Raw genomic sequence first — 72,089 nt, forward strand, 5'->3', positions numbered from 1 at the left:
TAATTTTTCCTGCAGTTTGACGGCAGCATCTCCGCAGTCGGCTGTTCAGTTCAGGCTGTCAGTTATGTCAGCAAATCTCACTGAAAAGTATTAAAATGATTAGTTAGTTATTAATGAATTAATACATTATTCATTATTTCTCCTCAATGCAAGGTCATCCCAGCGGTCGTATGTTGACAAGCATGCTTTGCAAAAAGATGAAATTAATTACAAGGCTACAATTTGACCAGAGCGAGCATTTTATACAAATTAGCTTAGCATCTAATTGTTGCTGCGCGGCGTTACGTGTTACCGTCATCTGGGTCATTCGGAATCTGAAGTTTAAAACTTGTAACAAAAATACAAAGTTGACATCCATCAAAAAAAGCTCAACTAATACAAAATCTGTCCAAAATTCAATTAAGTTTTATCATTTCAAAGATGAATCGACCACTTTCTTCACAGACTTTGTTCAAATTAATCAACCGTACCCAACTGAACCAACAAACTGCACTTTGCCTTTCATTATTTCAGATTTTGAGATTAAATTCTTTCACTCTCTCCTCAGCCAGGGACGTCGACTGTGTACATGATCAAAGTGAAAGAGCAACATCACTGAATATCATCTCATTTGTGATAATGCAGCATGATTGAAGCTGCTTCTAATATTCTTAAATTGAGACCTTTCTCCACATGTATGGCTTCAAAGGTATTATTAGACCACATGAAAGGAGAAATGATGTGAACATTTAGTACAAAATGTAGTTTGCATCTAATTTGCTGTTTGGGGAAGTTTTCATTCAACAGCCAAGCCTTTCAAGCATTAAGCACTGTCCTCGTGTTTATTGTAAGGCCATCAAGTCCACACCAGCCAGAACAATCCTTTTTCTGCCTGATGTTCTTATAAAGATTTCCGTCCACACGGCACGAGTGCAGGAAACATCTGTGTCCACAAGACACCATGAAAACGACTAAAACAATGTAGTACCTGTGCCAGGCCTTTAGGTGACGCTGTAACTCTGCCCCAGAAAGACACCAAAAAGGGAGAAGAAGACGCAGAGAAAGTGTTTGACTCCCTCGTATTTGAGAAATCCAACATCTGGCCTCATTAAACCATCAGTAGCTTCTGCAGCTCGACCTGGAGCGCGTCATCCGCCATTGTTGATGTTAAGCGACGTTGCGGAGAGGCTCACGGGGTTATCGGGTCCAAAGGTCGAGCAATGGCATCGTCATTTTCAGCAAATGTCTTGTCCATCCACACGTCAACGCCAAGGCAGCTTTTTCAAATTTCTCCCCTCTGGAACCCGTTCTCAAGTCAACGCCGTTTGCGGCACCGTGTGGGTGATCGGACAAAAACGACGTGGTTCCATGAAACAGCATTGTCGTGTGGACGGGGACTAAGAGACAAAATCAGGGACTCACGAGTTCACACTTTCCATACTGAAGTAAAAGTAATGATACTTATGTAAACAAAGAAAATACATCCTCGTGCACAGAAGTGAAAAGTTCTTCTTTTAAACCTTCATAACAATGTGGATTCTAGCATCGTCTTGACCTCTGCTCTGCTCTGCTCTGCTCTGCTCTGCTCTGCTCTGCTCTGCTCTGCTCTGCTCTGCTCTGCTCTGCTCTGCTCTGCTGTTATCTTTACAAACTCGGAGCTTATGGGTTTCTCGCTCTGCACATTTGCATAAGTGAACACTTGGTAACTAAAGAAACTGTGAGTGACAGTCATGTTGTTGCTAATGAATTATCAAGGGAGAGGCCAGTTTTGCCACAAAGATCAGCAAATCTGCATAAAAACATCCCTCTTTTTAGGTCTTCCTGGAGGAAACCTTACCAACAGATTGGTGCTCTGTGTGAAGCGAGCTCCATCACAGCCAGAGACGCTCCATGTGCTAATGCTTCTCGGTTTAGCTGGCAGGTGTTTGTTCTCCACATGAGTTGACATTTCCCATCCAAGTTTGTGCACATACAGCACTATCAGCCTCGCTGATGCGTTTGATGCGGCCAGTTAAATGCAGCCATTAATCTTACGGATATATTTACAGAAACGGGATGGTGCTAATGTCTGCGTCAACAGAGAAGCGCCAGCCACCGTCAAACCAGTCGACGGAAATTGTCACAACACGAGTCGCGGAGCGTGAGCATTGTGAAGCGTTGGAAATTATTTGACTATTCACAAGGAGCACAAGCTTTGTTTGTTTGCATGTCCAATAGCTGTCACACCGTTCCTCCTGGTTTGATTCTCTCCTCTTTATCTTGCATCCAGCAGTTTATCTTTTCTGCAAGCTCTCCAGTCTATCGACAACTGTTTTGATTCAGTTTGTCTCTATGCATGGTGGGACATTACATTACATTACATTACATTCCGTTACAATACATTACATTACGTTACGTTACTTTACGTTGCGTTGTGTTGCGTTGCGTTCCGTTATGTTACTTTACATTACATTCCGTGACAATACATTGGATTACATTACATTCTGTTATGTTAGTTTACATTACATTCCGTGACAATACATTGCATTACATTACATTCCGTTATGTTACGTTACGTTACATTCAGTGACAATACATTGCATTCCATTACATTCCATTATGTTACTTTACATTACGATCCATTACAATACATTACATTACATTCCGTTATGTTACGTTGCATTCTGTTACATTCCGTTACGTTACCATAGATTACATTACATTACGTTGTTACATTACATTACGTTATATAACGTTACAATACATTACATTACATTCCGTTACAATACATTACATTACGTTACAATACGTTACATTACGTTACATTGCATAACATTACATTATGTTACATTACAATACATTCCGTTACATTACGTTACGTTGCAATACGTTACGTTACATTACATTACGTTACAATACATTACATTGGGTTACTTTACAATACATTACGTTACAATCCGTTACGTTACATTACGTCACATTACGTTACGTTACATTACGTTACGTTACGTTACAATACATTACAGTACATTCCGTTGCGTTACAATACGTTACGTTACATAACGTTTCATTACATTACGTTACGTTACGTTACAATAGATTACAGTACATTACGTTGGGTTACAATACGTTACAATACGTTATGTTACGTGACATTACGTTACGTTAGAATACGTTACAATACATTACAGTACGTTACGTTAGAATACGTTACAATACATTACAGTACGTTACGTTACATTACAATACGTTACGTTACATTACATAACATTACATAACGTTACGTTACATTACATTACATAACGTTACGCTACAATACATTACATTACATTACAATACATTACATTACATTGCATTGCATTGCATTGCATTGCATTACAGGCTGTAGCGCCTGGTGGTAAATTCCTCAGGCGGGGCTCTTCATTATTATTCGATTTCACCCAGCGTTAACTTAATTTACATACATCGCATTTATAAAGCACATTACAACAATCTTGCCTTTTTAAGCTTGAGCGAGGCCTCCAGGGATTTGAGGTGAATTAGATGTGGAAGAGAATGAGCATAACTTTGCTGATACTTCTTGCTTGGATAACAAGGATTTAATATCAAAATGGTAGAATCAGAATCACAGCCCTTATCTGCAGAGGGCTGTGGGATCAGCCTGCCGGGAAATTCTTCTCCCATGCTTCTTTGTTTGAATGAAAATGTTTAGTATCTAATCAGGTAGCATTAAAAATCACAGACTGATGACATGAGTCTGTGAGAGAGAAACGGCTTCCAATATGCTTCTCTGCCAGACCAGCGGATCCCAGCTCCTTATATCGGTCCAGAAGGAACACACATACAATGTGCCTTCTATAATAAACAATGCTGATAACATACCATCTGACTTCACTTAAGCCTCTGGGCATCCTGGCAGGATGCGTTGTGACTTAGCATGTGATCTGCCTTGGCTTCCTGCAGCCAGCATCACATGAAGAGGAGATGACACAGAACATGTTTACTGATCACACACAAAAGTAGACGAAAATATGAAAATATATGAATGAAAGTATACGAATAGAAGTATATGAAATATGAAAATTCACATCAGATGAAACATTATGGTTCTTTTAAACAGCTAGTGAATAGAGAGACTTATTAAGACTCTTTTATTAACATACGTGTAAACAAATACAAACAGATGCTTCATTAAGCCCTTTTAGAAAATGTATGTGTTTTGTTGCTGGTTTACTGGAAATGACAGTTAATCAGTTAGTTGACAGTTTAGGGAAAACAAAAGGTACATCAGGGATATTTTCAAACAACACAGCAATCCATCTTTCAAAGCATTTTAGATTGATTGGAAAGAGAAACCTAAAAAAACAAAGGACTGCAAAATAAACTGCTTTTTTAAGCTCTTATATTTTCAGTCATTAATACATATGAGCATATCTAAACATTTATAAACCTGGACACATTTTCACATTTCTGAACACCTTTCTGTGTGTGTGCATTTAAAAATAACTATCCCGGAGAAAGTTGAACCTGACCTGCAGCTCTTCAGCCAAATTTCTTCTTTCAAACCGGTATATTAGAAGAGATGTGACAGAGTTAATAATCAGACTCATCGCTTGTTGTCTTCATCTTAACATCTCGTAGAAACATGGGCAAACAATCCAGAATAGATTTTAAGCCTCTCACTGAGCAGGTCTGGTGATGGGCGAGATCGTGAGATCAATTACTGATTAGTACTTGGACGCCACTGACAACGTGCATTCATTCTAACTTCAAATCATATCATATTGAGTTGCACTGCTGTGTAAACACACACACGAAGCACACATTGGAGCATTGGATTTTTCTCTAATTAAATTTCTAAAAATGTCCTGATAAAGACTCGTGCATCCAGAGGAAGGTTCTGCTTAAACAGCATCACTGTCATTCATGTTTCCAGGGATTTATTGCACCTGGACCGATTAGTGTCGCCGCCGACCAAGACAACAGCTCCCCACTGCGACCGACTCAGGACCCGTGTTGCCACAGTTACCTTGAAAAAGTAATCTGACTAGGTTCGATTCCAAGTTACTTTTTGAGTTACTTTCAGCAGCTGCCTCCAACACCCCCCCATCGTCTCAACATGAAAATGAAAAGCTCTGCTGATCCCTGCCTCCTGCTCCATGTTTATACTGATTTTACCTTTGACCTTCATTCTTTGTAGTATTTATATCTGACTCACAGGTGTATTATCAGATTTTTACTGTTACTGGTATTTAGTTACCCCATAATGTAGTTGCAGTCTTTCATTGATTGAATGATTGATTGAAAAAATGGGCGGGGCTTCCTGCCAATATACCTTTTTACTCAGGAAAATAAGGAAAAATAGTGCAACATCTCTGCAGTTGTGTTCTTGATGCAATGATAAGGTTTATTGATAATATTTTTTTAGTTCCAATTCTTTTGTGTCACCTGAAGGCATCGTTAGAGCGAGTTGGCCGGTCAAATAGCGTTCAGAGCATGGTGCAGAAATTGCCTCTGTGTGTGTGTGTGTGTGTGTGTGTGTGTGTGTGTGTGTGTGTGTGTGTGTGTGTGTGTGTGTGTGTGTGTGTGTGTGTGTGTGTGTGTGTGTGTGTGTGTGTGTGTGTGTGTGTGTGTGTGTGTGTGTGTGGAGGAGCGGCCCGGTTCTGTTTAATAATTAAGCGGCTTTATGGAGAAGAAACTCGTCCTGCTGGACGCTGCAATAGTAACACAGTGACTTGGAGAAGTAACTTTAATTTGATTACTGGTTTGGAAATAGTAACGCGTTAGATTATTAGTTAATGAAAAAAGTGGCGATATGAGATAAGGTTTTACCAACATCACTGCTCGGGATGTGATTTAGCTTTGATTGGGAAACTTCTTCCATTATTATTCTTCCTCCTACACATACACACAAATCGTGCCAATTAAATTGCAAACTCAAAAAGTGATGAGACGATGGAGACAAAAGAGGAAATTTCTGCGTTCAACTTTGAACTACCAACATTAAAACAAGTATTATGTATAAGGATCTGTATTTTATTGTTCTTCTATTTAATAGTGATCCCGGAGAGATCTGACATGCTGAAACACCCCACTCACACTGCATGATAAAGCCTTTGCACAGTGTTTTCTCACCTCTCATCTCCTTTCACCTCTGATGTGAAAGGCAAACTATGCGGGGCTCAGCGGATTAATCACATTTAGTCGTCTCAACAAGCTTTCAGCAGGGTCTATTTGTTTCAGGCTTTGTTTTGCCAGTGAGATAACCATGTTTACAATAACCTCACAAGTTAAGCTATCAATTATGTTTTCATAAATACACAATAATGAGGAACTAGTGTTTTTGTGATGCAGCGTTCAAGCAAAAGGCCAAAGCTTCATGTCAAAAGCAAAAGCCACTGCCCTATCACAGGGGTTCCCATCTGCTCTCACCCTGGGACTCACATTTTCCCATGGTCATCAAGTCACAACCCACTTTTCTAGAATTAAACCAACAAAAATAATTTTTCAAAAATATATGTTGAAAACACACATCAACTTTTATATATTTTTCTGTGCAACGTCCCTTTCAGAAAAAATTAATAAGAAACTGAAGGGGACCATGACAACTGCATGTGCAAAAGTAAACAACACAAACTGCTCAAAATAGATTTTTCACCTAACCAGGTCATTTGTGGAAGTTAATGAGACAGTTGGAGACGTGCGCTGCTGTTGAAAAGTTTCGAAGTCTGTGGTGACAGTAGACAGAGCTACTCTCAGATCACTCTCAGGCATGGTTTTAGGCAGAAATTGGTGTTTTGGGTGTCCTTCCAAAAATTATGGGTGTCCAAAATGTATTTAGTCAGCGGTGTGTGTGTGTGTGTGTGTGTGTGTGTGTGTGTGTGTGTGTTTGGGGTGGGGGTGGGGGTGGGGGGGGGGGTGGGGGGGGGGGGGGGGGGGGGGCATTGCTTCTTAAGAGTAATATATCTCATTTCATTTTGGAAATGAAAAATTAGATAGAACATAGCTCCATATAATTCATACCACCTGTGTGGATTCTGCATATACATATAGAATTCTTCAGCATCTTGGAAAGGAAAATCCTCCTCTCTGCTTTAACATTTGAACGCATCATAACAAGTCAGAGAATCACGAACCAATCAGAGGCCGCTTCTTAGAAGATTTAGCCCACATGGTGTCAATTGACCAATCATGTTGCTCATTACTGGGCATAATGCAAAACCGGAAGTCAGTTGTGATTTGTTTACACAAGCCGATAGTTTGCTATATTTTGGTGAAATATACCTCTTTCCTCCTGCTGTGTTTTTCTGACTCGATACACCATCTTGTGGTGTAAAGTTGTATTGCAAGACTAAACAGGCTAGTGAAAGTAACTGTCTTTGTTGGACACGAGCAGCAGATCTCTAAACTGAGATGAGATCTTAACAGCTGTTTTGTGTCATTTTGTCTTTTCTTCATTTATTCTCACTGAATCGAAAAACTCGAGCATATCTGGAATTTTCTGTCTTGGTATGAGGGCTTGTTGCCTTTCCATTCGGTATAAAATGATCACTATTATTATTATCATTATTATTAAAAATGATATAAATACCAAAACTAAAATATGACAGGGATGTGTATAAAGCAGCCAATAAACTGCACGAGTAAAACATGCATAGATGAAATCAATGCAAATCAGCCTAAAGCAGATTAAGATAGTTGGTATGACGTTTGCTTTCAAACTTGCCTGCAGGTCTTCAGTGCAGCACCGTAACCCAGAAATACAGTACTATGAACTTAAAATGTTAACTGGAGTTTCGGTGCATTCAAAAAATGCTATACAGTAAATATTTGTAGAAAACATATCAAAGAACAATTTGAGAAAAATCTGAAATCCTGTCTGTCTGAGTATTTCCTTGCAGACATGTCAGGGGGGAAAAGAGTCTGTCACCTGCAGACTTTAACATGTATAGTTCAAATAGTAACTATTCTACCTTTAGTTCCTTTAACATGCATGTTTTCACAAATTCACAGTGTAATATAGTCTCGCCTGCAAATACGCAACGAGCTTTGTGCAGCAATCAGCTGTCCAGTTCAGTGTCTCCGCTTTTTCAACTCTAATCTAACTGAAAAGTAACTCAAATCTGAGTTAGCACTGTTAATGAGAAAATTGCGTTTAGTTTTCTCTAATTTACACGTCGTCCCACAAGTCGTGTGTATGGACTCGTGCTTTGAACAGAGTTAAAGTGAAATTGTGAGGAAACACACACTCTTTTTCTCTCACAGATCCCGAAGAAAAATGTACTGAAACGATGGGAAGTGAATAAAAACACATTCAGTAACGTCACTCATTATGAAAACAGAACAGAGCACCTGATCAGAATATCACAAACAGGAAACGTTGAAAACAATATGGAACCCAGACACTGGGAAGACACATACTCACACACAAACGAGTACAATCCTCACAATTCGAGCAAATCACACAATGTTCTTAATTGAATTTTTCAATCAAGACAAATGATCATTATTACTTCATTTCCCTTGCAGTGCTGGCTCAGCCAAGGAATGGAGATACTGGACAGTATGGGTGAGGAGCAGCAGGAGTTTGAGGGATCACCCATCACAGCTGGCTTTTCCAACACCAGCCTGGCCGGCGCGGTCAACTTCACCAACGTTACCTTTTTCCCCTACTACCAGCACTCTCTGTACGTTGCTGCCACCTACATCCTGGCATACTCCTTCATCTTCCTGCTGTGCATGGCGGGAAACATAATGGTCTGTGTCATCGTGCTGGAAAACCGCCGCATGCGCACCGTCACCAACCTCTTCATCTTCAACCTGGCAATCAGCGACCTGCTGGTGGGGATCTTCTGCATCCCCACCACGCTGGTGGACAACCTCATCACAGGTATGTGTTTTAAAGCCATCACAGTGGGATGTGACTCATGTGTTGGTTTTGTCTCTATTTTCCCTCACGATTATTAGAGGAAAGCCAGAGCTCGGGGCCTCACAATTATCTGATATCTACAACCCAGACATCAAAGCCAATGTGACTTTGATGTTTTGGCCAATAATTTAATTCAAGATGTCGGTCTTCACTCAACAAAACCTATTCTATACATGTCTTTTCATTAGTGGATACGCCTGTCATTGTGTTTGTTATTATTTTTTTGCAGCCACTGAAGCAAGGCTTTCTCTTTTTACCTGACTTCAGAAGAACATATAGTCCTCACAAGGTATTAGAAAGAAAACAGAATTCTGAAATCTTCAAATAGTAAAGAAATACAACATGAAGAATCGCAATGACTCTACTTCCATCGTGACCAATACAGCAAAGACAAGATGCACATGCTCAGAAAGAACATGCAAACTCTTTCAACATTGATCCCATCTGTTATTCCATCAGAAAGTTCATACCTATTCCACCGTGCCACCGTGATGAACTCGAGCTCTCTGAAGTGTGAAGGAGAGCTTCCTGCAGCAGCAGCTTTCATCTCTCACCACCAATGGTTTTTCAGTTGAATATAAGTCTGGACTCAGTTGAAGCTCATCTGAAATTTCTTTTCGACCCTTTCCTTCTGCTGCTGAATGCATACTTTCAAAAACCAAAGTATTTTCACACAAATCCTAGTTTGTTTTTTTATATATCTTTTTTTTACAAAGAACCATTATGAGCAGACTAAGAGCTCCACATTAGTTTGTTCTGTGATAGAAGTTCACTTGAAAAGCAAAGTGAATCTGCGTTGGTACCTTTCTAAAAGCAGTACTTCCCTCATTGTTCTCACAAACTTAATTTAAGTCTATTTCTTATGATTCAGGCTGAAAGTAATACTTCACGTGGAGTTCAATACATCGTTTTTTCTTCGCTCTACACTTTTATGACTATAAAACTTTTGCTAACGTCACAAACTTGTAGCCTATGGAGTTGTTTTTTTTTTTTTTTTTTTTTTTTATACTATGATACGCAGAAGGAATTTTATAATCCCAAACCTTGTAAAAAGTAAAAACATATAGCCTCTTCTCATGAAGTCAAACCAGGGTGGGAGCAACTCCAAACTTCTGCAAGGTAAATGTATTTGAGCAGCACCATTTAGACACAAAGCAACTCAAAGTGCTCTGGAATGATATAAAGGAAATACATAAAAACAAGGTGATTAAGATTATTAAGCGGTTAAAGTTAAAGAATACATGAAAGCAAAATAATTAAGATAGGCATGAAAAGGAGTACGTGCCAAAACCAATGACCTCTGTTTTTATTTCGAGGTTAAATTGTTATTCTGTCAAATCATTTATTCCCCATTTAGTTCTTTATTTCATTTAGGTGATTTAATCATCATAAGATACAAGCAGTTTTTCCTTTTAGAAAATGTTGTATTCATTGAGTGAGAATTTTTCCTGTATTTTTGAAGACGTGTTTTTAGTCTTGTACTTATAAACCAGTCATCCCTTGTTGTCCACCTGTGGCTGACGTTACTGACACATGAGGTCACGTAGTTTTCTGGGTTGTATCTGATCGGAGATCTGATACAAGTACTCTGCAGTATCAGACATGATACTTGATACTTGTGTCTGTATCGATGTATTCCTAATACATATGAGAACAACGTTTCACCACAAATCAGCAGAGTAAGTAATGAACTCAGTTCATCTGACCTGTGGATCAGTGTTGCTGGTTTCTCATTCACCATGGAGAGGGTTTGATCCCCTATCGCCCCCGGCCATGTTTTAGAGTGTCTTTGAGCAACACATTGAATGCTTTGCACGGTAGCCGTCGTGTGTGTGTGTGTGTGTGAGTGAGTGAGTGTATAACTAAAAATATAAAGCTCTCTTGGGACTACTAAAGCAGTCAAAAACGCTAAAAGTGAAATACCATTTCTTCAAGAGGTGAATGATTTGCCTTTCCCTGTATAGAAATAGAAGCCGGTGAGACGTAATCAGCCTCCATCACTTCATGAAACGGCTGCACAGCTCACGACGAGCTCGCGGAAGCAAAAATAGACTTAAATCTGCTTAAAGAGAGAATAACACTATGCAAACCTTTTTCCAGTTCTGGTCTTGTTATATTGGCAAAAGGAGGCCTGAGTTACAGTGAAACTCATCAAGTTCCTTTTCAAGTCTTGACCTGCTGGACACTCTATTGATTGGGGACTCAATCACCAGGCAAGTCAGAACGGGAAAGACTGAAAATCTCACAGTGCAGGAGCTGACAGTGATGTTCCCCACTGTTTTGTCTCCACATCCCAGCCATATGAACATCGTCATCCATGCAGGCTCCAGCCACATACTGCGAAGCAAGACTGGTTCTGAAGTCTTGACAAATGACTTTTCATTACTAATGGAGACTCTAAAGGAGTTCGAGCCCCAACATGTTTTCATTTCAGGCCCCATTCCAACCCTGGGAAAAGGAATTGAATCTTTCTCTGGCCTTTCAGCCTTGAACACGTGGCTGACTTCAACATGCTTCTCCAATGGGATAAAGTTCATGGACAACTTCAACCTGTTCTGGAACTGTAAGGACCGCTTCAAACCGGACGGGGTTCATCCGAATATCACTGGATCCAGACTGCTCCGCGCCAACATACGTCATGGCCTCAGGATAACACACTCAAACAGGAGCATGACCATAACCACCAAGGACACTGGCGCTAACAGAGACTCAGGATCCACCGCTCCCCTCTCCTGTGTTCCTGTACCCCAGATCAACCAGGGAACCAGAAGGACCTCCCTGCCCCAGTCCAGGACCCAGAAACCTCCACTGCCTCAGTCCAGGACCCAGCAACCCCTCCTGCCCCAGTCCAGGACCCAGCAACCCCCACTGCCCCAGTCCAGGACCCAGCAATCCTCTCTGCCCCAGTCCAGGACCCAGCAACCCCTCCTGCCCCAGTCCAGGACCCAGCAACCCCCCCCCCCCCCCCCCCCCGCTTGTCAAAGCAGCAACATTGAACCTCAGTCAGTTGGAGCAGTTATTAAACATTAAAAGTTCTAGGCAGCATCCATCAGAGGAGAGATGAGAGAGACCCACTTTTAATTAATGATATTGTCACTGAGGATAAAATAGATTTCATATTTTTAACAGAAACTTGGTTAAATGAAAACAACAGTGCAGCAGCTCTCATTGAATCAGCTCCTCCACCCTTCAGGAGCTCCTCCACCCTTCAGTTTTCTCAGCGAGGTCATAGTGTAGAAGAAAGGAGGTGGAGGAGCTTCTTTGTATAACGACACGTATCAATGCAAACAGCTGTCGTATGGAAAGTTTGACTCTTTGAACATGTTGCTCTTCAGGTGAACTCTTCCTGTTGGGCAATATGAGCAACCATCTCCACACCACCCAAATACAATCCAAACTTCTTTCATGACTTTAGCAACCTGCTGTCTGCTGGATGTATTGATTATGACTGTTGTGGTAAGGGATGATTTTAATATTCATTGTGATAATCCAGAAGATAACAGTGCTAAAGAACTTCTGAACATCCTGAAAATGTTGGACTTTTCCAGCATGTGACAAATTCCACACACAACAAGAAACACATCTTAGACTTGGTTCTTTCCAAAGGCTGAAACATTTCTGAGGTTGTGGTGAAAGATGTGTGTGTTTCTGATCATGACCTTGTTTCATTTAAAGTCTCGACCTCAGCTGACAGCAGTAGAAGGAAAACAGAGCTGATCAGTAAACATCACATTGATGAAAACACACAGCGAGTCTTCAGCCAGACATTCACTAGCATGCAGCTCTGCTGCAGCTTCTATCAACCACCTTGTAGAGAACTTCAACTCGAAAGTTATAAACCTCATTGATACCATAGCGCCAGTCAAAGCCAAAGTAGTGTGTGATAGGAGGAAAGCTCCATGGAGGAATAATAGACTGGTTAAGGCCCAAAAAAGAGAGCGTTTTTCCAAAAAGTAAACGAAATGTAGAAATGAAATGAATGAGCGATGAGTCAGCACTTTTTACAACTCAACCCAGAGAAAACTGAGCTCATTGTTTTTGGCCCCAAAGAAGAAAGGTTAAAGTTCAGTGCTCATCTTGACTCCTCGTCACTCAGGACATCAAATCGGGCAGAAATCTGGGTGGAGTTCTGGACTTCACCCTGAAATTCAACAGCCACATTAAGACAAGAAGAAAATCAGCTTCCGACCATCTGAACAATGTTGAAGAATCAAAGGATTTCTGAGCAACAAGATTCTGAGAAACTTCTTCTGCTTTGAGTTTCAGTAGGTTGATTATTGTAACGGAGTGTTTACAGGCCTCAGGACAAAATCTGTCAGACAACTACAGCTCATCCAGAACGCTGAGGGTGGAGCACATTACACCACCACACTGAGGGTGGAGCACATTACACCCTCACACTGAGGGTGGAGCACATTACACCAACATACTGAGGGTGGAGCACATTACACCACCAGACTGAGGGTGGAGCACAATACACCAACGCAGAGAAGGTGAAGCACATTACACCAACACAGAGAAGGTGGAGCACATTACATCACCACACTGAGGGTGGAGCACAATACACCAACACAGAGAGGGTGGAGCACATTACACCAACACAAAGAAGGTGGAGCACATTACACCAACACAGAGAAGGTGGAGCACATTACACCACCACACTGAGGGTGGAGCACATTACACCAACACACTGAGGGTGGAGCACATTACACCAACACAAAGAGGGTGGAGCACATTATACCAACACAGAGCAGGTGGAGCACATTACACCACCACACTGAGGGTGGAGCACATTACACCAACACAAAGAGGGTGCAGCACATTATACCAACACAAATATGGTAGAGCACATTACACCAACACAAACAGGGTGGAGCTCATTACACAGGAAGAGGTTGACTCACTGTTCCTTCAGTCAGAAGAAACAAGGTGAAGCAGCTTTTTGTTCCTACCTCCTCACCTGTGGAACAAACTTCCTGAACACCTGAAGACTGCTGACACACTCACTTCTTTTAAATCAGGACTTAAAACATTCTTATTTGCACAGGATTTCAAATAAACTATAGACTTTACTTACTTTATTAAATATATCTTAATAAATCTCTTACCTTATTTATTCTACTTTTTATGTTGTTTTTAAAACTTTTATGATGTATTGCTTTTATTAAACTGCTTCTTATCTCTTTATAAAGTTTTTCTGTATTTCTTTTATTTCTTTGTAAAGCACTGTGAATTGCCCTGTCTTTGAATGGTGCTCTATAAATAAAATTTCTTGGAATGGCAGGTTGTCACTCGCATCACTGTTATTATTATTATTATTAAAAATGGTTACAATCTCAACATCCAAAATATAGTGAAATGTCAAAAAAAAACAACCTCCCTCCTTGTTGTGTTATGCACAGGAATATGCGTCTGTGATTATACTGTTTAATACTTTCCATATACCTTTAATATTATTTTTGTTATTTTCTAGTAATATATTATAAAAATCCTTCGTGCATGCTGTCATAATATTACTTAACTTGTTTTTATGAATGTTATGTTTATTTGCTGCCTCTTTAGTTCTATATTTTTTTAATTCTCTATATGATGTATATTTGTTTTTACATGCATTTTTAACCCCTTTTTCATCCATTAGTTATCTTTAAATTTTCTTTTCCTGCTGTATTTTATAATAGGACAGTTTTTATCATATAATAACTTCAATATTCATTTAAACAAATCTATCCTAAGCATTATCAACATGCTTTTCTTTATATTTTGCTTTAGTTTATTCAAAGATTCCTCAATCCGGACTCGTCTGTAGTGATGTTCATTGTCTGTTTTAATATTTGTTATAAATAGTAAAGACTAGAAGGTGGTAACCAATATCATTTATTCATAATCCACTCACTATATTATCTAAAATATTTCTAAGTATGTTATCAATTAATGTTGCACTATGTGTAGTAATCCTGCTGGGTCTGGTAATTTGGGGAAATAGATTATAACTGTCCCGTGTATTTAGGAGTTTTTCTATCTTTTAATGTTTCTGTGAGTTGATATTGAAATCACCACAAAATAACTTGACTTTTTGATTAGTTTTAGAGAGATATCCCTCCATCTATTCTTTAAATATGTCTATAAGAGAACCTGGAGCTCTGCAAATACAACTCACATTAACGTTTTTCTTTTTCTCTAAAAATATTTCTATAGTTATACATTCCAGTACATTGTTCACCACTGTTGACTTTTTTTCCACCACCTTGAATTCAAGGTTTCTCTCTACAAACAAGGCAACCCCCACCACCGCTCTTGTTCTGTCTGTTTCTGTGCACCATCTCATAACCATCAATGTTAAAGTCCAGGGCCTGGTTGTTCAAACCTGGATTATTTTAACCACTGGTTAAGCCCTAACCACCGGTTAAATCCTTAACCTGCCGTTAGCTAACCGACCGTTAAATATGTGTTGTTTAAAACATGGTTAGTCGTCCCGTTAGTTAATGTCGCCGTCAAAGTTAACTGTGAGGTTAACAACAGTAGTTAGCGTCCCTGACGCCGCTCCGCCCAAGGCTCCGCCCACTTCTAAGTCTCCAAGCTTCTGTGTTTTGTCTTAAGCATTGTGATGGAGGCAGCGCTGTGTTTTTATCTGCTCTATTAAACTACCATAAAGCATGACAAACTACCAGGATATTAAAGTGGAAGATGAAAACTGAGCTGGATGATCAGAGGCTTCATGTTGCCTCATCTTTTTTTAATTTTGACCAGAGAGAACGATATAGAAAGTGGACTGAGTGGCCAGAGAGAAAAATAATAATAACGCGAGGGAACGAGATCATTTAATCTCTGGCCGTGAGATTCTTTACTTGTGGCCATGAAGGGAGAGGTCTGTATGAGGCTGTGTTGCTCCGCTATGAGACGCTCCACAGAACTTCTTTATAATGAAGCAAAGTGTTTGGTTCATCAGGAACTACTAAACAAATTACATACTACTGTAAATGAAAGCTTGGAGTTTTTAGACATATAATGAGCCTTTTATTAGCTTCATGTGAAAGAGAAGTTTTATTGTCGACCAGCGTGTGTTTATGTAGGTTGCTATGGAAACAGCTGTAGAGCAGCGTTCTATCATTCTACACCTCCATTCCTCCATGTTGAAGCTTTTGATTCAGACACGTCCAGAAATAAAGTGAAAGGAGCAGAAATTCACTATGTAATGCTGAAATGTTGAAAAGTAACCCCCAGCTCATTTATTTATGGAGGGAATACGTGATTCAGAGCTGCTGAGGATTAGATCCTCTCTTTTAGGATCAAGGTGAGTTTAACTGTCTGTATTTCACATGCTTTAGTTATTAATAATAATAATAATTTATATATATATATATATATATATATATATATATATATATATATATATATATATATATATATATAATTATTATTATTATTATTATTATTATTATTATTATTATTATTATTATTATTATTATTATTATTATTAATATAATTTATAAAAAAGTATTCTAAGGCCACTCCGGGGCTCCATAGAGGCATAACTCTTCATTACAGTATTAACTTATACCAAAGTTCAGGCCACGGTCCACCCTATCCTTCCTTTCTTGAACTGGTATCATGAACGCAGCGCTGCCAGTGAACGCTATGGTGAGAGTTAACCACTGTTAAAAAGTTAGTGGAGGTCCAGAGGTGCGTTAACTTTAACCAAGTTTTGAACAACAAGATAATAGTGCTGTTAAAGTTAACGGTCAGTTAAATGTATTTAACGGTGTGGTTAAACGATAACCGAGTTTTAAACAACCGGGCCCTGGCTTCCCTCACTGATTAACCAGGTTTCTGATACAGGAATAATATTAAATGGATGTTTGTAATGGATTTCCAGTTCATGAGGATCGCCTTTTTTGCGACGCTTAGAGAAACCAGGAGCATGCACGACTCATTTTTTTCTCTTTTAATTTCTGTGAGATCACCTAACAAGCAAAGTGAAGGTGAGACTGGAATAGGGTGGCCCAGGCGTAACGATAAATCTTCACAAATCTTTTGCCAGAATGTTTGGACTGGCGTACACAGCCAAAGTGCGTGTAAATAGGTATCGGGGAGATCACCTGTGCAGTTTGAACATATGTTAGTGGGAGTGAGCCCCATCTTGAACATCCTTTGTCCTGTGTAATGAACTCTGTGAAGGAACTTGTATTGTATGAGCTGTATATTGGGGTTTTTGCTCATTTTGAATGTATTTGTACAGATTTGTGACCAAAACGTTGGGTCTCTGTTGATGTTGAGATCTTCTTCCCATTTGAAGGTGGGAAGGGATATTGAGATATTTGAACCTGACAGGATTGAGATAATTTTAGAAAGAGGTTTAGGAGCTGAGATCTTCAGGAGATTTGTCACTGTCTGAGGTAAGTTCAGGTTAATCTGTTCTAGTTTGAACTTAGTTTGTATTATTGACTTAAGCTGAAGACATTCCAGATAGTTGTTTTGACTGATGCCATATGTTTCTATTAGCTCATTAAATGGAATAAAAGAGTTATTGGAGATAAGTTGTTCTAAGTGTCTTATTCCTTTATTTTTCCATCTTGGGAAGTTTATTAGTTTCTTTCTTTGCAGGATGTCGGGATTGTTCCAGAGGGTGTGAGTTTGCAGGGAATGAGTGAAGATCCATTCATTTTAAGAAATTCCCACCAAGCTGTCAGCGATGTGTTTATATTGATGCTTTTAAAGCAGCTGTGCTTTTTGATGACAGGACTGAAGAAGGGAAGACCTCTGACTTGGAGATCTTCACAGAATGTTTTTTCAACGTCTAGCCAGCCTTCATCTAAGGGTTTCTGATTGATCCATTTTACAACATAAAGTAGTTTATTGGCCAGATAATAATTGTAAAAGTTTGGGAGTTCTAAGCCACCTTGGTCCTTGGTGTTCTGTAGTGTTTTTAAACTTATACGTGATGGTTTATTTTTCCATAAGAATTTTGAGACATGAGAATCAAGAGTGTTAAACCAGGTTTTTGGTGGTTTTGCTGGGATCATTGAGAAGATGTAGTTAATTTTAGGCAAGACCATCATTTTGATTGTTGCTACTCTCCCCATAAGTGAAATTGGGAGTGTCCTCCATCGAATGAGGTCCTCCTCTATTGCTTTAATAAGGGGGGTGTAGTTTAAGTGTACCAAGTCTGAGAGTTTGCCTGAGACGTTAATGCCGAGATATTTGATGTTCCCTGGTTTTAGTGGGGTGTTCGGTGTGTGCTGAAATGTAGAGTTGATAGGCAAGACGACTGATTTGTTCCAATTTATAGAATATTCTGAGATTGAGGAGAATCTATCTATTAACCCTATTGTTTCTGGAAGAGAGGTCTGTGCGTTTTGCAGGAAAATTAGCACATCATCTGCATAGAGACATATTTTATGTGTTACATTTGCTGTTCGTATTCCTTTTATGTTATTGTTCTGTCTGATGGCTGCTGCTAGTGGTTCGATAAAGATTGCAAAGAGAGATGGTGAGAGTGGAAACCCCTGTCTGGTGCCTCTCTCAAGATTGAACCTTGAGGACATTTGTTCATTGGTTTTAACACAGGCACTGGGTGAGGTATACAGTATTTTTATCCAGGAGAGGTAATTTTCTCTAAATCCAAATTTCCGTAGTGTAGCAAGTAGAAATTTCCAATTTACCCTATCAAAGGCCTTTTCTGCATCTAAGGAGGTGATAATGGCTTTTTGTTTATTGTGGTGGCAGTGGTCTATAAGATTAATTAATCTACGTGTATTGTTAGTGGAGTGGTCTATAAGGTTAATTAATCTATGTGTATTGTTAGTGGAGTGGTCTGTAAGATTAATTAATCTACGTGTATTGTTAGTGGAGTGTCGTCCTTTAATGAACCCAGGGTGTATGATGTGGGGTGTGATTTTTTTCCAGTCTGCTTGCTAATGTTTTACTAATTATTTTAAGATCTACATTGATTAGTGATATTGCGCAATAGCTAGATGGTAGTGAGCTATTATATTCTACACAGAAGAGGCATTATTTCTATCATCAGTAATCCCTAAGGTTTTCAAGTTTGTATAGTACTAAAGTTTATCAAGGTTAGTTTATCTGAGGCATTATTAAATTAAAACTTCTATCTGAATGTGTCTTTGTTAATAGAGATGTTATATTGTTCTGTAACTCAGTTTTCTTTCCATACAAACAAGGCAAACTTTGATTCAATTAATTTTCTCACAGAAGACCAGAAAATGTAAGTTTTTTGACTCAAGGGGAATATAGACAGCAAATCATTTAAAGTCAAACAGATTTTATGTAAGCCCAGAAAATGTATTCATCATGTCTGTGTATTTGTTGTTACAACACACTTCACTTCAAGTCCAGATCCACAAATCAGCACCATAACACCTCTACAGAATGTGTGAACACAACACCCGAGAGCAGAGCCAGAATCAATGAAGGAACACATCCTGCTACGTTCTCTGGAAAAAAAAAACTGTTTGAAACTTGATTCCAATCTTGAGCTGGCTTGACTTCTTTCGTGAGCAGAGAATGCAATTATTCAATTCAGCTTCAAAGCAGTTGATCTTTAATTTTCAAAAGGTAGACAGACTTTTTTTCAAACACATCACTGTTGTTGACTTGTTGACTGCCACCTCGCAACGGTAGATGACTCAAAACACAAAATAACCCAGATGATGGCCATTTCACTGACTTGGATGTGGACATACTTCTTTTCTCCAACTGACACTAGTCAAAGGAATATCGATTGAGTGTATGTGGCTGTCTCTTGGGAGGTGTAAACATTGGACAGCTGTATCACAAACTGTGGAGCCATTTCTCTGTGTTTATATTTCTTTTGTAGAAGCATATAGCTGGATAAACTGGAACCCTGGGGCTTCTGCAACTGAAGCCCCAGGAGGGCCAGTCAAAGGTTCCCTCCAAGCTGTTTTCACATGAAAGATGGACCGACGGCAGCCAGACATGCCAATCACAGGACCTAACTGGCAGTCTGCTTTTGTGTCCTTACCTCTTTCCTTTTTTTTGTACCTTGTTTCGAGTCAAACCAGGCGTGTGATTACAGCTTCTGGCTCTGTAAATGAAGGATTTATTGCACTTGCTTTCTTCTTTCAGACACTCAACAGGCACTTTAACCATTAGCATTTCATCAGCATGCAGGGCAGAGCTGTAAATCTCCCAGCATCACTGCAGGTGCTGATCAATATCAAGCGTGTTTTATTCAAAGAAGAGTCGATTTCGAACCACAGGAAGTGAGAGCAGGTGCACGCAGATCGCAAAAATGAAATCTGAACAAAATGTGGGGTAGTTGTTGCCCCTCCTCTAGCCCTATATGTGCATGTTCTCCCTTTTTATTCTTCACTAAAAGCTGCCTTTTGCAGCTTGAGTCGACTTTAATTGGTTCCATCTGAAATCCTAATTTGAACTAGGTAGACATGGAAGGTGGGTGGTTAAAAAATAATAATTATACAAATATTAAAGTATGTTTCTCATCACACCTCATTTTCATCCCTCCATCTCGCAGAATAAACGTTGGGCTGGTCACCAACAATCACACACACATTCACACTTTTGGACAATTAAAGTCACTACTTGATTACTATCACATGCTTTGTGACTGGAGAGAAGAGAAACCTGTGGAAACAGGAATACCCTGCGAATACCCCGCCACACACACACACACAATGAAACCAGTATCTCGCACAGAGCTTTGAAAATATATATTAGGAATGAGTGGCTCCACCTGCACTCTTGATCCATCCACACTCATTAAGGCCTATCTCCATTCCATCGCTCTTCTCATCACCACAATCAATAATTCATCCCTCAGCTCTGGATCAGTACCACAACCCCTCAAACTTGCTGCCATTACCACATCCTTAAAAAAAACTGGACTCCATCCTAACGTCACAAACAACTTCCATCTAATGCCCCGTTTACACGACAACGAATACGAGTGTATTCGCAAAACTTTCTTCACTTTTTGGGAGTCCGTTTACACGACACCAGTGTGTGGATCCACTGTGAAGTTTTTATCCCGGCTCCCAAGGTGGAAAGATTCTTTCACGCTCACTATTCCCTCCTGCAGAGACTGCCCAGAGGCTACAGAGCCTGTTACTGTGCATGCACACATCCCTCCTTCTCCCTCTCCTTCCTCCTGCTCATGCACTTGTAAACAAACATGGCCGACTCGTAGTGGTACAACTTGCGGTCCATATTCCAGTTTTATCGTCCAGATCAGTAGTTTAATAGTTGAGACTCTCCCTGATAGCATCCGATGCGTTATCAGTCCATGATGATGTCAGGTTCTCTCCATTTTCGTCACGTTTATAGTGTTTTGTTCTCTGCACACATGTCTGTGTGGTTTCATTACAAAATCAAGCAACAGCGCCCTCCCGTGGCCTGGCATACTAACTACATCATTGTCTCTGTGTCCGCTGCTGCCGTGTAAACACACTCCTTTTTTTAACAGATTAGGTGTTGTCATGTGAAATGTTGTCGTGTAAACGGAGCCTTATTTCCAAACTCCCTTGTCTTGAATGTTTTGGAGCTGCCAAATCAAAACCCACCTCGCCTCCAATGGCCTATCGAACCATTTCAATCTGGATTCTGCTCACAATACCTCTTAAGCAGCCCTTCTAAAAGTCACCAATGACATCCTCCTCTCCGCTAACTCGGGTGCGGAATCGAAAACAGGCTCTGACTGAGAACCGGTTCCAACTGATCAATTCCATCGGAATCGTGCACCTTATATGTGTTCAATTCTTCTTAACGATTCATTTCCCAGCACGATGTGAAGTCACGTTGCAGTACGTTGCATGACGCAGACCTCCTTCAGCCAGGAGAAAACATGGAGAGGAAGAAGGTCTTTAGTGGGAGATGATAAATGACAAAATAATACGATACGTTAATACATGTTCCACTCACCAGGTCCTGAATCCACAGAGTCCACAGCCTCTGGCCTCACAGCCACAAGGTCCCAGTTAAAAAAAATAAAAGTCTCGGTGCAAATTTATTTATTTTTTTTATATGTATGAGCCTCGAGTTTTCACACCATATAGTAAATGATCTACTAGAGTATGTCTACTGTGTAGACGTACACGATCTATTGAGGTCTACTACTGTATGTCTATGTATTAGATCATTCTGTGTTGAATATCCCCTCAAAAAAAGCACCAACACAATATGAAAACTCAGCATTCCCTGCAGACCGAGAGAATGTGTTCCTCCTCGTATGTCACTTCCACGTTCCTTTCCAGTCTCCGACCTCCCAGACAGGGTTAACTTGTCAACAGCATAAAATTAGAAAAAGTGTAAATTCCAGGGGGCATCCAATGAAGGCAAATACACATTTGACAGTTCTTTTTTAAGGGAAAAATTATAATTCAAGTTTCATGTTTGGAAAAGATAAAATTGTTCCTTTTGGTGCAGAAGACTGTAAAACTACTTTTGATATTGCATTGATACTGATAGAACCTTATCAATTCCCACCCGACCGCTGACTGTCCTCAACATCCTCATCATGCTTGACCTCACTGCAGCCTTCGACACCATCAACCACTTCATCTTCCTCTCCCGCCTGGAATCATCACTCGATATCACCGGTACCACTCTCACCTGGCTCTGCTCCGGCTCTTCTCTGGCTCTCTCCTGGCTCTCCTCTGGCTCTCTCCTGGCTCTCCTCTAGCTCTCTTCTCGCTCTCACCTGGCTCTTCTCTGGCTCTCTCCTAGCTCTCCTCTGGCTCTCTCCTGGCTCTCTTCTCGCTCTCACCTGGCTCTTCTCTGGCTCTCCTCTGGCTCTCTTCTCACTCTCACCTGGCTCTTCTCTGGCTCTCCTCTGGCTCTCTTCTCACTCTCACCTGGCTCTTCTCAGGCTCTCTTCCGGCACTCCTATGTTTCTCCTCTGGCTCTCTCCTGGCTCTCCTATAGCTCTACTCTGGCTCTCCAATTCTCTCCAATTCATCAACAACTGCATCTCCTCTGTCGCCCCCTGTTGGAGGCGTCCTCCATAGTTCGGTGCTTGACCCCTCCTGTTCATCCTCCACATCTCTTGGTCTCCATTTCTACTGTTGGCCGTCAACATACAGATCTTCATTTCAACCAAATCCATCGCCCCGACAACCTGCTCCACCCTGACCAACTGCCTCAGTGAAATAAAAACATAGATGGATTATAACTTTCTACAACTACGACAAATTGGACATAATAATCATCGGCCCCAAATCCTCAAAAAAAACAACTCCACCCTCTCCCCATCACCTCACAACCATAATCTGGGAATCATTCTTGACAGCATCCTCACCTTTAAAAAACACGTCCACCAGATCGCCTGGACCGCCTATTTTCACCTCAAAACATCGCCCGTCTCCACAACTCACTGTCCTCCGCTGCTGCTGAAACCCTCATCCACGCTTTCATCACATCCCGAATTGACTATTGCAACAGTTTTTCTGCTGCCCATCTTCAAACGTCCTCAATAAACTCCACAGTTCATCCAGAACTGCTCTCCTTCTCACCCGATCCATCTCCCATGATCACCCTGCTCGATCGCAATACTCCCTCCCGCAGCCTCCGTTCCTCCAATGCAAACCTTCTCTCAGAACTAAACACTGAACCTGAGGTGACAAAGCCTTCTCCATATCTGGCCCCCCACTCAGGAACTCCATCCCCCAACACATCTGTGACTACACCGACCTGAACACTGTCACATCTCCCATCAAAACTCATTGGTTCAGAAGTGCTTTTAATGCATAATATGACTATGTAAAGTGTCTTTGAGTATTTTGAAAGCACCATACAAATAACATGTATGTATTAATATTAATATTAATAATTCCACATTCATTCCACATTCCACAACCCACCCAGGGTTATTCTCACTGTAGAGCAGAAGCACTAAACATCAATTAAACAGTGCGTCCCACATTTTTCCCCCAAGATACAATAAATAGGGGAATGGGTAGGATGAACGGACAGACGAACAGATAGATGAACTCTTCCAACATGCACTACTTGTAGCGTGTTTGTTTCTCTAACAAACAACTTGGATGATGTAGTCCAAAAATCATGTCATTAAGTTGTATTCTTCCAAGCAGGGGAAAACCTCATTTTGGTGTAAAGGTAACATTCAATGCTTCGTAGGAAAACTTGTTGGTGCTTTCACACTTTTTACTCTGGCTTACTGGTGTGCGGACGAGGCTTTGCAGCGGTGAGCAGACCAGGCTTCAGACTGGCGGGAGCTGGGTGAGTCACAGAATTGGTCGAGGGATTCAGTGAGGCTAACTCTAGAGGTGGTGAGGGCCGGCCGGGTTGACTGCATCATCCTACTCCAGACGGAGAGGAGCAGATTTAGCAGAAGCCGAAAAAAGCCAACCATGAGTTGCAGCACTGGCTGTAGGAGTGCTGCGGTCCAACAAAGAGTGAAGAGTGGAGGCAGGTTAAGGCCACTTGAACGCGTATTTCAAAAACTGTGATATTTCTCGCCGTTTGGGCCTTGATGTTACACACGAACGCACCACAAACAATGATTGTTGAAAAATTTGGCCACAGTGGAGATTTAGAAAATCTCTGTCTCCAGTTGCATCTAAAGGGGGGTAGGTGGAATCACGCTGAGCAAGTTGGTCACACATGGCACGCCGGTCAGCACCAGGGTTGCGACATGTGACTCACTGTTTCCAGCAAAACAATGTAAAACCCACATACCTCAATAAAAACCAGCCCGAAAGCCTCAGCCTGTGCAGGGACCATGTTAAAATCATAAAACTATTATATGTGTAATAATGAACACACCATAAACACACAAATACATGAAATGAACTATGTAAAAAAGGTAAGAGAATTTGGCTCCCCAATTGGGGGATAACCACCATATCTGGCAACACTGGTCAGGCCGTGTAGATCCATTTTCAAGTGGTTGTTAAATGCAAGCCGACCACATGACTAGTGGTCGGCTAGGCAACATGTGGAGGGAAAGAAGAAGGAGAATGAGGGAAAAAGAGAGCACAGCTTTTAATAGCGTTTAACTTTTTGGCAAAGCCGCTTCCTCCGGCGCTTATCCGTGACGTCAGTCACACGTCAATGACAAAGCAGTCGTATAGAAAAAAATGTGAATTTAAGCTTCGACACGGCCACAAAACAGGTCAGGTTATAGTCACTGTGAGCAAAAAAATCTGAACTGGGACGGATTTCCCTGCAGTGTGAATGAGACCATAGAGGCAGCAGAAGTGCAGCAGGCCTGGAGTGGCTAATCAGGAGGACCGGGACAATCCCCAGTGGGCCGGTATGATGTTTGGGCCGCGAGGGCCGGCGTTCACTTTTTTTCTTTATTCTTTTTCTTTTTATTCGTGTTTTGTTTTTTTCACAGCACTGGGTTGATCACACTCTGTTTCCGCTGGTCCTGGCCCGCCCCAGCCTCCCTCCACTGGCAGCTTCTTCTTTTTTTAAAAATAAACTTTATGTAAAGTTTACCACTGGCAGCTTCTTCTCGACGTAACACACCTGTGCACCCGGTCAGTGGGTTTGAAAGATGGATAGAAAGAACAAGGTGGAGCAGAGAAGGCTAGAATTGAAACGAGGAAAGTTCTGGAAACAGAAGCAACAAAATGTGCTGAGATTAGAAACTTTTACATCAAAACCAGTTGATGGATAGAAACAACAAATGATGGAACAGGTTAGATGTTTAACTTTGCCTCCAAACTACTGTTCAATTGAATTATCAAATCAATGAATTCTGTGGCTTTGTGACATATAACATGAAATTATATCATTTGAATAATAGTATGATGCAACACCACATAACCAGATCCAGCAGCACCAAGCAGGCAGGACTGATCTCTGGATAGATCATATTATTAGATTTGATATAAAGAAGAATATGATGGAGACCTGCTTCATATGAGAAATGCCCTGAGATTCTAGATGATTCAGCTCTACATTCATGGAACTAACTGAACTGATCAGAAGGTTTTGTAAAAAGGGATATTTGTTCTGAGGATTCAGATCATTTTTAAAAAGTGATTTAGTGTGAGAAGCAGAGCCAGTGGTGATGAGGGAATCGATCCCGTCACTATGAAGGAACAGCTGAGCTGTTGGAACAGTGTGTGAACAACCAAGCGTTACTTCCAATACATGAGAGGTTTCTCAATAGTACATTTCATTAAAAACAGACTCAGGAGCACTTTGACCAGAAGAATCTTGAGGCATTCATGCTCATGAGCACTGAGGAAGAAATGCTCATGTCTGTGGTCAATGATATTGTCATAAATGCCAAAGAGGCAGAGACCAGTGCACTGCTCAGGGTTTATTCATGTTCCAGGGTCGGTCATGTTTCTTTGAAAAACAGATGATAGTGTTATAAGAAAATACATTTTTTAATTCTATATTATGAATAGAATATTTATGTTTTTATTAAATTTTTAAGTTTTGGATATCTGTTAAAACTTATTTGAAATATAGATTCTGTAATTATATATTAAAAAAAAAGTATTGTATACTGTTGGTGCACTTGTGTTGAAATATATTTTCATTATGAAGCAACCCTTACTTGCAATGAATTGGAAATATTTTAGAAAGGTAAACTGAATTACAAAGCTTTACAGAACAGCGCTATGGACTTTAAATGTAAGATTATAATTACATGATTTTAATAGGTGGTGATCTAAAGTGGGCCGGTCTGAGGTATGAAACTCCAGGGCTGACAATGAGTTCCACTCCGGCCCTGAGTGCAGGGGAAGATAGTTCCCTTTATGTAGCATATCAAACAATTTCCTGTTTTATTCTGTGATATATTAATTCATCCATATTCTCTACTGAGGTGACGAAACTAACCACTACACCAGCATGCAGGTTTGATTGAGGCTTCATTGCTGCGATTCCTTCTACACTGAACAAAAATAATAAACGTAACACCTTTGCTTTTGCTCCCATTTTTCACGAGCTGAACTCAAAGATCTAAGATTTTTGTCTCAACCAAATCGCACACCAAAATATCGAATACTTAAGTTGGCATTTTCCAGATGTTGTGTGAACAGCGCCAAAGGCTGCTGTGAAGAGCCTAACCTTAAGTTAAACTGAATTTATTTTGTCTTTTGTTTTTATAAAGAGCAGTATCTTTCCTGGTTTTTATAAACGACTGACTATTCCAACTTTGCAGGACTCAAGTCTTTGTTTGTCTGTACAAATTGTAATTGCTTCATAAATTGCTACTCTCCTACACAGCAATCTGTTCTCTTCAAACTGAGTACACAACTTCACCTCCGACTTTGGTAAACAACTATTTTACATATTTTGGTAAAAACAGCATACATCAAGGTCAAGGTTACTTTATTGTACCCGTAGGTGAACATGTTTTACAGGTTTTGTGATTACTTGGCACGTCATAACAAACATGATGAACCAAACAAGCAGATAATAGTTGGTCAAGTGAGACAAGACAGACAAGACAAGTACTCAATGTTCCGCTATTCAGCAATAAATATTTAGGATAACATCAAAAATTAGGGATGCACCGATACCAATACCAGTATCGGTTCAATACCAGGCATGAGTACTCGTACTCATAAAACTGCCACCGATACCACTTTACGGTTTACGGCACTTCACTGCAAAGAGCGGCGGCCTTGAGGAGGCACAGCTGCTCAAAGTGGCCACACACACACACACACACACACACACACACACTCTGATAATGAAAGTTTTATTGAAATGTTTTCTTACAGTATATGTAGCAGTGCCATAAAATAACTAAATTTGAATGTCAGTACATCACAATGTAGGAATGTTGTTCAAATAACATCTGTGGAAAAAATCAATACTGGTCCCCAGGTATTTACATGATTGCACTTGCTCTATTTTCTGGCCTTTAATTAAAGTGACTCTGTGCCTGTCTTTCTTGATTTTTCTTCTACTAAAAATATGGGCACTTTTCAGCTCGTGAAAATACCAACAAGTTCAAAGCAGCCGAGCTGAATGAATGCTTTTACTTTTTCTTCAACCTCACAAAGAACTGTTTCAGAACTTGGGTGGCCTCTCACTGAACAGAAAGCACTGCCCTGCAGCACCGCGGTCTTCTGACGAGCTTCAGACACTCCTCTCAGTAACAGGAGAGGAGGAGATCCAGTAAGATCTGTACGCTGCAGTCTGGATTGAGAACGTTTTCCGCTGTGTCACAGATAAACGAAGCTCACGGCTTCGCACGGCCACGGAAAGGCGATTGCCATGAGCTGCGGCCGCAACTTCCACGTTCTTCGTGCCACCATTTTTGCGTAATGACGTTACATCCCTGCCTCAATCACAACCCCGCCTACATTTTACCGCACTCTCTGTAGTGGGACCGCGATACACAGTTGGGTCTGGGCGCTCAAGGGGCCGCAGCAGGGACAAAAGAGCCGATTTGGTGCCCAAGACAAGATTTCATCTGGTGCCGCTTATATTGCAGCCAATTCCGCCACAAATAGCATTTTCTACACATCTAAAGAATGCCTGTGAACAACATTAACACAATTGTTTTGACAAACTTTCCCCTGTGGACTCCTCGGCCACAAGAAACCCCATGAAATGTTCTTTAACTTCTGGGATGTTTTCAAGGGACACAATCGTCACAATAACGGAGAGCTGTTCTTTATGGCTCAGGTCAGGGCTGCAATCCAAAATAATGGAGAAATACTTTGATGTTTTTCGGTCCTCCACTATTTTGTTTTAAATATTTTTGTGCTTATTGAGTCGATTAGTTTGTTTTGGATTCTTTTCCCTAAGTAATGAGTGTGACTGCCTGTTCCACTTTGCACCCCAGCAACATGCTGCTTCATTACAGGGCCAAACTTTGCCATAAGTTCAACCTCTTTCAAAAAGTGTCCACTGTCTGGCTTGTTTAAAGCGCTACCCCCTTAAAGCCATGTTTCTGTCGCCTAACGACTGGATAATCGCAACTAATCTTGTTAGAACATCACGCCACTTGTTTCTCTCTGCCTCAGCTCGTTCCATCTCTTGTTTTTCAATTGTTCGCCCCTTAGTAAGACGGACCTCCAAATCTTTCCATGTAGCCATGTGTGTGTTGTGATCCTGGCCAGTCTCATGGCTCTTGAGCAGGTTTCTCTCAGACCTTATCTGACTAGTTTAAAATCTCTCTGAGAAAATATTTTGCAGCAGAAGCAGTATAATGCTTCTCTTCTTTTCTCTCTCTTCTCTTCTCTCTCTCTCTGAGCGTTCCCCCCCGGTCGTGTACGGCAGCCATGCCAACTTCTAATAAAGGCAGCAACAGGAGGAGACTCCAGGTCTCTTCCTGCTGCAAGAGAAAAAAATGTTCTGACACCGGAAGGCTCTCAATCACATCATATTGTTTGCCCAAGCTGCCGAACAGGACAAGGGGGAAAAAAAATAAATAATGAAATCTCTCTGAGAAAACATTTCGCAGCAGAAGCAGTATAATGCTTCTTTTTTGGGAGGAATACATCAGCCAGCTTCTTTTGATTTTCTCTCCATTGACTAAGACTCTACTGAAGTAATCATGTTGACACCTTCCATCTTTTTCTTTTGGAAATGTGAAATTGTTTTTGGTTTGATATGGCCCTCTTTGAACAAACTCTGTTCTAATTGCATCAGTTAAATCAGATGGCCAGTCTGCAGGGTCTATTGGTGCCACCTTTGTGTTACTTAGCTGTGCAGAGTCGGAGGGAGCAGAAGATGCCGAAGAATCACATGGTTGTGTTGCAGATGTGGAGGCAGAGGATCCTGAGGGTGCATCATTCGGCTTTACAGTGGTCAGGGTAGCAGAATTGTCCACAGCTGGCCCAGGGTTAGCAGGGGGGGATTCAAATACTTTAAAAGTGCATCTGTCAAGAGAGGATGAGCATTTTTGAAACAATGAATATTTCACAATTTAGTCATATTGTGAACAAAGAAATCTGCTGTGAAACCCAGGTCATTTGCACCTCAGTTTCTTTACAGCCTATAACTGTCTAATGAGCAAAAACAACTGCAGGGATTTCTTTATCTTTGTGAATGTTGATGTAATGGCTGTGTTGTATTATTGCAAAGGTCTACACCAATATGATGTCAATATTCAGACAACAGCCAGAAAAATATGCAAAATCTGCTCAAGATAAGCTTACTTCACGATTGATAATAAAACACACTCTTATAAAAAGCTTAATTGTAGTTCAAGAAATACCATGGCCTCGTGTTTTCTCTACAAAGCAGCCGAGCACAGCAAGGGCTTTAAACTATTAATCAGCAGGTGATGGAAAATAAACACTTTTAATCGACTCGGCTCGGTGTAAGCTTACTAAGTACACAATAAATTCAATAAGAAGTATACGTAGGTCTTATCTAGCCTACCGTAGGACATACTTCATGGAATAAACCTTTTAATGGTATCACTGGTTATATCTTAACACGTGAAAAAGCAGTGAAAATAACTTACGTTTACTTGATAAAAGTTAGTAGTTACGTAGTTACGGACGGGACGATCATCCGTCCTTAACAAGCCAGCATAACTGTGAGTGCAACTGATAAATCACCTAAGGCAAATTGAAATGACCTCTTTCTTTATGACACCTCTCCTCCTCTTCTCTTCTTCTCTTTCGCCCCTGGGCTCCCGAAGGCTTTGTTTTCTTTGACATAATAACGGTTGTTTATGTACTACTGTCTGTCAGTGAGTGTCATTCACATCTAATAGTCTGTCCATTCGCCCACAATGAGCATGTAACAAGGGGCGGTGTTGTGATGCGCCCGGTCGGAGGTGAAGCAGAGAGTCAGCTCAGTCCCAAGACTTTAGTATGTCACAGTCACAAGAAAACTAAACTGGTAGGGGAACAAGCATGATTGTTAATACTTATATCAAAATCAACATTTCCACAGCAAAGAATATTTTATTCTTCAATGAAAAACTTGAATGATGTGCAGATATCCAAGCATGTGTCCACAATTTGGAAATTATAAATTAGATCGATCATAGGTCCAAAGAAGTAGTACCACTTGAGTGGATTCTGCAGATAGAATTCCTCAGCATCTTGGAAAGGAATTCCCTCCTCTCTGCTTCAGCATTTGAACGCATCAGGATGAATCAGAGAATAACGAACCAATCAGAGGCCGCCTTTCTAAAGGTATTGCCCACATGGAATCATTTGACCAATCACGGTGCTCATTACTGGGTGTAATACAAAACCGGAAGCATAGATATAAAACCTAGAGGCCGCACAGCCTATCAGCGCCTGTTGACGCGATGTGTCTGCAGCGCCGCCATCTTGGCGAGGTCTCCCGTTTATACTAAACATATAGATCCCAGGCTAGAAAACCCAACAAAGAATTTGTAGCTCACTTGCTAGTCCACGTTTCAACACAAATAAAACCTCATTTTAAAGCTGAGGAAAAGCTCTATCCCGTAGAAACCTCATGGAGGAATTATTGGGAGGGGGCAAAAGTCTTAAAAAACGGAAGACTAATAAAGCTGGGAAAAATAAACTGATTTAATTTTGATTTATATCAATTCATCCGGTGAGTGATGAAAAATTAAACATTTGCCAATCATATCAATATTTTTTCAAAGGTGTCACACTGGCTGTCAGTCTCAATTAAGTTTTTTTTATGCTTGAAATGGCTCGAGTAATGCTGGAGTCAGAGGCTCCGAGTATCGATATATTTTTCATGAAAACCATTTCTTTGGTCTCTGGGCCCTCTTAAGCAGGCATAGAGATATTGAACAAGCCTGTTCACTAGGTACTGAATCATGTGAATGTGTACTGCGCAACCACAACACATGGCTACCAATTATCACTTAAATCAGCATAAATACATGACTTACTTGTGAAAAGTGATGCCTCGGTTCCTTGTTTCCAATGAACGCCTGTTTGTGCACCCATAAGCAGCACTAAACGAGGGCATTTCGATTTTCACAAAAACTTGTCTTGGCTTGCGAGGACCTTCCCAAGATGGCGGACGTCGAGGCACGCCATAGGCGTGCACTAGGCATCTAGTGTTTTATATCTATGACCGGAAGTCAGTTGCGAGTTGTGTATTTGAGCCGATAATTCGCTATATTTTGGCGAAAAAATATGACATAATGACAAAAATAGACAGTGTGGTTGATGAATGATATATTGTTATATATAGATAGATAGATAGATAGATAGACAGACAGACAGACAGACAGACAGACAGACAGACAGACAGACAGATAGAGATAGAGATAGAGATAGAGATAAAGAGATACTGATTAGTGAGAGCATGAATATTTGCTCATCAAGGTTTTGATGAGCTGCACCCAATAGGGGAGCAGGTCTCTGATCTACTCATCACGTCTGCTTCAACCTGAGGTGTACGTCGTTACGTTCATTTATCAATGTTGCGCCACAGCCATCACTTATGATGTCTCTATAGCGCCTGATACTATAGTAACACTACAGGTCACTGCTGTTGATGCAATGAGAAGTAGGCAGAGCTTTAATTAAATTGACAACATCGTGACTTTAAAGCATATTGCAGCAGGACTTCATGAACTCAGACTGATGTTACTTCCATCTTGTAAAACAGCAATATATTCTACTTATACAGCCAAAGCAATCAAATTGAGTGAAACCAAGTTCCCCTGTAGTTAGTTGGAAGCAAGCTGGATCAAACGGACGACTTGAAGCCTTTTAGAATTACTGTTTGCACTGTCTCCCAGAGAAGTGTTGACTCCTGGATCGCTTTCTGCACTGCACTGAAATACATTCGAACACAGAGAAAAAAAGAGTCTGGGCAATACATTTAAGTTTCTTGGTGCAGACACTGATTAGGAGGGTGGTCGTCACCATTTTTCAAAACATGAGATGTGTCGCTAACATTCTGCTTTATTTTGTTCTTCAACATCTGATCTGGGCGACGTGGTCGCCTCGTGAGAGAAAGACAATAAACATGAAGAGTCACTTCTGGATTGAATAGATTACATGAACTGAAAACATTCAACATGCCTAATGCTGAGATGCCGTCACTTTTCAACAACACACTCTAGATATCCGATAATGGAGGGAAACGTGATCCAGGATTTGTCTTTTGTTATTAGTCTCATTTCAGAGTGCATGTAAACAGATAACATGTGACTGTTCTATTATGCGCTCATCTTTTCACTCTTTCTTTCTGTGTTTACGGTGTGGCCCTCTTGTTTCCAATGTCAGTTCATCCTTTTGATTGTTTCTCTCCTTCCTGACTATTGATCTTTTTCCTGCCACTCATTTGCCTGCTGTTTATCATTAGCCTATCGACTGCTCTGTGTACTGAGCTCTGCCTGGGCAATAAGCCCGTTTGAAGAAAGAATAACAAAGATTGTAGGGCCATATGAGATCATGTGACTTAGATATTCTTCGGACACAACCGACTCAGCTTTATTGCAGTTCTGAGGGAGTGCTCCAGTCTGACATGAGCAGATAGAAGCGAGGAATGTATTGAGTGAGCATCACCCCCTCGTTTCTTTCATAATGAGGTCTTTCACAGACTGTATTGTTATGAACACACTGAGTGCACTCCGACAGGAAGACATCTGTCCCTCGTGTTCTACATCAATGATGAGAGCGAGTGACGCCACCTCTTGTGCCGTGGGGGTTTGTCTCCTGAGGGTACTTCTGACAATATGTCATCAAACAGGATCATATTGTGTCTTAGCATAAGAGGACCTCCATGTTCGCTCCACACTTCACCTCAACGAATGAAAACACTCAGACAGGAATGAGGTGGATAAAAGAGGTCACAAGTTAAGAGAAATATGCACCTTTACATAAACTGCATATCTTCTCAATGCACGTCATTATATTTTGAATTATAGTGTATCTTTTTATGTATTTTTAAAAAGTGTAAATATCTATGTTATCATAATCAAATGCAACATGCTTAAACTTAAAATGCAGTTTTCTGGTGAATCTGTGATTCTGCAGGCATTTTTACTCAGTTTACGCTTTATAATTCAGCTCAACCATGCCGGCAAATTTGAGGACCCATTTCCATGACAACGTTTCAAGCGAAAAAGCATAGTTTTTGTGTTTTCTTTTCAGAATGACTTTTACACAGCAACATTTTGAAAATGATATCCGTCTACACGAAAACGACAGAAACACTGAAAACACTGCAGTTAGAATGCAAGGCCAAGAGGTGGCGCTCTTGGTTGTTATTCCAATGAAACCATGCACATTTAGCAGAGAACAGACGACCAAGTTGGATTGTTATTACTGTGACTGTCAAAATAAAACTACTGAGTCCAGGAGAATCTGGACTGGGAATCACACATGTGCAAAAGAACTATTTACTCCAGCCGTGGTGCACATGCAGTAGCAGCACTTCCACTGACTACAGAGTCGTATTGTTTCCAAAAGGTTTTGTTTTCAGTGGCCCTTTGTCACGTCAATTTTTGTAAATTTCACTTGAACTGTGGCGTAAACGGAGCCTAAATCTGTGAGCGCCGCAACATGTTTGTAGTTCAAACTGTCAGGTGATAAATGTTGGTAAGGAGTCACATTTGATCCTGGTTTATTTGTCCTGTATCTGTTAGGAAAAAAATATTAGCTAATTAAAGATATAGTTGTTTAATCTTCACAGGGCTGAACTGAAGATGTTTAAAGGGAGGAATCTAAACGTATCACTCCTTGCACACTGGGATGCACAATGGTACATATCTTTAAACACAGCTTGTTATTTTATCCTTTGAAAAGCTGAACTGTGAGGCAAATCGTGTCAGGCCTAAGATGAAGGCTGTATGTGACTGGTCTCCTCTTGCTGCAACAGTATATTAACAACACCTTTTGAAGCTCTTCACTTGCTTTTACTTTGATCTGTCTAAATGAGGTTTTACTTGGTACTTTCCTGACAGTATCCATGCCCAGTTTGTCAAAATGTCACAGTGTGAGAAGTGAGTCAGATGATGATTCTGGTGAACCACAATGCACATGGCTACCCTGTGGAACATGATGTACCCATACAACCTGATTTGACATTATTCTGTAGGACTGATGAGTGCACTGCAGCTTTTATACGTGATGGAGGAGTTCCTTGCTTTAAAACTACTGAAGTGCACTTTTTCAACACTGCTTGCATTCTTCTCTTGTCTCACACAAGAGGAGGCCTTTCTTCTTCCCCAAGGGCTGTCATTGTGCTTTTGGGATGTGCACCATCATGTTTTAAGTGATTTTGTACCATGTGAAGCAGCAGTCTACAGAGCCCGAGTGGCCATTGAGAAAAAAGAAAAAAAGCGTGGGAACGAGATCATATAATTCGTGGCCACGAGATAGTAACTTGCTCCCTCACATTATTAATTTGAGGTAACGACCTATTATCTTGTTCCTTCATGTTCTTATTTTTTTCCCCTCTCTCGCCACTCAGGGGCTCCGTAGCAGGTCAATGCAAGCAAGACTGCGAAAAACAAGATTTTACATTTCCCAGAAGATTTACACAATAAAACTCAAAGTTAGGTCATTTGTTGCATTTTGGGTTGCGGCAACTACGGGTCGGCCATGTTTGTTTACAAACACAGGAGCAGAAGGAACTATTTTCAACAGGGAGGGAGGAGGAGAGATGTGCATGCGCAGTAACAGGCTCTGTCGCCTCCATCTGTCTCAGCAGGAGGGAATAGTGACCGTGAAAGAATCTTTCTACTTTGGGAGATGGATTAAAAACTTTGCAGATACAGTGCATCCGCACACTGGTGTCGTGTAAACAAACCCCCTTAAAAGTGAAGGAAGTTTTGCGGATACGCTCTTATTCGTGGTCGTGTAAACAGGGCCTAAGATCTGCAAACAAAAACTGGCATCTCACTGCATTTTTGTTTGCATTGGGTGGCATGGTTGGAAACGGTATGTATTTCACTTATTTCTCGTTTCATTTCGTAAAAAGACATTTAAATATCAACTTTTGCATCATTATTCACAAGTTTTTTATTGTATGATTTTGATAGTGCAGTCTATTCCAGATCACATTGGCTGTATGAGTTTCCTGAAATACAACAATTTAACCATAGGTCCATTATTCCTAATTGCTGTGCACTGCTCCCGAACAGTACAAACTTCATTCAATTGTATGTGTGACAAATGAAGCATTCTTCATTTCACAACAACTGCTTGAATCTGTCAGTTATTTCACTCTGTCTTGGCTGTACTTCTATCATTAAATCATATCAGAATAGTAAACAGTTGTTCTACACATCCTCAGTAGATGGACAATAACAACAATGTTTTCCTCCAGAGTGTCATAACTCCCAGTCCATATTCTCCTGGGGCTTGGTACTTTTATTTTGACAGTCACCGTAATAACAAACCAACTTGGTCGTCTTCCATCACAACTGCTCATTTTTATGTAAGAAAAGGATAAATCCACAGTGTGTAACCACACAAGTTTGGTCTGGTAAAAGTGAACTCTGATGTGAGTGTTGCATCACTGTGACCCACCTGTGGGTGTATGAATGCTTCGTTCTAAACCCTGGTCAGACCAGACAACAAGCGGACTGAGCTGTGGTGAAGCTGAATGCAGCACAAACCCAACGGTTCTGCTCAGGGCTGGTTTTTGTTGGTTTTTGCAGCTTCTCACTACTGAGGGACACAATGAATGAATTCTCATTGCTGTTTTCAATTCAATTCAATTCTACTTTATTTATAAAGCACCAAATACAATAGTCCTTTCCAGGCGCTTTAACAGAGACAAAATCCAACAAATTCACACGTCAAGCAGAAGCAACTGGAAAGGAAAAACTCCCTCTAACAGGAGAAAACCTTTGCAGAAGCAGACTCAGAGTTGGCGGATTTTCTGCTATTCAACTGCTTTTATATACTGAACCTGGAATGTACTGCGTAGAGCTCGTCGTGTCCTTGAATACATTATAACAGCCGTCAATAATATTTTTTGTTTACGTGTGTAGAAAGTCCAATACATACAGAAAGAAGAATGCAGACGTTTCTCTTTTCTTATGGTTTTGTTAAATGTCTTTGAAACAAAAGACAGGGAGGAGATGAGGACTGTGCAGAGAGAGCTGAGGAGTAAGATCAGGGAGGAGAAAAGCAGCTACAGGAAGATGGAGGAACAGCTGCAGCAGCGGAATGTCAGCGGAGTCTGGAAGGACCTGAAAGCGTTCTCGGGTCACAAGGACTCCAACATCGAGCTGGTTCGGGACCAGGAGTGGGTGAATGATCTGAACATTTTCTTCAACAGATTTGAACAGCCATCCGCCCCTCCCCCGACCCATTCCATCCCGCTGCAATCACCACCACCAGCTGTCCCCACCCCCATCCCACCCCACTGCACACCGCTCTCTGTTCCCCTCAGTGTCAGCCACACCCTCACTCCCACAACTACCAACACACAGCCCCCCTGCTCCAGCCTGTCCTTCACAACAGCCCAGGTGAACAGAGAGCTGAGGAGGCTAAAGGTCAGGAAGGCAACCGGTCCGGATGGCATCAGCTCCAGACTCCTCAGAACCTGTGCAGCCCAGCTCAGTGGGGTCATGGGGCACATGTTCAACCTGAGCCTTCAACTGGGGAGAGTACCACAGCTCTGGAAGACGACCTGTGTGGTACCGGTGCCGAAGATCTCCCGCCCCAAGGACTTCAACCACTTCAGGCTGGTGGCGCTGACATCACACCTGATGAAGACCTTGGAGAGGTTGGTCCTTCTTCATCTGCACCCCCTGCTGAGCTCATCGATGGACCAGCTGCAGTTCGCCTACCAGCCAGGCATCGGGGTGGAGGACGCCGTCCTCTACCTCATGGAGAGATCTCTCTCTCACCTGGAGAGGGCTGGGAGCACTGTGAGGATCATGTTCTATGATTTCTCCAGTGCTTTCAACACCATCCAGCCCACGCTTCTGGGGGACAAGCTGCAGCACACTGGAGTCGACCCGCACCTCACATCCTGGCTCCTGGACTACCTGACCAACCGGCCACAGTTTGTGAGGACACGGGACTGTGTGTCTGACCTGGTCATCTGCAGTACGGGGGCTCCACAGGGGACGGTCCTGGCTCCCTTCCTCTTCACCCTCTACACTGCAGACTTCTCCCACAACACATCCACCTGTCACCTGCAGAAGTTCTCTGATGACTCCGCCATCGTCGGCTTCATCACCAACGATGACGAGGCGGAGTACAGAGAACTCAACCTGGACTTTGTGGACTGGTGCCAACGGAACCACCTCCTGATCAATGCGGGTAAAACCAAAGAGCTGGTGGTGGACTTCCGCAAGCGGAGACCCACTCCCCCCACACCGGTGAACATTCAGGGAAAGGACATTGAGATAGTGGACCTGGGTGTTCACCTGAACAATAAACTGGACTGGTCTGACAACACACAAGCTCTCTACAAGAAGGGCCAGAGCAGACTCCATCTGCTGCGGAGACTCAGGTCCTTTGGAGTGTAGGGAGCGCTCCTGATGACCTTTTATGACTCAGTGGTGGCATCAGCCATCTTCTATGGAGTGGTCTGCTGGAGCAGCAGCACTACGGCTGCAGACAGGAACAAACTGAACAAACTGGTGAGGAAGGCCAGCTCTGTCCTGGGCTGCCCCCTGGACCCTGTGGAGGTGGTGAGAGACAGGAGGATGTTGAAGAAGCTTTCATCCCTGATGGAGACCGTCTCCCACCCCCTACATGGTACCGTCACATCACTGGGCAGCTCCTTCAGTGACAGGCTTCTCCACCCGCGGTGTCTGAAGGAGAGATACCGCCGGTCCTTCCTCCCTGCTGCAGTCAGACTCTTCAACCAAGCCTGCTCCCAGTAGACCACTGCACACTGCCACCGGACAATATCACTCCACTCCAGCTGGACAATAGGTGGTGCTATAACTATAATAATCTATAAGAACGTATTTACTATGTAAAATACATCCACCCCCATATTCTGTACATGTCCACACTTATAGGCACCGTGTGCATATTGTTTCTATTATATTGTATTTTTATCTGCTTTTTTTGTTCCTGCTATGTGTGCTTCTTTCTCTGTACTATCCTGCTGTACCACTGCAAATTTCTCCACATGCGAGATAAATAAAGGGATATCTTATCTTATCTTATCTTATGAAGCAATTAAACCGCAAGTGTAAGCACTGTGTCCTGCAGGGGACGGCAACCTTCAACACTCAAAGAGCCTTTGGGAAGGAGCCATTCTCTCTGAACAGGAACTTTGGCAGCCGCAAAACCCTCCTGACAAAAAAAATGAAGATAACACTGCATATATTGATTTTAACCTCTGGGCTCCATAAAAATACTGGGAAAAGGCCGATCAAAACTAAAAAGAACATATTTTAATGAATTAATGTCACGATGAGAACTCGAACCCTGTTGTTCGTTGCACGGCAGTTAGGATTCGTAACAACTGGACAACAGTGGCTTCACAGGTGAAGCAGCTTCCTCCAAACAGTTTATCACTCGGTTCAATCTTTTCGATAGAGGTTTTGGCCCAAAAGAAATTTTCCATTTACAGAAAAACACGACAATAAGTGATGAGGGGGACAGAAGAGGCAGCCAGGAGCTTATGACCCACCCAGTGTTTGAAGTGTCCTTTCTCTGCTGCTGCTGGGAGACGAAACAATCACCAGCGGAACTGCAGCAAGGCTGCCACCGCTCCATATGAGTCTACAAATAGCTCAATAACAATGACAGATATGACGGGAGGAGCTCGAGTGTCCAACATGAGGTCTGACAACAAAAGGTTTTCAGACCAATTCTACTTGAAATGAAACTTGAGATATGTTTGATAATGTGCTCAGTACTTTGCCATGTGTCCTTTTATAGCATGTCAATGTTACAGGAGCCCAGGTTGCATCGACAGCTCGTCCCACAGGCTGGTCACAGGTTTTAAACTGGAACACACTAGTTCAACTTTCCCAACCTGATTTAATTCGTTCTGTCAGGTCCCCGTCTGTGTCTTTCGTCAAGTCCTCGATTTGTCAAACTAACTTTATTAAAAAGAAAAACTCTGGCATCCCTGAAACGTTTCTTTCTTCTTTTTCAGCCATGAAATCTTTCCAAAGTGTGTGAGTGACACAATGTGTTTTCTTTCCGACAGGTTGGCCATTTTCCAACATTGTGTGCAAGATGAGTGGCTTCGTTCAGGGCGTATCTGTGTCTGCATCGGTTTTCACCCTGGTGGCCATAGCTGTTGAAAGGTCGGTATTTAAAACAGCATGAAAAAAAACATCGGCCTGTTTTAAATTTTATTGTTGCCTGCATGATTTTGATGTGATTGGCACAGTGCAGGCAAACACAATATGTTTTAATGGCACCAAATTGCACCACTTTGCACCACTGCAACAATTGCACCAACACAATTATATGCTTTGATATTTATATTGCACATAGCACAACTGTGCAACAGAAAAAATGTCCAGTGCACTAAAGAAAATAATAGAATCATCGATGACAACTTGTAAGTTAATGTCACTATTCACAAGTCCACCATACAAACTCTAACAAGACTTTATCTAACTGTTTATGGCAGGCCATCATAGCAAAACAACCTGCTGCTTTTAGACAGAAAACCCACATTAGCCAAAGAGCATCTCGACAGTCCACAATGTTGTCTAGGCCCCGTTTACATGGCAACCTCTTCAGGTGAAAACAGAAAACTTTCATTGCATTTTGGGGGTTCGTTTACACAACAACGGTGCTCAAAGCAACTTCAAACACAGCTTTTTGAAAACGTGGAATTTTTTCAAAATGCTCTGATTCCATATCCACGTAGACCACGGAAAATGTTTGCGAAGCGCTGCTACTGCTCATGTGCACCACGACCATAGTAAATAGTTCTTCCACACATGTGCTAGTAAATTGAGAATAAGCAACAATGGCGGCCTCTGTCATGTCATGACACCGAGTCCAAATTCTCCTGGCACTGGGTACTTTAACAGTTGACAGTCACCGTAATAACAATCTCACTTGGTCGTCTGTCCAAACGAATGTCGGCGTACTGTCATTGTTAATGTGTACAGCGTATTGTTCTCTGGATGCATGTGTGTGTGGTTTCCATTACAAAAACAACCAACAGGACCCACTACTGGCCATACATGAAAACTACAGAATTTTAATTGTTTGTCAATTTTGGGTAAACAACAAACAATTCTGAAATCAAAAATGCAAAATTTATGCATTTTCACTTGGAATGTTGTGTAAACGGGGCCTTGGAAAACTAACAAACTTAGCATTTAATTGTTAGAGAAAAACATGTAACACCATGTATAATGAAAAGAAAACAACATTACATCATACAACTGGTATTGCTAGTATTTCATTAAACATGTTGCGATTGTCTTTAATGGATGTGGATCAAATCACATTTTATGAAGGAAAGTAAAGCTTTCAAATACTTTTGCTTAAATCTTTACCCTGGATATTTACTCAAGAAAAAAGCAAGAAATGGTAGCCCTGCTAGTTTACTCTTACATCGTCACAGAGACATGCTGATGATCAAAATGTATCAGGTATTTGCTAAAAGGTATGTCAGTTATGTAGTACAGAGAACTGTGTGTCCTTCATGTTGTTCTTTTGTTTGCCTCCGGATTAATTATTTGCATTGTCTGTCTTTACTTGTTGATCAGGTTCCGCTGTATCGTGTATCCTCTACAACCCAAGCTGACTCTGTTTGTTGCCAAGGCAGCCATCGCTTCAATCTGGGTGTTAGCAGTGCTGATCATGTGTCCGGCTGTGGTGGCGCTGACTGTGGAGAAAGTTCCTTTCCATTACATGGTTCACAATGATGATTTTAATCACACAATCCCTTTATACACCTGCTACGAAGACTTTGCCAAACCTCAGATGAGAAAGGTCTACACGGCAGTTTTGTTCTCTCACATCTACCTGCTGCCGCTCACACTGATCGTTCTGATGTATGGAAGCATTGGACTCAAACTCTGCTCCTCTGTGGTTGCAAACAGAGAGCCACAACTGGCCAATGCCAGGGTCCAGGTGGGAGGCAGAAGACACGGGAATGCAATGATATCACAGAAAAAGATTAAAGTGATAAAGATGCTCATCGTGGTGGCTCTGCTCTTCATGCTGTCGTGGTTGCCACTCTGGACCCTCATGATGATGACAGATTATGCAGGCTTGGACAGATATCAGCTGGACCTTCTGACTAGTTACATCTTCCCCTTTGCCCACTGGCTGGCTTTCTCCAACTCCGGTGTCAACCCCATCATCTATGGCTACTACAATGAGAACTTTAAGAGAGCCTTTCAGGCGGTGTGCAAGACCAGGCCCTTCTGCTGCTTCATCTACCTGTGGACCGTAATCGCCAGGTGGGGGAGAAGGAGGAGGTCTGTCCAAGCACCTTGCAGAGATGGTGACTTCAGAGATGCTGCTAACAATCACAACCACTTCGTCATGGGACTGAGGAATCGAGTTCACAACGACAATAAGTTGAGTGGCAGCTTAGAAGCTAAGAAGAGCACAAGGGTGGGGTGTGTGGTGGTCCATTCAGGGACTCAGCTTGCTGATCAGGCTTTAGAAATGGTGGCTGCGCACAGTAAAAGCACAAATGGAGATGGATCGAACATTGGCTCACTTGCAGTTTCAGTGCATCAGGCATGGGATAACTGAATACCCACAGACAACAAGCAGATGCCCTACCATGACTCGTTTCATCACCATAGGTTGGAGAGACAATGCCTGTTATTAAGTAACATGTGGTCATTGTTTGGGTTGATGGTTACACAACAACTCAAACAAGCAAAGAATAAACAAAGGAAGCAGCTTGTCTAGCAAGCAAAGCAAAATGATGCTACTAGAACCAGCAACTTTTACTTTGTGTTCTTGAACTATATAGATCATTTACAACTGACGTCACAATTCCCATGATCCTCTCTGATTCGCTTGGGTCTGCCATCTTTTATGCATATAGCTGCATAGCAACATATCAACAATGGCGGATTTATGTGATTTTTCCCAAATTTATCAAGGATTAAATATTCCTGATAAAGCTAGGTATTGCGGTAAGATAGAGGAGTGCGGTGGGGTTGACCAGCAATTTGTTAAAATTTGAGGATGATGTAGGCATGTGGTTGAGTGTAAATTATACGGTCATCGTGAACTACTTGGTACTCACTACAAGTTTTGTAACGGGGAGACAGATGAAGGCGTACCAAAGCCTCTCCTCATATAACTTATTTTGTGTCAGGATGGGTGAGGAATATTGCAGTGAAAGAGACTCACCAACAAAGAAAATAATATTGGCCAGGGTAAGTAAATGTGACTTTATTTTCTTAGTACATTTTTTTAGTATAGTTGACCCAGACAGAGTATGATAATCATGAAGACATAGTGCCTGCACAAAAACTTGTGATGAAATTGTCATCAAAACAGTTACTGCCATGTTGTAAATAAATTTGTCATAAAGAATGGGGGACACTAGCGAATCAGAGAGGATCATGGGAAATCCGTGACGTCAGTGCAAATGATCTATTCACATGTCCATTCACAAACTTCAGATTTACCCGATGACTAAAAAAGATTGTATGCCCTGGATAAGCTGGAGTCCCCTTGACTGAGCCATGAAGCCAGACGTGTGCTAGTGAGAGCCTAGTGGCCCTACCAGGTTCGGTCCAAAAAGGTGGGAGGCTTGCATGGGGCTCACACACACAAGGACCTACATGGGGAAGAGTAATACAATGCTGAACACATAGTGTGACAGAGCTGGAAGCTTTGCGGCATCTCGGCTGTCTGAGTGGAAACTGGCTCTTGGAAAGTGGAACGTTACCTTACTTTTATGGAAAGACCCTGAGCTGGACCAGGAGGTTGAGCAATCCTGCTCCAGCTCAGTGTCAGCAGCCACCTCCTGCACTCTTAACCATAACTCTACACCTCGTCTTCTGAGGTGTTATAAAGGGCTACAAGAGTCGGTTGGGTGAGGGGACATTCATAAGCTTTCTTTTGGAGTTCGTCCCAGTGGGAGCGTCTTTTCATTTTGGCTTAAAGTTGCAGGGAGAATAAAATCTGATTGCTGTGTGTGGTTATGTTTGAAACAGCCCCTCTGAGTACTTAGCCCTCCTGCAGCGATTGGGTAGATATTGAATAAGGCTTCACCCAATTTATCATCTTGCTAAACAACACTTACCTCAGTATTTACAGGAACAGCTGGAAATAGATTGATTTGGAGTTTTCCGATCAGCCGGCCTGATCTAACCCAGGGTGGTGAGTCATATTGGATTTCTTTGCTGTTTCAGATTGTCTGGCAAACACCTTGGTCGAATAAAGATGCTGACACGTGTATGCAGTACTAGAGCTGGTGAATGATGAACTTTATTGTCAGTTCATCCATCTGATCTTGGAGCTTGAGCTCTTGAAACTCAAGTGAAGTGTCGACTTCTCATCGTTTGGTGGGGAGTTGGATCAGATGATGGGTAAGACTGCATAACTGAACAGAACCCCTAGAATCCCCGCACATTGTGAGGATGTTCTGAGGACAATGTTCAAAAGGTCATGTCTCCATTTAAGACATGATGGACATGATGGACAAGTAGATCCTATTCAAAACCTCTATATTGAAAGCTGGTCGGTTCAGCTGTGGTCAAAGGCTTGTTGCTTCCTGTCATGGCATTAACCAGAGCAGGTTCCAGTAGATCCCAGTAGTTTGGAAAGCCATCAAGCTTTAGCCATTAAGTTAAAACTTTATTCAGAGCTGGTGGACTAAAGTGATCCCTGACACAGCAGACCATCCATACACCGTGGAATTGGAGGAGTTTGACACGACAATGAGGAAGGAGTTTCAGTTGGGTTCAAACTGGTTTGGCAGCAGCTTCTGAATGTAAAGTTGTGCTGAGCAGTTTTCAACAGCATCTGACCTTCAATGATCCTCACTGGAGATCAGATTCTGGATTGGGTGCACAATACCTGACCTGGGTTGGATGGGATATGACCAGACAGACCTGAGATGTTGCGAAGCAGTCTTGAACTATGTTTGAAAAGAGGTTTACAGGGAAGCGTGCTACGAAATGTTGTGACTCTTGATTAATTCAACCTCAAATTGAGATTCTGTCCAGGCAGTGGAACAATTAGCCTGCTCTTGACCCTGCCTTAGTGACGGAGAGTTTAATAGTTCAGTGTACAAATCTTCAATCAGGCCACGTGTTTTGGTGCTTGCACTTGTTTGTTTTGAGGTTAGTGGGATGTGTCTTTTCTAATCTTTTGTTTGGGATTTTCATGGGCAGGATGTCAAACCAGAGCTAAGGGGACAGGAGGAATCCCTGCTTTTGTTTTCTTTTTCGCTCTACAGGATGAGTAGCTGTAGCATGCAGTGCATCCGTTGTGTCTGAAACATTTTTATGGATGTCAGACCCTCCCAGTCTGACTCCTTTGTTCCCTGATGACATGGAGGGAAAGAGACAATACCTCAGGTGAAGTGATACAGTAAGTATCTTGGAGTCTTATTCAGGAGTGATGGATAAAAGAGGAATTATTACTCTTTATCACTAAGTGGGGAGCTTAGACTTTCAGGACAGGCATAAAGAGGACACACTACTCTTCCACACTGAGGGAAGCTCATTGAAGAGGTTTGGGATTCTCACCAACTGGAACATTGTTGCCATCATAACTCCATGTGGACCTGCAAGGAAGAGAATGAATGTTTGATGGGCAGAGGACGTGTGCCCTTACACCCCACCCTAAGAGCCGAGACAATCTAGGGCTTTGTCACAATTACAGAGAAATAACCAGGCGGTATATGTTCAGTGTATGTAAAGGCAGAAATACAGTTCAGTTCAATCCAGGCCTGGCCTTTTTCCATTATTTTTGTTTAGTTTTTCTTTGACATGTAATGGTACCTAAACAGTTCCAGGTTGAGTGAAAAAGGTTGTTTGCTCCAAAAAAAAAAAAAAAAAAAGTCACTTCTAAGGTGAAGCAGTTTCAGTTTCAAACTATGTTCGTAGCAGAATAAACCACTTTCCACCTCTAAAACAGAATGAAAACAAAAGTGAAACTGTTTTATATTAGAATTAAAGTTTTTCAATATGACAACAAAATTGATCAAATGAGGGGGGAAAATACTTAAAATTTTTATTTTTGTGTCTAAACAGCCATCAAGCAACACATGAAATTATGTATATATAGTTGTCCTGTCAGCATATTCTGTCTACAAGACTGAGGTTATGAGGTTTGGTTAAATTTAATCAGGATTTAGATTCGGTTGGGACATTGGAGATGAGTTTTTTAAATATTGAATATGAATACAGACTCTATTTATAGGATTATTTGCCACACAAAAACTGTTGCGACTAAGTTGGAATATCTTCCTGCGTACCATCAAAGCAACAAGGGAGTTTTCACAACAAAACTTCTTCAAGCTGTCGTACAAATTCAGGCATTACCTTGTATGAACTTTGCATGATAAGGTTCTTAAACTGATAGCAGCGTCTGCTTCTGCTTTAAACACTGGGTATTTCAATATAACGTACAACAGTCATCGAAAAGCTGTGCCTTGACAGAATAGTCCGATAACTACCTCCGCAACGTTTGCAGATGTCAAAAATAACTGTCTTCATGAAAAAAATATGTGAAATATTTCATACATGAATACTGGTAAACTACCTCAAGATAAACAGGTTCCATCACAACTTGAAAAAGAGTGCGAGTGTCATAAAAAAACTAATCCAACCACAGATGTCATCAAACGATTATGTACAATACATACCTGAGCCCCTTTGTTCAGATGCAGAGATTTTAACATGAAATCTGTATAACAGAATAAGCTGGCATTGCTTGAAAAGAGCAGGCTTGAATGAGGTGTGATTGCATGAAGTGGGAAGCTAAAAAATGTTCTCACCTAAATCTCACAGCATTCACCAAAAAAAAAGGATGAAAAAAAAAAGACAAAACTTGAATTTGCAGTCACATTTGTCATGGTTAATGTGCTTTTTTGGAAGATCAAAACTGTCAGGGAAACACTTATGTCACTTAAATAATCCTTAAATTCAGCATTTATAATCTTTGATGCCATAGCTCAGTCAGCGAGGACAATTTCTGGGTAGAAAAGTGTCGTACCAGAGAGAACAGCTGCTTGTGGTCCACAATGATGTACCACAACGTGATGAAGAATGTAGTTCTGTTTAAATCAGGGGTGTCAAACACATTTTAGTTCAGGGGCCACATACAGCACAATTTCATCTCCAGTGGTCCGGAATCTGGATTTATAAAATATGTGATGAAAATGTCTGTATTTTCAAAAATTGCTACCAAAAGTTATTGCAATCTCAACAGGAAGCCCATTTTAGTGGCACATTCAGCTGTAAAATATCATGAAATATCCCCCCAAAAACACAATGCAAAGTAAAAAAAATAAATAAATAAAATTTTGCTTGGGGGTTTGGTAATTTAGTCAACTAGATTCGATTCGATTCAATTCGATTCGATTCGATTCATACAGTCAAATCATACAGTCATTTTTTTCATCTAGTCTTCAGGCCCGATTTTGGTCCACAGGCCTTATGTTTGACAGCCCTGGATTAAAACTTCAGGGAAATGATTTGCCAATTCAGTTAATCACTGAGAGCATCTGATGCAACATGGCAACATTCCACAATATTTAAGACATTTTCACTGAATTTACTCAAAGAAAATTGTTATTTTCTGAAGTAAGGACCCTATTGAGTATGAAGAGCTGCAAGACAGCTTGTATTAAAACTGCCATGTAAACCTGAAATATGGCAGGAGAATGGCTTCTGTGAGTGAGTTCTTTTTATTATGAAGGAAAGTTTTTAATCGGTGCAATGTGATCTGGGTGACGGTGCTCAGACTGCCACCCCCACGACCTGGAAACGGATAAGTGGGAGAAAATGGATGGATGATTCAGGAGAAAGAGTTCAGAAAAACACTAAACAATTACACAAATTAAAGAAACTACAGCTTCACTACAGATGACTTGATCTCATGATACAGGAGCAGAAAATGTTGGATGAAGCTTGGATGTAAGGAAGAGCCGGCCAACTATACTAAAAGTACTTCAAACCAGCTTCATGAATGAAGTTGCGTTGTGGAACTACAAATCATTAATTGTTATTAGAAATGTAATTCCTTCAGTGTGCTAAAGTAAATGTCTCAAAACAGGTTATGAAGTTGGTTAACAAAATGCATGGCATGCAATTGTTATTACAAGGAAACAGCCAACTGTATCCCATCATAATGTGATACTTGAGATGTAGAACGTTTTATACGATGCAGAATATTTGATATAAAAAACACGACACTGCTAAAAATGTGTTAAATAATTACTTAGATCAAATGGAAACATGTGACAGATGTAGTTTGTCAGTTCTCCTGTGTTAATCTGAATGAGCATAAAAACTGTAAAGAAAAAAAAAATTAAAAATTTAACAGCATCTGTGATGATTGTTTGACATCATCCGAGCTGGTTCTGGTGAAACAAGGTCTGAACAATACCAAGCTGTTCAGGTTCACATTTTTCTTTTTTTTTAATTCAGATTATTTCTTTTGTAAGCAAAAGGCGAGAGAAAAAAAAAAAAAAAAAACGTTTTTCCATAATCTGTAACCGTTGGATGACATTTAAAATGATCTTGCATGCACAATGCTTTCAGCTGGTTGTGTGATGCATGTGTTGTGCAAAAGTAGCTGGATGCCATTAAAAAGGCACAATGTTTTTGTTAAATATTGCAAATGCAAGACGGAATGTTTTGTTTAGTTGTTGTTGTTTTTGTATTTTGGAGGCCCCCCAGAGTCCAGCACTGGAAACTCCCAGCTGAAGTATTCAGCATACCTATGCGCTTTGTTTGATTCTCTTTAAAGAAAAAAGCAATTAAGAAAAATTAAGAATAAATCATTGTTGTAGTGCGCTTGTACATTTTAAAAACAGAAAATGCTTGAACACTCATGTTGTTCTGTTTGTCTCTTCCTGGTAAATAAGCTACTGTTTTAGCCATGTTATGCTGCTGTAGCACAGCAAACAGCTGCTCGCCATTTGTGACTTATCAGCAAACGCAGTGGTGTCGTGCCTTGTTGTGTTGGTTGTTTCTGTAGGAATAAAGATCATGGAAAAAAAAAAATTTAATAAAACTGTGAATGTGAACATTACTATCTAACTCTGGTGTAGATATGACAGGTACATGTTTTTCTATATTTGGGTTTGTTTTTTTTATGATTCTTTGAAAAAAAAGCATTGTTCTGGCAGCACCCATGAGAAAAGCCACTGACGAGTCTCACCAGTGCACAGAGATCTGGAGAAGTGTTTCCCCAGCATCTAACACGTTACCTTTGACAACAGCTGACAAAACATCAATGCAAAGCCAAGCCAACACACCCACTCCAGAGCCACCCCAAAGAAAACACACTTTCATTTCATTTGGATCCACTCAACAGGAAACTCAGTGTGGAGGAGGAACTCTGCTCACTGCCACACTGAGCGCAGTGTTTCAATCAGGTACATTTCTGCTTCTTATGGCACTTTCTCTGCACCTTATTAAACAAGAAAAGAAAAGAACCTATAAAAAACCATAATTGTGCTTTGAGCTTTGCTAAAATTCAGCAAAACAAAAAAAGAAACCGCCAACAGCATCGCGCTTATATTGGTGTTGAATGTCGAACTGTGAAGATAAACAAGGACATGTCATGTATAATGTTAGAGGATGTAGTTTTATATCCAGTCTTTTTTTTGTCAAAAGAAAAAAAACCCATAAGGCCCCGTTTACAGAACAATCATTTCAAGTGAAAAGTGAAAACTTTTGTTGTGTTTTGGGCGTCGGTTTACACGACAGTGATCGGAACCACTGAAAACACAACTTTCTGAAACTGGGGAAACCTCTCGAGAAATATTAATAGTGTTAATTACTGTTTCTTTGTTTGTGTTTGTTTTCGCCGCCTTCAGCCGATTTGCAGTAGTTGTTGTTGTGGTAGGAGGCATTTCCTCGACTGTCACACTCACTGCTTTTGTTTGCAAACCTCATCATCGGATGTTTTCTGTCGTACATCAGATTTGGAGTTACAGACCTATTACCTCCCATTTACTTGTTGTAAGGCTCCAACATGTTCAATAAAATCCTTCACAGACATATAACAGTTAATGTTTTTGTGGCGTGGGAGCTCAGAGCGTAATCTCTTGCGTGGGCCTGCACGTTAGCACACTTCATGAAGGATCTGAGGAAATCTGTGTTACAAAACAATGTTTAAATAGGGTGGATGTTTAACTGTGAGTGTGGCAGTTCCATGTTGAGTATATTCAGTTGTCAGCTGATCAACTTTCAGATTTTCCTTCATAATCTTTGACTTGTACCTCTCATACTGAGTGCCTAAGTGTGGGCAAGCCCTGGTACTGTTTATTCAGCTGAGCTCGGAGCATTTACAGTCGCTGTGATTCACAGCTGTTAACTCACCAAAAAGCTCATTAACTGTGAAACAGGGACCAAACTGCAAGAATTAATTGATTATGCCGTAATCATGATCTGCTGCATGGCCACAACATTTCTCAAGCCGGTCACGTCCTGGTTCATTTGCTCCAATCAGTTTTAATTAAATGTAAAAACTCAATCAGCCTGTTTGATGCCCAGCAGAGTTCACTTGGCATCGGTGCTGATTTAAAATGACTCATTTAAAACGCTTGAGATTCAATCGTACCGAGGTCCCTGTATTTGGATCAATTCTGTACGAAAAAAGGTTTTTTCCAAAGTCAGCGGACAGAAAACTAAAAACATAGGAAGGTTCTGCTACTATAGAACCAACAAGTCAGAAAAATCAGAAGCCTTGTGTTTTTCTTGCAGCTGAAGTTAGATGTGCCTTTGTCAGTACGTGACCTAGAGGCGCTCACATGTAACTCTGCCATTGGTCCAGTTCGTTTGTTCTCGTCTGTTTACACATTCATCCTCTCTGGAGACCATGACGTTTTTGTCATGGACGAAAACCGCCTTGGATTGTGATTGAGTTATTTTTGGTTGTTGTTCTTCTGACGTGTCTGACGACAACCCAGGAGAACCAAAACACTTGTTACAGACGATGTTTGTGTCTCGCAATGCGAACTCTTGGCCTGTTGTAGATTATTGTTTCTTCTTACGTTTGTGTGAAGTGTAACTATGTACAATTATAGTTCTGTCTCTATTTGTTGGTTTGTTTTAAATACGCTGCTTGTGTTGATGCCAATGTTTGTTTGTTTGTTTGTTTATCTTTACATTCTTCTTTGACTTTGATCTCTTTTTGTGAAAAATGTGATTGTCTATCTACGCTCCGCCCTGGACCGTGTTAATGAGTGTATCAGTCAAACATGAATCATGTTTAGCATGTAGCATCGCCGGTGTGTGAACTATGAAACTCTTTAGCATGTAGCATGTAGCGTGGTTTGGGGAAACGTGCTGATACGCGACATTGGGATAACTCGGGAAAATCAGGTATGAGTCACTTGATAAAGATATGTGTAAACACAAAGTCCCACAGAATTGGATTTCGACAGAGAATATGAGCATCGAGCCTTGCAGGGTGAATGCAGCCTCGTGTCGCACGAACAACCTTTTTCCTCCTCTGGATATCTTGACAGAACATACTTTACTGTCTGTCCTACAAATGTCATTGTCGTTAATAATAAAGACTCTCCAAACCACGGACATCACTCGTGCTCTCTCGTCTACCTGCAGGTGATGGATGACGTCACACAATACTGGCTGGATTGTATCGGGATTTTTCTTGTTGTTGTTATTCTCATGAATATTAAAGATTCTCCAAGCCACAGACATCGCTCGTGCTCTTTTGCGTACCTTGGTGTCACATAATACTTGTTATACTTGTAATACTTGTATCGGGGATCTTTTTACAAGTACTGGTACTGGCGGCATCGTATCGGCGCATACAACCATAGTCATTCTGAACCAGACAAGTTAATTGACTTACTACATCAACGGACACTGTTTGGATGGTTACATGTTAGGAGAACAACAACTTATCCTGATTTTATTCTCGCCTGCGGTGAGAATCAACTTTGAAGGGTGTAATACATCTCAGCAACATGGGACTGATTGTTCGAACATCTGGTGTAACACTGTTATACTCAAGTGTGCCGCAGGTATTATTAGCTAACACACAATGGCACCTAATGCAAACCCTGAACGCTTAACAGCCTCAGTGGGTTGTTTTTTTCTCATTGTTTTGTTTTTCCACTTTGCTGCACACATTAATTCTCTATGCGGGTCAAACAGCAGGCAGCGATCTTCGTTATGTGTGAAAAGAGTAATACATTCTTTATCTGTCTTGTGTTGTGATGCTGGTTTTTCTTCTTCTTCTTGTACAACAGTTATTAAATAAACAATTCAAACCAAACGTTGTCTTTGTCTGGACTGCCACTGCCTGGATAATAATTCAGTTTCACCTGGAAGAGTAATAGTATTGTGGAATGAGGAATAAATGTATATTTATAAGGCAAATTGTGGATGTACAAAGAAGTATAGGTCATCTCACGCATACTGTCTGCTGACCCTCAATCCCAGCAAGTTTTGGCAGCAGATGTTTAAAAACAACAAACACACTCAGACCCTCTGTGACTGTTTTGTTCTGTGCAGGTTGAACAAACCGTCCTGGTTTCAACAAGGATTTAGTTGATCTATCAGCAAATATTCTACCTGCAGACACTGAATGGGAGAAATACTCTAATTATTTAAACTCCTGCATTGATAAACAATCAGCACATGTTTGATTTGCAGATGAAATGATTAAAATGTTATGATTCTGCTGGCAAAAGCTGGCAAATGTATAATTTTTCACTTCTTCTCACAGTTTCTACAAAGGCTAAAGAATAAGGCCAAATTTACACGTACCTGGGTTTTTAGAAAAACAAATTTTTCCTCCTGTGCAGGCCAAACCTCTAGGGGGCAGTGTAACCAGAAGCATGAAGCCATGATAGCCAATCAGAATCCTGGAAAAAACGTCATGAATTGTGACGTAAATCTCCGCCGACCCCCCTTTAGATGCAAACAGAGACATTGGGTGCTTCCGAATAGTCCCTCCTATCTCCTTTCCTAGCCACTTTTCCTAAACGCTGTGACGTCATCCACGGAGATTTTCTAAAGGAGTTATGGAAAGGCGTCACGTTGATCACGTTGTTGTGACAATCCGACTGCACTTCCACTAGGTGACATAATAATAATCTGATGGCGGCGCAGGTTAGTGATGTCAGCCGTGGTGAAAAAACTACAAATTTCTGAAAAAAGATCAGAAAAAGCACATTTCTATCACTTTCCCCTGTGGAACTAACCACTGATATACTCTCAAACATCACAAAGTTTGAATAAAAATCAAAGGAAAAGAGGAACCAAAGTGAAACTGCTGCCACGTGAATAATTAACCGATGAAACTGAGAATAAGCTGCGCAAAACATTTTACAACATTCATAGTTGGGATCTGGATTTTAGATTATTTCAAGTTGTTCTGGGCAGATTATTGCTTTGGTAGCTTACATGATTTTCCCTGAACAGGTGAGCAGGTCCCTTTAAATGTTGTCGCCACAAGGAATTGTGGGAGAACATGAGCTGGTCTCCTTTGGTAAAGGAAGCATCAGTAGTTCCTAGGCTAAAGGAGGTTCTAAAGGAAGCATCAGTGGTTCCTAGGCTAAAGGAGGTTCTAAAGGAAGCATTGAGCCTCCTTACCTTAGTTTATTGAGAAGTCCAACGCTCCTTATCATGGCCGTCACTTCAACACTTCTCAGGCTTAAGGAGAAGTGGATAGGAAAGGAGATAGGAGGGACTATTAGGACGCACCCACAAAGTTTTTCTAAATCCGCACTGTGGCCAGAGTTTTCAGAAATCATCGTTTGTGGTGACTAGTAGCCCAATTATAAAGTATAAACACTTAAGTTTGAGAAGAAAAATAGACAAAAAAGAAAATCATGCATAATTTTCCTTCCACTTCACATTCCACTGTCACACAGACTCCCAATACAATCCAAATGTACATTTGTGGTTGTAAAATGACAAAATGCGGATAAGTTCCAGAGATTTGGTTACTTCAGTCCGCACACATGAGCCTACTCATAGAACTATTGTTATTGTATTACTGTTTGTGTGGTAAAGCAGCATAGTTGCTCCCAATTAGTGAGAAAAAAAGGTTGCAATCCAGCTTTATTATATATAGAACATTACGGATCCCTTTGTATTTCTTTTGATTTCTGCCTCTGAACAACTAATTTCTGATCTCTAGAAGATTTTCCAACAAGTTCTGACAATTAAGTGAGTGTTTTTATTCCTATACTAAAGTGAGTGGGAGTCACCATGAGCAAAACAAGCTTCTTTTTTTTTTTTTCAAAACCAACATGATTAACTTTCTTAGCCTTGATTATAACCAACATAGACTGTCGGAGCCAACTGAGTCCAATTAGTGCAAACTTGCATAATAATAAGAAATATTATTTGAAATTCTCTAGTTTTTCTTGATTAATTGATAATGATTATTGTGTGGAATTGTCCTCGTCCTCCTCAGGCTTCATGAGTATTTGTGTTTTGAAATTGAAAGTGAACCATAGAGAATATTGTTTGTTTGCAAATAAATCAATTATGGACTTTAAGTGAAACTTGGTAGATAGATAGATAGATAGATAGATAGATAGATAGATAGATAGATAGATAGATAGATAGATAGATAGATAGATAGAGTCTGTTGTCCCCCCCCCCCCCCACCTCTCTCTCTTCAATTTCCTCTTTCCTCTCTATGAAGGAACATAGATAAATAAATACAGCTGCAGACTGAGCGAGTGCTCCGGTTCACCATGACACCAGAACAATTCCTGTATCAGACAATCAGCCAGCATGGCAATCATTTGCGTGCGTCACCACGTTTCTGACTCCTTCGAATATAATTAGAATCAGAGAGACAGAAAAGATGAAAGGCTTTGTGAAGGAGAACATAAATCCACTCTTTAGATAAAACATAGCTGGAGAGCTGTAATGCAGGTAATGCCTTTTGTTTGATGCGGTTGTACGGCCACTAAATGTATAATCCAGCAGCTTCACCCAGTCACACCTTTGTTTATGCGTTAAAAGCAGAAGTAAACATTCTAATTTTCTGTCGAGGCGTCTTTTAACTGAGTTGATCAGTGAACCAGTGAAAATCCATCAAACGTATTTTTCTTCTGCCCGTGGGTGTGTTATTACCTGTGTGGATATTTTGCACAACCTTCCTTGTGCATCTGAATTATCTTCACAGTGAAATTAATCTCTGCTGTGTAAATATCAAAGCTGCCTGACTGGCATGCAGAACTACAAAAACACCAAATCTTTTTCTTCATCTGTTGGAGGTGGATCATCTTCCTCTGTTACACCATCTGTCAGGTTTATCCTCTGCACATTTATTAATCTGCAAGAAAGAACACACACCAAGTCAAGTTTCAGGTCTTACTCGCGAGGAGAACGGACAGAGAGTGTTTCAGTTACAATCTCCAACCCGCTCTGAAAACTCTCGTCCGTCTTCTCTCTTTTTATTAGGGTTGCAGCGAGGTGTTTACATTTCTACAGAGATCAGTGAGCAGAGGAGGGAGGAGGTGAATGGAACCATCACTCCGTCGAGGTCAGCTTTGACTTGAGTGCTGGAACACGTTGTTCTTTTGTGAAACCGCTCTTTGCCAGTTTTCACAAAACTGTCTTCTCAGTTTCAGAGGATTATCATCTACAAGGCATAAAGATTATTGTTGCAACAACACCCCTGCACTCATCATAGGGCAAGAATGTGGAAATACAGCATGGGATAAATTATATACACTTTTATTTCAACATTTCCCTCCTGTTTATCACATATGAATTACACATTCTCATTATCACTCGGTATCAGCCACTCCGGTTAGGTTTTCAGCTGCAAGGTCATGTTGGCAAAAACATATGTTTACCCTCAGAGGTTCAAAAATTTTTACTCGTAATCACCGGGATCCGGGAAAAGGTCAGGCACTGAAAGAAGTGCCTCTTCTCCTGCATCTGCAGCAGGGTTTTTCTTACCAGGCCTTCGCCTTTGGCTCGCAGCCATCCAGGCCAGCATGGTGGTGTCGATGGATCTGTGAATCATCTTAGAGGCCATAGATTGAATGCAAGGCAACACACACGTAAAGACAACGCATCCTAAGAACAAAATCATGAGGATGGGAATCGCTGCCTTCATTAGTACCTGCCACCATGAACCGGAGAGCAACCAGGTGAGTGGGCTCCAGACTCTGTCATCTGGATGAAAATCTGTGGTGTAGGCTCGAGCCAAAACAGTGAGATTTCTGAGGGCTAAGGCAATTTTCCCTTCTTCAGCCGCATTATCAGGAATGTACGTGCAACATGTATCGCCTATGATCGCGCAGACTCCTCCCTGGGGTGCAGATAACAAATCGAGGACCACGCGGTCCTGTAACTCCATTTCTCTCAAAGCGCTCAGCTCTTCTGCAAGGCCCTCCACAGCACTTGTGGTAGCATTTATGTACAGAGCCATTCGCCAGGCTTGTGTTTCAAAACGCAATAGTAATTTGCCAACTCCCACCCATGGAAACAGTGACAGAGTAACCTTCTGACCTGTGGTCCAAATCTTGTACTCAGCAGGGACATCCGAGCCCCAAACCGAGTCATGTTGATGAAGTGTGAGGTCTCTCCTGCTTCGGGGGGAACGGGCTTGTGTTACTTCCGCATAGACCACATAGGAATTGTCTGTGAGGTTTACCGGTGTGCAGCGCCCTTGCCAGTCTGGAGGCAAGAATAGGAGAATGGAGTTACCGCACATACAATAAAAATCATCCTGTGCCAATGTTCCCAGGGCGACCCATTTGATAAGCGCACACAAGGGGAGAAGGTGGTGTGACAATACCTTTTAGTTACGCTTCCTACTGTGCTAGCTTTATCTGACAAGGCGATAGCAGTGGAATAGCACGTCACATTCATGTCAAGCGGGTAAGGTACTCCTTTTTAAAAAAAACGGTGAAGTCCAGTTCCTGGAGAGGAAATGTGTAATGTTTCTTCCTCGCCAGGTCCCTTTGTGGGAGCTGTTCCAGCCCGGTACTTTAGATTGCAATATACCGGTGCTTACCTGAGACTGCATATGTCTGCCACATCAATTCGTGGTGTAATAGTTACCGTGGGGTTGCCTGTAGACACTGGCATTTTAGTACACACATAACAGTTAGTCCGGTTTGACCCTTTGGCCATGAACTCAGTGAATCGATACCACACGTTTGTTTGATACCTATTCTTTGGTTCGTCTTTCTGCCACCATTTCTTACTGCTCCTGGTTCTGATCACTTCATCTTCTGAGGCACCTATTCCGAGGAACCAGACTACTGAGAAGAACGCGATTAGGGTTGCTGCAGCCGCAACACAGCGGCCTGCAGTGCGTAGACACATCATTGCCGCAGAGTGCTTCCTCTAATCAGCTTCCGCGGCTATTAATATCTTCTGCTGACTTTCAGGTCTACCGCAGACTCTATTCGTCTGAGTCCACCCTATTATCAGTCTTGTGCTCGCGTTGCTTATTAGGTGGCTCTGCATCAATGATCTTTTTACAGTGGGACAAATGGATCCATGTGGATCTCTCAGCTATTTTTAATGCGGTTGGTGTTGTGAGCAATACCTGGTACGGCCCTTCCCACTTGGGTGAATGCCAATGCTTTCTCTTAATGCTTCGGACCAGGACCCAGTCTCCAGGGTGCACAGCTTTTTCCTGCGGGGAGATAGGGTCATGACTATAATTAGTTCGTTCTTTCTGTTTTTCGAACATTTTTCTCATATAATCCGCCAGGTTGGCTTCCTCATCGGGTTCCCAATAGTTTTTAAATGTTGGTAACCTAGAAGGTCTCCCAAACAGCATTTCATACGGTGTCAGGCTGTTAGTGCTAGTGATATTGATATACATTTTTACCAAATCTATGCACTTTGTCCATGATCGATTGGTTTCTGTCATACATTTATTTAATCTATTTTTTATTGTCCCATTCATCCTTTCCACTAACCCTGCGCTTTGTGGGTGATATGCACAATGATTTTTTAAATCTATGTGAAACAGGGTTCCTATGTGTTGTAATACAGTGTTTACAAAATGGCTGCCATTATCACTTCGAATTACCTCAGGTATTCCATATCTTGGTATTATGTCTTTGCATAATGCTTTGGCTACTGTCAAGGCGTCTGGGTTTTTTGTTGGGAACAGTTCTATCCATTTAGTGAATGCATCAATGATTACTAAGCAGTATCTGTATCCTTCGCTTTTACTTAGTTCTATATAATCCATGTGTATGACTTGAAATGGGTATTTTGGTTCTTCCTACTGCACTTAGACAGTGACCTAAATATTTGACCTCTGGACGGCACCATTGCCGTTTACTTTTGCTTACTTTATGACCTTTTTTATGCAAATGTTTCAGCAGTGCTATTGAGTCCTTTTTGCATGTGTCCTCATTAGGTGAGGCTAACAAAATATCATCAACATACTTTTTTTTTTTTTTGTTTTGTTTTTGTTTTACCATGATTTGTCCTCCTTTCCCAGGAATCAGTCCCAGCTGAAGTTTGGACAACAAATCTGAATACATTATTTCTTCAAAGTTTAGTAGTATTTCTGATCCTCCTTTTTCCTCTATATCCATGACGTCATACAGGTCTCCCTCATATTCTGTTCCTGGATGTATGGGAATAGGCTCGAAGCCGCGCTGCTGTTGATGTTGTCTTAACGCTTCATCAAATTCCCTGTATGCTTTCTTGGTTTTCTGTTTTACCTGTCTAGTCATGCCTGATGCCCCCTTGCCCCATCCTGGTTTTGTCTTTCTGGACAGTCTCTAGCCATGTGACCTGGCTTTCCACAGTTCCAACATCCATCCCCTCTGTTCCCATAACTTCCTCTTCCTCTGCCTCTTTGTCCCCGAAAGGGTCTACGCCCCCTTCCTCTGAAGCCTCATCTAGGAGGTCCCTGGAAAAACACTTCCTCTGTTCCTTCCTCGTCTTCCTGAAAATACGTTCCTGTGGTAGCTTGCCTCCCTGCGTCCTTGGCTTTCTTTTTTTGTTTAACAACTTTCTCCGCATGAAGTGCATGTGCGACATACTGCTCCAAGGTCCCATTTCCCAATTCTATGTAATGTCTTTCTACCCAACCTCGGATTGCCTCTGAGGACCCTCACTGGCACTGATCCTGTTTCATCTTCCTCTTTTTTATTCAGCATCAGCTGCTGTTTTGCCTTTCTCTCTCTTTCCTTTTCCTCTCTTTTCTTCCTCTCTCCTATAACCTGCCATTTCTAACCATTTAGTGGTATCGTCAAAACCCTGTTTCTTTTTCTTCTTTTCATTGCCTCCTGTGTTTTTGGTTATTGAGTCTCTTAAGTTTACCAATTTCTGTGAATTAAGGCTCCCGCCGAAGCCATGTTTGTTTACCCAAATGTCCAAGTATTTTATCAACTTTGGATCCTGGCTCTCTACGTATTTCCAGTCTTTGCACGATAAATTCTCTCGTGGTGATTTTGAACATCCCTGTCCCATTTTGGACTAAATTTGGGCGGACCCTTACTACCTGGGTTAGTCTATGGGTCACGCTTCTTCCCTTCTTTCTGATGGGGCAGTGTGGAATTTCTTTAACAAGGTAATTTTCGCTTCGACCCTTTCAGGTGGAAAATTCTTGCCTTTGCATCCTCGCCAAACCACTGCTTACTTTCCCATCAGTTTTGGATATAGCGAGTTCACAGTCTAGTGACTATTTACTCGCCCATTCATACAACATTCACTCTTTTATTGTCTGCAGGATTTTCGGAGACACTTCAACCGCGGACCCTGTCGTCCTATTACAACGGATATTCTTCAGGCTCCGTTCACCTCAGTGTCTTTTCTTAGTTTACCTATCAGTGTCTAGAATTCATAGGGTTTTAATTCTGCGCTGCAACCCTCAGTTAGCCAGTTCTTTTTTTTAAGACAATGCTTACCCTTGGAGTGTTTCTGTCCTGCCTCTGGATGCCGTCAGCCTTCGGACTCCAGCACACGGATACCCGCCAGTCCTGGAAAAGGTGCTTAGATCTCACCTAGTGAGTTCTGCCACGACCGTGGTCTTCCTGTCGTGGTATCCGCCCGCTGGAATCCTTAGGCGTTTTTGGCATCCGGCTCGAAGGACCAAGTTAAATGTCAGGTTTATCCTCTGCACATTTATTAATCTGCAAGAAAGAACACACACCAAGTCAAGTTTCAGGTCTTACTCGCGAGGAGAACGGACAGAGAGTGTTTCAGTTACCTTCTCATCCCCTACTCTCCTTATTAGTACGCCAACATGTTCTCCTTCACTGCGTCAATTAATCCATAATGTTTTCCTCATTAATCTTTAAAACCGAACCAAAGCCGAGGTTTCATGGTAGCAAGTTTCTAAGTGGTCTTACACTTTAATCTGTGTATCCACAAGCTTCCTCCATTCATTTTACTAGTAAACACACACGTACACGACATCGTTTCATGTGAAAACGCATCGTTTTGGCATTTTCTTCCAGAAAGGTTTCATGTTTTACACTGCACTGTTTCAAAACAATGTCAGCACAGAAATGACAGAAACGATAAAAATGATTTAGTTAGCAGTTTTGGCCAATAGTGGGTGCTGTTGCTTGTTTTTGAGAAACATGCGCTATAAACAGTAATGATGGAGAACACGGACATTCTAGTGGACAGACCACCAAGTTGGATTATTACTGTGACTGTCAAAATAAAATTACCACGTCCCAGGAGAATCTGGACTGGGAGTCATGACACTGTGGAGGAAACTTTGTTTTTATTGTCCATCTACTGAGCACGTGCAGAACGACTAGTTACTACGGCCGTGGTGTGCATACACAGAAGCAGCGTTTCAAAAAAGTGGTGTTTTCTCCCGTTTCCATGGAGACAGAGTCAAAGCGCAGTAGTAGTGTTTCTCAGGAACAGAGTTGGAGCTTTTTCAAAAAGTTGCACTTACCTCCTTGAACACGGAGACGAAGCGTTTTTCAAAAAGTTCCACCTTGGGAGCCATTTTCAGTAGCTCCGAGCACCGTTGTCGTGTAAACGGACACCCAGCAAACATTTTGCGTTTTTACTCTGAAAACATTGTGGACCTGTCTTTATTTCTGCAGAGTACGTATCCACCTGCAGTGTGCTTTAGAAAACCTGCCAATCTGTGTGTTTAACTCCCAGCTGCCATAAAGCGAGCCCCGTTTGCAACCTGCCGTAAACTGCTGTGAGCAGCCTAAAGCCATTGAGTGGATACAATGTCAGCAGTCTGGAGGTATTTTAAGGTTCACAACGAAACCAATCCAGCGGCCAGTTGTGCTATTTGCTTCACCACAGTCCCGAGAGGTGGAGCACCAGAGCTTCGTTTAACACAACTAATCTGATAAGACATCTGAAAAGTAAACATGCGGCGGAGTACGCTCAGGGTTCGTCCACACCAGGAAACCGGTTAACCTAAACCAGCTGTTTCTGGCCTCTCATCCACATGAGGCGGTGTTTAGGAGCCTGAAGACGTGTTGTTTTGAACACGGGCCCTAGAGTGGATAAATTGTCAAACCCCTGCTCGTGCCGTCCAAGTTGGCAAAGCGCCCCTAAAGGCCTGGCATGTGTACTACATGCCCTGAAGCCTCGTGTTGAGCCGTGTTCATAGTGAGGTGTGGACGGACGTTTTTTAGGAGAAGGCCAGGGAGGACAAACATCGTATTCTGAACAAGTTTTTGAGAGAACTATGATCAGACAACTTTTATCAAACAGGTTTTTCCACTTTGAAGTGGAATTAAGTGTTTATAATTCACATTGAAATGTAAATGTTCTGTGACAGTTCAGGTCAAACCTCTCATACTGCTTTAAGGGAAACTGAAACTTAATACACAAAGAAGTTACATTGTAGCCTAAGAGCTTTTATGTTTAAGATTTATTTTTTATTATTTTATTTGCACTTTTTTAAGGACTTATGTTATGGGCATGTTATGCTGCCCAACATCTTTGTCAATATTTTTGTGCATATTTGCAAATAAATGACACGTGTGGGTCTGCTTTGTACCTCCAGAACGCAGTAGTGCTATTTTGACATGAGAAGTGTCACACTAAGCAACAGCAACAATGGTGGACTACCGGCTCCAGAGCTGCAGAAGCTGTGTGAGGGCAGCTGCTATTCAGACGCTCTCAAATCATGAACGACGCAAACATTTTTCTCCAATGTGAATCTCATTGCACAGCGTAAATTCCTCCAAGAACATAAGCCTGATGTTCAGTGTTGCGATATAGCTGTTACTGCAATATCGAGTTTTTAAACCTGGAACACTTAATCCAGGGGTATCAAGCACTTTTTAGTTTTGGGGCCACAAAGAGCTTTATTTCATCTTGAGTGAGTAAAATAGGGTCATAAACAACTACAGTCTCAATATAAAGCCAATTTTAATGAAACCTTCTGGTACTAAAAAGAGTGAAATGTCCAAAAAAAAACGTCTCTCATAACAGTTGCATTGTGAGTGTTTTTACAAACTCACCCTGACAAAAAAAAATGTTTTAGAAAATATGTTTTCTTTGCCATTAGCTTGATGGTATGGCTGGATTAGAGCCTCTTGTGGGCCGGTTTTGGTCCACGAGCCTCATAAAACCACATAAGCATCAAAATGACAGAACCAAAACCTACATTTGAAGTAATAATTATCATACTTCCTTTGTTCCCTTCTCATTTCAGTTTCTCTTCTCTCACCATAGATAAAAAAAACAAAAAACTTTTATACATCACAAAAGAAGTAGATGATTACGATCATGTTTTTTCACGCTTTGGATAGTTTTCATTCAATTATTTTGAGATATTTTAGCCTCGATCACAACCCAGCAGCTTTGTATTTAATGCTATTCCCGTCATCGTGGGACAGTCAGCGATCTCCTGGGAGAGATTTCTAATGTGGTGTTTAAAAGTGTTGCTGCTTTCCATGATGATAGCAGGTCCATATTTCAGATGCTGCGTTCTGAGCGACCGGCACCTTGGTGCTGTGATCGATGACGCTGGTTCATCATATGCAACAAGGTGAAGACGAGTCAGCTGCATATTTGCGACAGAGAAACTGAGCTAACAATGTGTCTACGTGGGAAGATCATGGAGACATTTTGATGATTCACATTGTAATATAGACAGATCATCTCCTACGAGGACGACACGGTGGTGATCTGCTCAGGTTGAGCTGAGGCTCAATTCCCTGCAACCTCCATATACACAATATCCAACATGGGTTGAAATCACAGCATTACCCAATTTTAACATTTGAAAACATTTAAATATCCCACTTGCTAACCAACTGCAGATGCTCCAACATACTGCATGTGGATACACAATTATAGCACAGCCTCTTTGATGACCTTGCGTTAGAAGGCATTCACCAACATGCAAGCTCCATTTTCTCTGGATCTAAAAGCCTTTCTGAGAGTTCCTCAGCTCAAGATGAAGTCACCTTTAAGCCCATGACAGTATGGGGCTTTCTAACTGCTTTTCATTGGTTGCATTGGGGGAAAAAAATAATCCACTTAATTGATTACTTGAAGCACAAAGTGAACCGCAATACTTGAGTGAAGATCCTTACTCATTGTGTGGCCAAATAGCAAAATCCATGCAATACCTGCCTGCGATACAAGACAGCTTTAGCTGCCAGACGGCAGCCTGTTAGCAAATCAGAGAAGAGTGAGACTATAAAAATCCTACTCGTCGTGTAAATTGCCCATTGGAACAAACCCACTGTGGTATTTGTCCTTCTGTAGCCTTGTTTCTAAAGCTGCTCTGATTGCCTTGCAGCCATCATGTCCCACCATTTTCATCCTGCTGTTTCATCAAGTCGTCACTTGATGAGGAGTTAAGATGTAATTGGAAGTAAAGTGCACAGATTGAAGAAGCCACTTTGCTACTGCTGAAATCCATAAACTTTTCATTCTGTTGCCTCAGAAAATGTATGATAATTTCACACATTTGAAGCAATTTAGACATATTTAAAAAAAAAAAGCTCTATTGTGACACTGATGTTATCCTTTACTTGTCAGTTTTTTTTCCATTCTTTTTATTGCAATTTTAGATTTTAATTAAACAAAACAACATAGTGCCTATAACCTGCACCAAACAAATCAACAGCTCTGAATATAATGAATAAACACAATATAGGAGGTGGTGGATGAGATTTACAGTATATATACGCAACAGTTACCAATACAATTCAGTTGTACAACAATCCTTTTTAGAAGGATGGTTGAAAGGTCTGGTCCAATATAGTCCAAGTACGGGCGCCACGCTCTGTAGAACTGGTCTATACTGGTGTGTATGATGCTGGTCAGGGATTCTAAGGGGACCAGTTCAGAAATTATTTTGCGCCAACCGCCGACAGATGGAACTTTGTAAGTAATCCAGTGTAACAGGATATTTTTTCCTGGCAGAAAATGTTAAACTATTGAAGAGTCTTTTTCCAGCTGCTGTTTCCATTTGTTTAGATGAAAGTCCAAGGATCAGAGATATGAGGTCCAATCTCGATATTAATACGGAAAATCTTATATCTGAAGTTTATGACAAGACCAATGAGTCAATGTTCCCACATCAGTTTTACACTTAAGACACAAAGGGGAGAGGGAGTGGTTAAAGAAATGCCGTCTGTGAGGAGATATATGGATTCGGTGTATAATTTTTAGTCGCAGTGCAAATTGAAATCTTTTTTGCGTTAGACCAGATCGATTCCCACATTTTTTCATCTATGGTGACAGACAATTCCTTCTCCACACACCCCTGACCCTCTGAGTGACAGTCTGTTCAGAACAGGGTAAAATGAGCTCAGAGATACTTGCAGTCGTTGTTGAAACAGCATTTTCCCAACAGCAGATATTTCAGGGTGATCACTAAGAGTTGTACTGTGGGCGATGTTGTGTCTTATTTGCAGAAAGAAAAAAAATTGTTGTTTGGTTCGGTTGTAAGTGTTAATGAGCTGTTCAAATGACATTAGTCTATTGTTTGAAAAAAGGTCAAAGAGTGATTTGATAATTTTGCCAAACCACTGTCGAAACCCAGGGTCCGAAGAGCCCGGGGTAAAGGAAGGATTGTTTATTATTGGAGTGAACACGGATGGTATATTAGATCTGCCCTCAAGATGGCGTACAAGCCGCCATGCTTTTAGGGTATTGATGGTAATGGGATTTGTACAGTAAGCTTCGATTTCTTTAAAGTTTCTTTAAAGTTTAAAGCAAAAAATAAGAAATCACAAAGTCTGCAGTGCGACAATGCCTGATTTTACTAAGTATTGGCACAAAATTGGCTTTGTATAGTTGGTCAAAAAAAGAATTGATAAAAATACACAAATACAAAAACCCATTGGGAGACCATTTGAAAGGAAAAGGCGGCACTGTAGTTGGTATTGTTACAGTAAGAGAGTACCGAGGGGCAAAGCCTCTGATTTGGTCAAATTTACCTTATAGCCAGAAAAGCAACTAAAACTGTTGATTACATCTAGAAGAGGCGGGATTGACGTTTCCGGGTCAGTCAAAAGAATCAAAACATCATCTGCATACAAAGATATTTTATGACACAAATGTCCACTTTGTAAACTGCTTATTCTAGGTGTCGTCCTGATGACCTCAGCAAACCAAATTTACCCAATGTGTAAAATAAAGAGGACCATTTGATTCGGTGAAATGCTTTCTCCACGTGGAGAGAAAGCACCAGACCGTTAAGAGAATTTAGTTTCAAGGCTTGAATTGCATGTAGTAGGCGTCTAATATTAGCTGATGAATTTCGGCTCTTTGTAAAACCCGTCTGATCCTCCTTTATTCATAATGGTAAGAGGTTTTCTAAACGAGTGGCTAAATGTTTGAAAAGCAACTTTCTATCCACATTTAAACGCGTATAGGCCTGAGTTATTGGCCTCCTTCAATGTTTGTGGAAATTCTCCTGTTGTGAAGGAATGATTGAACATATTGAGTAAAGGTTCTGCAAGAATATCTTGAAACAGTTTATAAAATTCACAACAAAACCCATCAGGTCCTGGCGACTTTCCATTTTGTAAACATTTGATAGCTTTAATAACTTCCATTTTAGTAATAGGACTGTTCAGGACAGTCCTCTACTCTTCTAACAAATTTGGCAATTCAAATTGCGCAAAGAAATTATCCATTGATTCCTTTGCCCCTGGAGCTTGATCACAACAATAAAATTGCTTGTAACAGTTCTTGAAACAGTCATTTATCAATTTATTCTCATAAACCTTGTGGCCCTCTCCATGAGACACAGCTGCAATAGATTCTGCCTGTTTTTTGACGGTACGCCAGACATTTCCCAGGTTTGTCCCCGTGTTCGTAAAATCTCCCTTTAGTATATTTCATTTTTTTTCTGTGCGTCTCTAGTAAGTGGACAATTGAGAGCCGATGTAAATGTGGTAATTTCATCCCACAGTGATGGTGATGAAGAAATAATGTCGGCTCTTTCCTTGTCCATCAAATCACTTTCTAAGAATTTTTGTTTCTCCAGTCTCTGGCGCTTCTTTGTTGTGGAATATGAGATAATTAGCCCTCTGACACACGCTTTGTGGGTTTCCCATAAAATGGAAGCATTTTTGGCTGATGGAGTATTGACTGATAGACATGCCTTAAATTCAGTACAAAAATGGGTTGTAAAATTCTCATCTTTGAGAATCATAGTATTAAGTCTCCAGTGGCGGGACTGTTGCAGTGATGATCTGGGGTTGATATTCAGAATTACTCTGGCATGGTCAGAAATGATTATGCTGGAAATTTCGCATGATGAAACTGAATAGAAATCAGTTTGCGGAAGAAAAAAGGAATCAATTCTGGTTTGGCGCTTATGAGGAGCAGAGTAGAATGTACGTATATTGTTTATCCGACGGGTGCACGCATCTCCTAACGTCCGTCAACCCAAACTCATCACATATAGTATGAGGCACATTGGCGCTAGTAGAGGGGGCGTGGCACTGGGCGGAGGTCTATCAATGAGTGGATTTAATATCACGGTAAAATCCCCTTCAATGATAACTGTAGAGTTAAAAATGAGTGGCGCGAGGTCCATAAATAACTTTGTAAGAAAGATGACTGGACGGGCAGGTGGAAAATATGCATTCATTATCACTATATTTTGACCTTGCAAAATTCCTTTAATTATAACATAACGGCCCCGTTGAGCTTTAACATAGTCAGATATGGCAAGTTTCTCTTGACCAACTCTGCGACTCCCCTGCTACTTGTTGTAAAAGAAGAGAACAACACTTGGCTGAATAACCCTCGCTGTAGCTTCAAATGCTCCTTGTCATCAAGATGTGTCTCCTCTAACAAAGCTATAACTATGGCATCTTTCTTAAGATGCATAAATATTTGTCTCTGTTTAATGGAATTGTGGACACCCCTCACATTCCACGTACATAATCCTAGCTCACTCATTGTTGGTCTTATTCACATAACGTAAAGGCAAAAGATCCACCACACTCCGAATGAGCTGTGCAATAACGCAGCATAGATTGAACGTTCAGAACTAAACACACACATACACATAAATAAAACCTAAGCTTGGCAACAACCCGACTGAACATGGAGGGAAAGACCCTCCTTCTGTGCATGGCACAGCAACCAGCGCTTAACTTGCGCCTATTCATAAACCTAAGCACAATCTGCCAAAACCTTTACTTGTCAATATTGCCAAGCAAAGGGACTTCTTTGGAAAGAAATTGCACTCTGAAATGAAGAAAAGTGTGGGATGAGAGCTTATTGATGGCGAGAGACTCATGTTCTTCTGTATTGAGCTGAGCTGGTAACATGACACTTCTACTGCAATAAAACCTTGAAATAGCTTTTGTTGAGCAGTGGATGGTGTTCTGGTCTAAAGGTTACTTCCAGAATCGCTGCTGGTTTGATTATGGGTTCGGCTCATTGATATTTAATAAGAACTCCTATTGGTGCTCAGTGTGGGCAAGTAGCTATAGGTTACTTGTACTTGTCCTTTAAAAAAGAGTTATCGGTGCATCTCCAGTGGTAAGTGTATAGAAACTAGGGCTGGGCAATATTTCGAATATACTCAATGTATCGCGGTTTAGAGAATGACTATATCTTGAATGTTCAAGTTTTTAGCTGGGGACATTAAATTGCCGTCCCCAGTCAGCGGGTTCTCGGAGACAAAACGAGTGACCCTACAGACGTCCAGTACGCTCGCAAACCGCCAAACACAAACATACATAGTCACAATAATACATGTAAAACACAGCACACACTAAAAAACACATCACATTAAAATACATATATGACATAACGCACGGGGAAACATACCACATTACCAAACAGACAGTACAGAATTAAAAAAAACCTAATAAAACATTACTATATCTATATCTTCATAAAGGGTTAAAGTTAGCTGCCTTACCACAGAGGCTTCCTAAAGGAGTTAGTGAAAGGTGTTAGGAGGCGTCCTAAAGGAGTTAGTGAAAGGTGTTAGGAGGCTTCCTAAAGGAGTTAGTGAAAGGTGTTAGGAGGCTTCCTAAAGGAGTTAGTGAAAGGTGTTAGGAGGCTTCCTAAAGGAGTTAATGAAAGGTGTTAGGAGGCGTCCTAAAGGAGTTAGTGAAAGGTGTTAGGAGGCTTCCTAAAGGAGTTAGTGAAAGGTGTCAGGAGACTTCCTAAAGGAGTTAGTGAAAGGTGTCAGGAGACTTCCTAAAGGAGTTAGTGAAAGGTGATCACGTTAGTGTGGCAGTCAGACAGCACTTTCACTTAGTGACGTAATAAAAATGCGACGGCGGCGCAAGTGAGTGACGTCCACCATGGTGGGGAAAGAACTACAAGTTTCAGAAAATGGAATAAAAAAAGTTAATTTGGGTTTTATATGATTTAAAGTTTATTGATTATTGCTTTGGTAACTTACATGATCTGCTCCCTTTTTCCGACATCGTGAGTTCCCCTGAACGCTCGTATGAGCGGGTCCCTTTAAATGTTGTCGCCACAAGGAATTGTGGGGGAACATGAGCTGGTCTCCTTTGGTAAAGGAAGCATCAGTGGTTCCTAAGCTAAAGGAGGTTCTAAAGGAAGCAACGAGCCTCCTTTCCTTTGTGTATTGAGAATTCAGACAGTCCTTATCATGGCCGCCACACAAAACACTTCCGGGGTTGAGGAAAAGTCGATAGATAAGGAGACAGGAGGGACAATTCGGACGTACCTTAGGTCACACACACGAGATCAATTAAGAACACAAAGTCCCATAAGGTCAACACCCCCACTTCTTCTTAGGTGGACAAGGGTACAGCACAGTACATTCAATTCATACAATACATTTGTTGGGATTTATGGTTGGTTATTAGCATTAAATTACTGTAAGTAATAGATTACTGAAAGTAATAAATCACTGGAAGTAATTTATGAAAAATTGAAATTATTAATGGAAGTAAATGGTCATTTACTCATTAACAACTCCTAAAGTAATTGAGTAATTACTTAAAAAAGGAAAAAAAAGGAATAAATTATCAAAAATAATTCATTAATAAAAAAAATATTAATTTGCATAAATTTGTTATTTATGTATTAATAATAAATCGGGGCACCACCAGATAACCTGGAAATAGCTAATACCAAAATATCAGTCTCGTTTGTAAAAAGTTTATTTAAGTTAGTTAATATTTCTGCATAAAATATAACAATCGAAAATAGAATGGAAGGTGTGAGATCCGAGCACAGACTGTTACAAACCAGTGAATTGTCAACAATAAATACACAATAATCACCAAGAAGCGTACAATTCAGCTAACAGGCGTTTATTAATAAAATGTATTAATTCATAAATAATTCTGGAATCATCTCATAAGTCAACACATTCAAATAGCAAACGACATCTAACACGGAGATCTAATCTATTAAACAGCAAACACTATGTACAAAGTGTGTGTGTGTGTGTGTGTGTGTGTGTGTGTGTGTGTGTGTGTGTGTGTGTGTGTGTGTGTGTGTGTGTGTGTGTGTGTGTGTGTGTGTGTGGTCGGGAGTGAGTGGGTGTAATGACCTCGAATGTCCACCAGGTGGAGGCAGACGTCGCCGGGTCAATGCGGTGACTGTGACGTCCACTAGGGGCGTGCGGCGGCGCGCAGCGGGAGAGCGCAATGACTTGATGTGTCCACCAGGTGGATGTCAAGAGGGATTGCGATGACCCACGCGACCACTAGAGGCATTTGACTCGCTCTTTCTGGGGATGCGGCTGTTGCTTAACGACCACATAAACAAGACGTCCGTCGAGCGCGCATGCGCGAGGGCGGTCTCGGAGCGAGTTAGTCTACCGAGGGCGTAACGAACGGGTGGTTCCGTTGGCCCGGTTCTGAGCACCGGAGTCCTAAGTGGAGGTCGGGACCTGCAGTTAGAACTCTTGAGATCGAAGTAGATCTGCTCTTGCAGCAGCTAACACATAGGTGTTACATGCAGTTGTGTGTGAACTTATCTTTATCGGTTAAGGGGGGCGCGTAGCTGCGGGTTAGTGAAAGAGGGGGAGAGAAGAGAAAGACAGAGAATTCTGACGACGCTCGGTTCTGAACCCTGGTTCCTCCACACAGAGCTCCCAGTGGGCCTGGAGCTCACTTGGACCTCTGGTTCTGAGGTGCAAAACCAGAGTCCTGGACTTGGTTGGTGCGCGTGAACGCGCATACACAAACATATGAGATGCTGCGGCCTTCTGAGCGGCACATGGAAACATATTGCATTTTCAACAGAACATCATTCTAACAATATATCTCTTCCCAGACAAAGCTCTCACCCTCCGTGGTTTTGGCTGAAAAGCACAGTCCGTGGTTCTGTTGGTTCTGGGAGGCGGTGGTAACTGGTTGTTACTGGGTCTGAATTCATCGTCCTGAATTCAGAGGCTTGGCTTCAGCTGCAGGAGTAGACAGCTGAGAGGGTGATTTTGGAGAGGAGACGATGGCTCTGGTCTCCAGAATCCCCCCAAAAATGGAAAAATAGAGGAAACAGAGGATGTAGTCCAAACTGGGTCCTGCTCGTCCAGCTGGCTGGCGTGGATGGTTCTTTTGGACTTACTGGGTGCTCTCTTCATCATCCTGAGGCAGAGACTTGTGTCTCCCTCGAAGGGTAGATTGAGAAGCGGAGGGTGTTGGTTGAAAGTGAGTCTCACCAAGTTGAATTTCGGACCCCTGTGGTGTTCGGGTCGGATTCAAGCATCCTCATTGGCCACTTCCGGGGTCTGGCTCGCTCCCCTGCTGTTTTATGGCCTGTTCATTGTCCCTGGTGATTCTCCTTCGGGGGAGAATGCTTGGAGGAGTTCATGGAATCTTCAGCCCCAACACATTGCATCTTATTCCTTTTTTTCACAATACAAATATTCAAATACCAAATAGGAAACTCACAAATGTATCCATTCTTACCTTAGCAACATGTTTTAGTAAAAATATCTGCCACCATTCCATCTGTAGGACAATAGTGAATAGTTATTTTGTCATCATCCAGTACAGATTGGACAAAATTATATTGAATATCAATGTGCTTGCACCGTTGGCGACATACTGGATTTTTAGAAAGGACAATAGCACCTTGGTTGTCTTCAACAATAGTGACAGGTGTATATTCAACCCCATGGTCCATTCCTGTCAACAAATGTACAAGATGGAGACTTTCCTGTGCAGTAGCTGACAAAGCCATGTATTCAGCTTCACACGTGGATAAAGCTACTGTGGGCTGTTTCTTAGACTTCCAGGAAACTCTGGGCCCTCTCTCAGCCAAACCAACGCAGCAGCCAGTAACACTGCGCCTGTCATTCTGGTCCGCTGCCCCACCATTCACCCTCATTGTCAAATTTCATTTTCATTTCACATGGTGTTAATCTTGGCTTGCAGTTCGTCATGTCAAATCTTTCCAAGATTTTGGAGATGTATCTCTTTCGATTCATTTTTATTTCCCCTTGTTTTTGGGCAAAATCAATGCCAAGGAAATGCCTCAGCTTCCCAAGACCTTTAATTTAGAATTTTGCACCCAACATCTCCTTTACACTTCACAGTATTTTACAATCACTCGCTGCAATAATAAGATCATCAACCCAAAGGATCAATATGACCCTTTCATTGTCAGATTGTTTACTGTAAACACAACAGTCTGCTGTGTTTTGGACAAAGTCATTTTCAATAAGGAAATCATGTAGCATCTTATTCCAATTTCATCCTGATTGCTTCAGACCAAACAGCGACTTATTGAGCTTACACACCAATTTCTCTCCTGTTTTTGACTTGACTTCAAACCCTTCAGGCTGCTCCATGTAAATTTCATAGTCTAATGGGGCATGCAGATATGTGGTTTTAACATCCATCAGATGTAGTTCTAAATCATCCTGAGCTGCAAGCTGCATTAGGA

The 72,089-nt window shown here is 41.3% G+C and overlaps 1 protein-coding gene across 1 annotated transcript; it reads left to right on the top strand.

The window, feature by feature from the left end:
- Positions 1–8,505: 8,505 nt before the first annotated feature.
- npffr1l2 (neuropeptide FF receptor 1 like 2) lies at positions 8,506–42,408 on the top strand (the record flags this gene model as incomplete). The annotated part of the gene is made up of 3 exons (XM_080467148.1): positions 8,506–8,848; positions 39,881–39,980; positions 41,409–42,408. 3 exons carry the CDS (start codon positions 8,506–8,508, stop codon positions 42,406–42,408), a joined length of 1,443 nt encoding a protein of 480 aa, XP_080323274.1.
- Positions 42,409–72,089: the final 29,681 nt, after the last annotated feature.

Source organism: Lipophrys pholis, assembly GCF_963383615.2.
Source record: "Lipophrys pholis genome assembly, chromosome: 7".
Taxonomy (NCBI): domain Eukaryota; kingdom Metazoa; phylum Chordata; class Actinopteri; order Blenniiformes; family Blenniidae; genus Lipophrys; species Lipophrys pholis.